This window comes from Budorcas taxicolor, unplaced genomic scaffold (assembly GCF_023091745.1).
Source record: "Budorcas taxicolor isolate Tak-1 unplaced genomic scaffold, Takin1.1 scaffold398, whole genome shotgun sequence".
Classification (NCBI taxonomy): Eukaryota; Metazoa; Chordata; class Mammalia; order Artiodactyla; family Bovidae; genus Budorcas; species Budorcas taxicolor.
In genome coordinates this window covers 35,440-103,779 of record NW_026292296.1, presented here as the reverse complement: position 1 = coordinate 103,779, position 68,340 = coordinate 35,440, and the positions used below count along the sequence as shown (strand labels likewise).

Below are 68,340 nucleotides of genomic sequence, written 5' to 3'. Positions count from 1 at the left end.
TTTCTTGCTCAGCCTTCTTGATAGTCCAACTCTCACATCCATACATAGCTACCGGAAAGAAGGCTGAGTGCCAAAGAATGGATGCTTTTGAACTGTGGTGCTGGAGAAGACTCTTGAGAGTCCCTTGGACTGCCAGAAGATCAAACCAGTCCATCCTAAAGGAAATCAACCCTAAATACTCATTGGAAGGACTGATGCTGAAGCTCCAATACTTTGGCCAACGGATGCAAAGGGCTGACTCATTTGAAAAGGCCCTGATGCTGGGAAAGACTGAAGGCAGGCGGAGAAGGAGACGACAGAAGACAAGACGGTCGGGTGGCATCACCGACTCAATGGACATGAGTCTGAGCAGACTCTGGGAGATGGTGAAGGACAGGGGAGCCTGGCGTGCTGCAGTCACAAAGCGTTGGACATGACTGAGTGACAGGACTGACACAGCATTGTCCCCCAGAGTTCACAGTTTACATTAAAGCTCACTCTTGGTGTCGTACGTTCTGCGGGTTCGGACAAACATATAATGACATGTATCCACCACTTTAGTATCACACAGAATAGTTTCACTGCCCTGAAAGTTCTCTGTTCTCCACCTATTCATTCTTTACTCTCCTTCCCCAGTCCCTAGCAGCCACTGATTTTTTAAATCATCTCCACAGGTTTGCGTTTTCCAGAATGCTGTGCAGTTGAAATTCATCTGCCTTTGTGGAGTGTTGGAGAGGGAATAAAATTTGCTCTTGTTTCAGACTTAGTGTGGAAACTGGTGGCTTAAGGGGACCCAGTGGAACTCTTAGGGTGTAATCTTGGGGATCATGTCTTTTAGTTCTCTGTAATCTGACTCCTTGGTGGTTTCTCATAGTTTATAACTGGGGTCTTGTGTTACATCTAGTAATACCTCAGCTACCCTGGAAACTAGAAGAGCCAGATAAGCTATGTTGGAATCATCCTACCCTCATGCCCTGGTGGCTTAATTGGTAAAGAATTCTCCTGCAATGTGGGAGACCTGGGTTCAATCCCTGGGTTGGGAAGATCCCCTGGAGAAGGGAACGGCTACCCTCTCCAGTACTGTGGCCTGGAGAATTCTGTGGACTGTATAGTCCATGGGGTCACAAAGAGTTGGACACGACTGAGTGACTCTCACTTCCGTTCATTTCACTTCACCCTCATGCCCACGTAGTGCCTGCTACAGAATCCCTGGCTCAATATTTCTCAATGAAGGAATCTCCCACCTCATCATTCTGCTTCCCATTTTCTTTTAATAAAAAGATGAGCCCCAGAGAGCAAGATGCTCTTTATTTGAGCAAAGTTAACACGCTGACAGTCAACTTGGAGTGGACAAAGTTCTCATACAAGTTTACAGCAGGAAATATACCCATGGTTTTGGCAAGCCACAGTTAAATGTAGCCCAAGCAGAATCTTGCCAAGGGTGCACTTAGATAGTTTGAGATACAAACACTGACATCAGAAAAAAGATATCTTGGGAAAAAAGAAACCCAAACAAGTGGGGAGGTAGCCTTCAAGTTATCCTAGGCAACTTGCCAATCAGGCTTCAAGAAAACATTACATTCAGAACTAATCATCTTCCTATGTTTTATAGCAACGTGATACCCTCCAGCCTGCTACAGCAGTAAATGCCACTGAACTTTGGCCCATGGTACATGCCCCTTTGATCATGTTTAATTTACAGCAGCTAGGACTAAAATCCAAGAGGGCAAAAAGCAACCGAGCTGGGAGAGATCTAATGTGGCTGTTTGTCTCTAAATGTGACTACAGGTGAAGCATTTCAAATATTACGTGACTTTACTTCTTAAGTTTGTGCTGAGGAAATGAGGACAGATATTTAACAACAAAAAAATCCATCATAGTATTATTCAGTCAGTTCAGTCACTCAGTCATGTCTAACTCTTTGCAACCCCATGGACTGCAACACACCAGGCTTCCCTGTCCAGCACCAACTCCTGGCGCTTACTCAAACTCAGACATCAAGTTGGTGATGCCATCCAACCATCTTGTGGATGAGGTGTATTGTAGTGATTGTAAAAAGATAGAAACACTATAAATGTCTAACAGTAGCAGATTGCTAAAATAATAAACTATCCATATAGTAGAATATGGAGCCATTTAAAATAGTGCTGTAGAAATATATCTTTTATCTTGAAATATGTTTACCATATATATTTAATGAAAAAGGTGGATTATAATGTTTTGATTCTACTTTTGTTTAAAAAACAAAAAGAATAGAAAGCAACCTAGAACACTAAAGTTTGGGAATTCCCTGGCAGCCCAATGGTTAGGACCTGGGGCTTTCACTGGCAGGGCCTAGGTTCTATCCCTGGTCAGGAAACTAAGATTCCACAAGCTTTGTGGCAAAAAAAAAAAAAAAAAAAGTAGATGAAATTACAGTTTGAAAGTGTCTTTTTGGGAGGGGGCCTTGTCTATATTATTTGATCCTTCCAAAATCAGTATGTATTACTTTGTTACAATGAAAGCAATACATTTGGAAAATGAAGGTACAGGGCCTGAACTTCCCCGGCAGTCCAGGAGTTAAGACTCCGAGTTGCCAGAGCAAGAGGCACAGACTTGATCCCTGGATGGGGAGCTATTATTAAGATCCCACATGCTTGTAGTGTGGCCAAAAGATGTTTTTAAAAAAGTACAAGGCAGAACTCTAGGAAGTATTATGGAAGTAAATAGATGAACCATAAGTTATATAATGTCCAGTTTTCCCCACATAGCAATTTATGCCCTGCTGACATGTAATGAATATGTTTCAACGGCATATTTCACATCCCATTGTGATTTGTCTGTTTGCCTATCTGCCTCTGCTTCAGCCCAAGCTTCTTGAGAGCTGGGATTATTATTATTTATCATTGTATGCCTAGCACATAGGTCAGGAATCTATTATGTGGTGAGTAAATGTTGAATAATTGAGTAAACAGCACACTGAGGAGTGTTGAAAGATTTCAGTTTTAGTTCCAAGACATGGTGTTGATGATCACACCATCTGTCTTGCTTTAACCTAGGAATGTAGTCAATGTATTTATTTATATTAAAACATCGAAAAAAGCAGTGGTTCTCACACTTAGATGATGATCAGAAATATCTGGGAGCTCTATTCCCAAACAAACAAATCAGAGCTTGACATAAAGAACTATAAATATCACCAAGGCAAAAATCTAGCCCACCACAGAAGTCCTTGAGGCAAAGTTAACATAAAGGGTCAGGGGCCATGGGCTAAAGGTAAATAATTCATAGAAATCACACATATGTGTTGTGGGTACTACATCAAAGAATATCAGGTTTGGGGATCTTAGAAAGTATTGCTGAAAAATGGCAAACCAAACAATAATAATACTCAGTGCTTTCAAGGGTAAGGAAAGCAGGGGCTTCCCTGGTGGTGCAGTGGTTAAGACTCGGAGCTTCCTTTGCAGGGGGTGCAGGTTCCATCCCTGGTTAGGGAAGTAAGATCCTGCATGCTTCACTATGCGCTGACACCTCCCCACAAAGGGTCAGGAAATGAAAATACACTTGGATGCATTTTTTTCTGGAGATAACCAAAGCATACCCATCAAAAGCCTTACAAATAAGCATAACTTTTGACCTGGCTATTTCACTTCTGAGGATTTATCCTACAGAAATTATTGTGGATGTGCACAAGAAAGTAGCTCTAAGGATGTTCAACAGAGTGCCATCTACAACAGGGAAAATCAACAAAACAAACTATATCAGTGCCCAATAGCAGAGAACTGGTAAGGATAATAATCATGGAACACCCATTAACATTCTGTTAAGAATACCTGTGGCGGATACATGTTGATGTATGGCAAAACCAATACAATATTGTAGAGTAATTAACCTTCAGTTAAAATTAATAAATTTATATTAAAAAAAGAATAACTTGTGACAACTAAAAAGATACTAGATACTGTACAAATGTATTTCTAGGTATGGAAAAATGTCTCTAATATGTTATTACATTTTAAAAATAAGTCATATTACAGGGCAGTATGCAAAGCAGACCTAATTTTTATAAGTGAAAATATACACATGGATCAAATATAATTGGTAATGGTTTTCTCTGAAGAAGGGAGATTACTGACTCAAATTTTTCTCTTTTTTTCTCTTTTCTAAGTTTTTTGGAGTAAACCTCTGTTGCTCTTATAAGAAAAAAAGAAAAAGACTTTAGAAAAAAAATACATATATTAAAGCATCATACAAATAGGATCAAAGGAGAAAGGGTTTACTTTTATTTTTTGAAGCCAGCTCTTATATAGCACTTACTATACACCATGCATGATTTCAAGTAAGTTACCTGTATTAACTGTTTAATCCTCCTGAACACCCTATGATTAAGTCGTGGAGCTAACAGAGCTAGGGTCTGGTCCCTGCGAGTCTAACTCTGGAGTCTGTCCTCCTAATGAACACCCTGCCACCAGGGAACAAATCTAGGTCTGTGTCTCTCTTCTGACATACCTTAATGATGTCCGTTTTCCATGTCTCATTGGCTCTTGGCAGCTTGGAAGGAGCAGTGGTTCACCTTTAATGGCACATACTGGAGAGGATCTGCCTTGCTTTTTAGGAATTGACTTTGAGAATGACTCTAGGCAAAGAACAATGGGTAAACTTTCTCTCTCACTGCCTCTTGCCCTGTTTGCCACACTGGTTAGATGTGGTACTACTCCTGATCATTGATACTAAAGATCCGCTCTCAGTGTCCAGAGTTTTCCTGGTAGATTTCTCCTATGATAAAGCCTACCTTCCCTAGGCTTTTAGCACTTGCTGGCATACTCAGCAACTCCTAGCAAATCTTCAGAGACAAATGATTGCTGATAGGATAAGGGGCATAACGTGTTGGTGATATGCCACCATTCCAGGCAACATGTACATATACAGGCCCTTTAGAAATTATTCCTACAACCAAAGAATTCTCATTTTCATGGTAGGTATTTTGGACATCGCAGGAGACATAATTCAGGCATTATGAGTTCAACAGGCTGAGCTAACAGGGTTCCCTCATCCCCTGTCAGCTTCCCTACAAAGTTTGCAAAAGAGAAAAACTCCTGTTCCCAACCTCTTTCCATCCAGGAGTGGCCAGGTAGCACAGTGCTAGCCACTAAGTTGTAGGCGGTAGTCTGTTGGGTGTTTGGAAAGATTTTTCTTTTCTTTCTTTCAAGTTTTCTTTGAGTGCAGATCTTTATTGGGTCTTGTGGGATCTTTGGTTGTCCAGCCAGGGATCGAACCCACATCCCCTGCATTGCAAGGCAGATTCTTAACCACTGGGCCACCAGGGAAGCCCCAGATTTTGCATTTATGATAAAAGCAAAAGGTTAATGTTTGTGTGTTCCAAAGCCTCCTCTCGCCCCTCAACAAGTACCTTCAACTTGATACCTGGAGCTTTTTTTTACTCATTTGTGATGGGAAGGAAAAGGTCAGAAGATGCCAGCCCAGGAATGACTGAGTCATTGAACCGTCACCAGCAGCTGCTCAAGTCCAGACGTTTGTCTAAACGTGTGAAATACAATCTCTATGTGTTAAACCACGGTTAACCAATTGTCTTTCTCTGTCAGCCAAAGCATTCCTAACCGATCCACACGTCTTTAAAAACAAACCGCAGTTCCATTTCACAGCTCTGGTTTTACCCAGAACCTTGAAGAGCAGTCCCACTATTATAGAAAGACAAACAAAATAAAAATTCCACTCAATTGTGGGGTTTGTCCGCAACATTTCTGGGCATGTTACATGTCTATTTAATTTGCGGTTACTTTAAACAGAAAGATATTAATGTTTAAAGATAGAAGCTACTGTCTAAGGATCATCATGGGTTCAGAAATACTATACACAGCTGTAAAAATTCTGCTGTTTTACTGACTTGAGAAAAATATTTGATAAAGTGGATTTACTCAGATATTTGATTACTATTTTCCAGTTTAGTTAAATCCAGTGCATAACACAGGTGCTAGCTGGTCAGGCCTGGTTCTTTTCTTTCTTACTCATCTTTCATCTTTCCTCATTTCTTCCCCTCCCCACCTCCTTCTCTTCCTCTTTGTATTTTTTTGGTAAACTATAGTCCCATACCAGAAAGAAAAAAAGTATAGCATATAAAAATACAGGAAATTCCCTGTTAATTCAGTGGTTAGAACTCTGAGCTTTCACTGCCAAGGGCCTGGGTTCAACCTCTGGTCAAGGAGCAAAGATCCCACAAGCATAGCCTAAATAAATAAATTAAATAAAGGTACAGTGTAATAAATAATAATGAAGCAAACAGGTCAAGATTGAGGTGCTGAGCAGACTTAGAGAATGAACTTATGGTTGCTGAGGGGGAAGGATGGGGGGACGAGATAGATTGGGATGGATAGGTACTCACTGCTATATTTAAAATGGATAACCAACAAAGACCTATTGTATAGCACATAGAACTCTGCTCAGTGTTATCTGGAAGCTTGGATGGGAGGGGAGTTTGGGGGAGAATGGATAGATGTATATGGATGGTTGAGTCCCCTTTCTGTCCACCTGAAACTATCACAACATTGTTAATCAGCTATACTCCAGTATAAGATAAAAAGGTTTTTTTTTTTTTAAAAAGAGCCACCTGCTGGAGATCTGTTTATCCCCACAGATCTACTTTCTATCTGCTATTTGCCTGGAGGCTGACGTGTGTTACCAGTGAGCAGTTTGGCCTTCTTGGCTGTCTCTTGGGTCTGCCCGAGGGGAAGCCGCGGCAGGAGACCCTTCGGAGAGACACTGGGAGTTGGGCCTCTATTCCTTTGGCTCCTAAATAGGAGGTCATCTCAGGCTGGCTGTGTCTTTCCACTCCTTTTAACTTGGTAGACTCTACTTAATTTTCTGTCCCTTCAGCCCCAGGGATTATGCCCTTCCCTTGTCCCTTCAGGCTCAGGGCGGTAACAGCGTGGCTGCCACTAACTCCAGTTGCGAAAGCATCTCCTGTGCTTCCCTACACCTGCCCCTTTGTAATTACCGTCTTTTAAATGAGCCCTCCTCAAATTATGCTGTTTTGAGTAAGCCCTCTGTTTTCCAACGAAAACTTGATCCAATACAGTAACTACTGACAGCCTATAACTATTTAAAGTTTATTTTTAGGGGCTTGCCATTTTTAAACTTTTTATTTTGTACTGGGGTATAGCCAATCAGGGCTTTCCTGTTGACTCAGATGGTAAAGAATCTGCCTGGAATGCAGGAGACCCAGGTTCAATCCCTGGGTAGGAAAGATCCCTTGGAGAATGGAATGGCTACCCACTCCAACTGTAGAAGGAAATAGCAACCCACTCCAGTATTCTTGCCTGGAAAATCCCACGGACAGAGGATCCTGGATGGTTGCAGTCCATGGGGTCGCAAAGAGTTGGATCAACTGAGCTGCTAACACACACCTGCGCCAATATACTTGCCTGGAGAATCCTATGGACAGAGGAGCCTGGCGGGCTGCAGTCCATGGGATTGCAGAGTCAGACACGACTGAGCAGCTGACACACACAAGCATACACACGAAGCCAATTTTAACAATGTTGTGGTTGTTTCAGGTGAACAGCGAAGGGACTCAGCCGTACATATACATGTACCCATCCTCCCCCAAGTAGCTATTTAAATTTTAAATGAAATAGTTTTAGATTCTAAAATGAAATAAAATTAAAATTCAGCTCTTCGGTTACACTAGCCACATTTCAAATGCTGGACAGCAACACATGATTAAAGGCTATGGTATTGGCCAGCTCAGATGTAGAGAATTTCTGTCATCCCAGGAAGTCCTGCTGAACGGCACCAACAGAATATTGACAGTTCCCAGAATCCCCAAAGGCTCTTTCTCCGTCATACTTCTTTTATAGTAATTCCACCCTTGCTTTTCCTTATTATTTTACAACCTTTGTAAACTTTCTAAACAATACATTTTGTGTTTTGCCTAGTTTCAACTTTAAAATGTAATTTTACAGCATGTATTTTTGTTGTCTGGCTTCTTGACTATTTTGAACACCCTCTTGTGTGGTAGATAGCTAATGCTTGTTTATTCTCATTGCTATATAGGGAGATAGTGAAGGATGGGGAAGCCTGGCGTGCTGCAGTCCATGGGGTTGCAAAGAGTTGGACACAACTGAGTGACTGAACAATGACAACCTTCCATTACACAAATATATCACACTTAAAAAAACCCCCATCTCTTCTACTGTTGCTGGATGCCTGAGAACATGGACACAGTCCTGGAGTGGAATTGAATGTTTGGGTCATAGGGTGTGCAATTTGTTTGCCTTTAATGGATCATTCCAATCTGTTTTCCAATGTAATTGAACCAATTCATGCTCCCGTAAACAGTGTAGGAAAATATCTGACTTCACTCCCTCTCTAGCACTTGATACTTCAGATGTTTACATTTCAGCCATTCTGATGAGTATGGAGTAGTACCTCCTTGTGAATTTTAAACTGCATTTTCCTCTTTACCAATGAGGTCAGTATTTTTCAATTTAATTTTTTCCCCCATATATAGTTAAGTGTCTCAGCATCATTATTAAAAAATACAGTCCTTTTTCCATGCCCTGTATTGCCACTTCTGTCTAATCAAGTTCCACATGTATGTGGGTGCTATTTTTTTTTAGGATATCCTTTTCTCATCTATTGGTTTCTTTGTCTATGACTGTATCAATTCCACACTGTTTTAATTATCATAGCTTTGATATCTTGGTATCCGTTGAAATAAATCCTTGGTCACTTTTCTTATTTAAGAATATCTTAGAGATTTTTGGCCCTTTGCATCATCACATATGTTTTAAAATTAGCTTGTCAAGTTCTAAAAACAAAACAAAACAAAACAAACTGCCCAAATTCCATTGAAAGTTTTGGTTAATGAATATGGTATAACTCCTCATGTAATCAGACTTTCTTCAGTGTATCTCAATATTATCATTTTTCCTATAGAAATCTGTCTTATGCCTTTTAAAAACTATTTCTGGGTACTTAATATTATTAATGCTGTTGTCTGTAGTATCACTTTTCAAATTTCATTTTCTAATTTTTTTGGGAGTATTAAAATGCTGTTGATTTTTTTGTATGGACTTTGTATCCTAGGAACCTTGCTAAGATCTCCTACTGCCCTAAAAATGTATGAATAGATTCTTTTGGATTTTTTCCATTATTGTATAATCTGAAAATGACATTTTTTTCCCTTCTTTTTTCAATTGCTGTATCTTGTGTTTCCTTTCTTCCTTTATTGCACAAGCTAGGGCCTCCAGCATACCCAACAAAGTTAAGCAGAGGCTATGATAGGAAATGTCTTTGTCTTTGCAACCTCCAGAGGAAAGATTTAACTGATTCACTCAGTTAATTATTTGCCTTCTTCCCTACGATACCTTTTATCTGAATAAGGAAGATTTCTTCTCTTCCTATCTTAAAGCATTCCTTATTATTATTTTTTAAAAATCATCAATGGATATTGAATTTTATCAAGTCCCTCCTTTTGTTGCATCCATGGAAGTGATCTTATGCCTCCCCCCCTCTAATTCATTTATATGGTGTGTGTATACTAAGTTGCTTCAGTTGTGTCTGACTCTTTGAGACACTGGACTGTAGCCCGCCAAGCTCCTCTGTCCATGGGATTTTCTAGGCACTGGAGTGAGTTGCTATGCTCTCCTCCAGGGAATCTTCCTGACCCAGGGACTGAACCTGTGTCTCTCATGTCTCCTGCATTGGCAGGCGGGTTCTTTACCACTAGTGCCATCTGGATGAGTTACCAGTCTATTTCCTAATACAAATATCTTAAAATATGTATCTCCGGGTGTATCAGTTTAGGCTCTTTTGATTGCAAAAGTAATGTAAGCCAACAAGGGAACTTATTTTGATTGCAAAAGTAATGTAAGCCTACAAGGGAACTTATTTGATTTAACGATAGTTTTAGCACAGGTGAGTTTAGGCGTCCACTTATGTCATTAGGCCTCTGTTTCTTGCTGCTGCCGTATCTGCTTTCCTCTGTACTGGCTCCCCTGCTTCCCAAGCCCCACCCCCTTATCTGGGCCAAGATGACTGCCAAAAGCTACAAGGCATCTTCAAGCTTAAGACCTAACAGAATAAGGTTAGGCTTCTTTCTTTCAGCTTTCCCAGCAAAACCGTCATTATACGTGACTGGGTCATGTTCCCATCCCTAAAGCCATTACTCAGCTGGTGGAATACAGTGACCTGATTGCTTAGGTTTTAGTCATGAGTCCAGCCCTGCAGCTGGGATGGCATCAAGTTATCCTGAAGCATGTGGATGGGGGCAAGGGCAGGATATAGGGGATTCCTCAGAGGAAAACCAGATGGCTACCAGAACTAGCACGAAAGGACGTCTCCTTCAATAACCTAGATCTTTACTGCTGCCGGTACCCTGCTACATCTTAATTTGATGATTTTATTTGGCTTATGTAATTTAATTTATGAAGTGCTAGGCGTCGTGCAAGTGCTACAGATAAATTGAAATTCTCACAACAACCCTAGGAAGCGAGTACAAATATTACATTTATGAAATGTAGCCCAAGTGACACAGTTGAAGGGACAGAGCTGAGATTGGAACTCAAATATATTTACCTCCAGGTTTGGATTTTTTTATATTCCTTAACACTTTCTCTGATCATCTAACTCTAAATTATAATGATATTGAAGTGGCGAATCTAGTTTTCTAGATGTAAGACCCTTTACTTCATTTCTACAGAACTTTGAAACATTATCCATGAACGCTGCTGCTGCTGCTAAGTCGCTTCAGTCGTGTCCGACTCTGTGCGACCCCATAGACGGCAGCCCACCAGGCTCCCCTGTCCCTGGGATTCTCCAGGCAAGAACACTGGAGTGGGTTGCCATTTCCTTCTCCAATGCATGAAAGTGAAAAGTGAAAGTGAAGTTGCTCAGTCGTGTCCGACCCTCAGTGACCCCATGGACTGCAGCCTTCCAGGCTCCTCCGTCCATGGGATTTTCCAGGCAGGAGTACTGGAGTGGGGTGCCATTGCCTTCTCCGTATCCATGAATAATGTCTTGTAATTTAACATACCCCAGGGGAATATACAAGAGGAATGTTACACAATCCATCACATAGGATGTACATCAACAAGAAAGCCGTATGACACATGGATTAGTACTAGCTTGACTTGCTGCATAGCATGGGGCCATTAGGTTGCCTGTGCATTAGCTGCCTAATCCCAGAGTTTCACATTAAGGAAGTTGTCTGGCTGGTAATCATGCATAATGAGGATACAAGGTCCCTGAGGTCACATAAAATGTTCTTGTTGTGCTTTCCATGCTGCTGTGTGAAGCGCTGAACTTTGGAGCATCTAGTGCCCTGTGGACACCCGTGGGTGGGACCCCTGTGTGTCCCAGTGTGACCTACCTTCTCCAGTCTCTGGTTGTCACCTTCTGCAGAGATGCTTTGATAGCCATTATAATTGGAGAATGAAATTCTATTGTTGTCCAGTTATCAGGACACTGCTTCTTTCATCAAAATAGTCTTACATTTAAAACAGCTGGGCTCCAATTAAAATAGACTACACGTCGTCCTGCTATATTTCCTATCTCCAACTCATTGCTTCTGTTATTCTCTATACCTAGGATGACGGGAAACTGGGTTAGTTTATGTTTGCTAGAACAAACTTCGCAAGTGCATAGTTTTTCGTTTTGAGGTGTTGGTCTTCTTACTCTTTTTTTGACCACTGAGCTGTGGGAATCAAACCAGCCCTGAAACAGACCCTGCTTGTTTATGGGCCTTCCTGTTATTATGTGACTGATTGTTTCCTTTTATTATTTAGACCAGTTAACATGTATTGTCTGTTACACATGTGCAGCTGAATATATCCTAACAGATATATTAAGACGTTCTAAGATGAGAATATAAGAATTTTATCTCTCTGTGCTTTAGTTTTATCATCAGTAAAATTAATGGATTGGAATATGTCAGAGGTAATTTAATCTATTTTTAGCAGTGAAATCCATTTTTCAAGCAAAGTCTTGCATGGAACATATAAATATACAAAATACATTTTAAGAAATCAAGAAATGAGCTCCTCATTCAGTAATTATCATTATTGGTGGCAAATATTTCATTGTTTGTGCAACCTTTTATTTCCTTGGAGCACAATTTAAAACCCACTAGTGTAGATAATAGAATATATGTAATCTATTATGTCTAGTAAAGTATGAAATATGTAAATATATATTAAATAGCTGACATCTCTTGCTCTGACTCCATGTCAGGGATTGTGCTGAGGGTTTTGTTTTGTTTTTTTCTCCTGAGGGCTTTTTTAATGCATGGTTTTCTTTCAAAGTCATAACTTCATGAAGTAGGTATTTGTATTTACTAAACAGAATAATAATACCTACCTCAAGGGATTCTTGGGAAATTAAAAGAAGATCCTAGAAAGCTGAGGGGGTGTTTGAGACATCTTGCAATTTCCTATCATTGAATTTGAACCTGGGAAGAGGTGCCCCTGAAAATGTTGCCTAGCCCTGGACTTTCTGATTCCACGTCAGGAGATCCCCCCTTTCTGTTTAAGTGACCTTAACTGATATACATTCTTTTTGAAATTTAGTTTCCGTCTTCTCACCAGTAAAAATGAGATCTGATGTATAGTCTCCTCTTTCATTCTTTGTGATATGTTGGTTCTTCCAGCGGCAGAAAAGAATATCAAGAGCCGTACTGTAAGAGGAAAAATAAAGAATGCGTTCAGAGATGCCCTAGAATGTGTGCTGAAGCCTACAGAGTCAAATTAAAGCTGAGTCACAGAGAGGCTTAATGGCTTCCCCGGGTTCTACAAGCTGTGAAGAGTCTAGAGTTGAGACTAAAATCCAGAGATCTCCAATTCCTAGGTCAATGCTGTTTATGCTTCATGCTGCCCCTAACCAACCTGCTGATCTTGGTCTCCAATAACACTCCAATGAATTTAGCCAATAGGAAAGAAAATCTGATGGGTATTAAAAGCACGTGTGTTCTATATATGAACTTTGCTGCACACCTGAAAATAAAAGAACACTGTGAATCAACTATTTTCCAACACAAAATAATTTAAGTCAGAAAAAGCAAGTATGTTCTGAATTTGACTGGTCAGGACTTCCTATGGCCTTGTGAAGAAAAGAATGTCAGCACAGTGATTTTCTGTGTTCATAGAAGTGTGACTGTAATTTTGTACTCTGTAACACTTCACGTTGAAAGTTCATGTACAGAAACACTGAAATATATTTGGAAATTCTCTCCAGCTTTTGCCATTTCTCTGTTAGCTGGAAAACTAAAAATGATGCAATACTCTCAATGTTTTAGATATTATTTAATTCGGTGAGTGGTCACTGACTTCTCTCATACTTCAACAGATGAAATAAGCTGGCGAAGGTCTTACTTGCCTTTTGCACACATTCTCTAAGGTTCTTGTAAGTTTCCTGGGAATGAGGTCCCCACCTCTTTATTGAGGACAGCCTTATCATATTGTGATAACTTCCAAACATTTAAATGTAACCCAGATGTTACCTCAAGCCTCCCAAGGCCCCTCCTTGCCAAGATGGGCACTTTTCTGATGAAATTTCCATCGGGCTGGATCCAGCTCCCACACCACTCTTGTTTTGGTTTGAGGTCTGTGCCTTTGCAGGAACCTGCCCCTAACACTGGCAAAGCCCAGGGCAGGGCAGAAATAATAAGAAAAGCTCACATGGCAGTTGTCTAAATATTTAATGAACTATTAAATACTAAACTATTAAGTAAAATACTGTCCTTCTACTTTGACAAATACGTCTTCATAACAACACAGAAGGCCAGGTTGCAATTCATTCATTTATTTTGGCTGTGCTGGGTCTTTGTGGCTGCACGCAGGCTTTCTCTAGTTGCAGCGAGCAGGGGCTGCTCTTCGTTGCAGTGAAGGGGCGTCTCATTGTGGTGGCGTCTCTTGTTGAGAGCACGGGCTCTAGGCACACAAGCTTCAGTAGCGGTAGCACTCTGGCTCAGTAGTTGTGGCTGGGGGACCTCCAGAGTGTGGGCTCAGGAGCTGTGGGACACAGGCTTAACTGCTCTGTGGCATGTGGAATCTTCCTAGACCAGTATCGAACTCATGTCCTTTGCATTGGCAGGCAGATTCTTCTTCACTTATTCTTCCCCATCAGGGAAGTCTCAGGTTGCCATTTGGAATTGCAATTTAGAATTCTTGGACTTCTGATTCACCCCTGGAATTTGGCAGTGTGGGGAGAGCTGAACCCTGCCAACTGAATCCCTCTGCTCCCTGTCCATCCTCCAATTATTTTTCTCCTGTGCCCCCTTCTCCACTATCTCACACCATGGAAAGGTTTCATGTGTAGCCATTCTGTGTGCTGGCCCTCAGATAGCAACTCTGTGGGCAAACCTTAGCCCTATTGGCATGCACAGCAGCAAGATGGGCTACCATTAGGAGGAGGGACCCAGCGATAAAGCTTGTGCAGGTCCTAAGAGTGGGCTGGATTCCTTTGGGCAGGGTACCTGAGCACGGTCTGGGAAGGCAGAGGGTGTGGTCCTCAGACCAGCTGCATCAATATTACCTAGAAGCTTGTTGGGACTGTAGAATCTCAGCCTTGCTTGAAAACCTAACAAACCCCATTTGGGGTTGCATTCACATCGTAGTGGGATTAGCTCTGCTTTAGAATGGCTTGGGGTCTGAAGCTGGATCCCTCTGGCCCAAGTTTAAGGAGAGTAACACCTTTTGCTGTTACTTCTCTCTCGCTTATGACCCCGGCATGTGACTCAGTCATGTTTTTCTTGATTCCTATTATCCCCCGTGAGAAAAAAGATGTTATTTGTGGAATCAAATGTATGATGAGGATTTGGAGAAAGGGGCAAGGAGGATTATGCAGCAGTGCTATCCAAGCCTATAACAAAACGGAATCAGATTCTCTTATTCTTCAAAATTTCCTTGGTGATTTCCAGGTCTCTTCCCTTCCGACCTCTGTATCACTGGATCTCAACAGCTTAAAATCCCTTTAGCTTCACCATGCAGCTCACTCTTCTGCCCCCAAACTCAGCTTCAGGATCCCTTTACTTAGTTAAGGACTCAATGATATTTTTGCTAAACCCTGGACTTAATTTCCCTGTCACTGTCTGCAGCGGGGTGGGTATGGTATGAAGATAGAATCATTTGTATTTTATAATTCATGGATATAAGTTATGCCTCCCTCAAACAATCTTACAGATGAAAGAGAGGACAGTTAAGTTCTTAAAGACTAATTGTTTTCCCCTCTACCAGGTAAGGCTAAGTAATTGTTGTCGTCGAGTCACTAAGTTGTGTCTGACTCTTTGAGACCCCATGGGCTCATGTAGCCTACCAGGCTCCTCTGTCTGTGGGATTTCCCAGGCAAGAACACTGGAGTGGGTTGCCATTTCCTTCTCCAGTGGATCTTCCCAACCCAGGGCTCAAACCCATTACTCCTGCATTGGCAAGTGGATTCTTTTCCAGTGAGACACCTGGGGAGCCCAAGGCTGAGTAGACTTCTTCAAATTGACCGTGTCTTCATAGCTTGCAATTTTTTTTCATGCAATCATTCATCACTAAAGGTTCACCTAATTGCTAAAATATCCTCTTTGTGTTGGTGAAATATTCACCTTTTGAATCTCAATATGTATATGGTTTGCCACTATTGCCCTTAATTTTAATTGCGTTTCTAGATATACTATTTTTAAATGCCATTGGTATAAATGGTTTCTTCTCTCACTTCAGGACCAAATGACTCTTTGTTTTCAAGACAAGTTAAAGAGGAACAAAAAGAAACTGTGAAGGGAATGTTGATCTCTGTTTTCTCATGGAATGAATAGCGTTGGTCAGTATTGTTTCTTGGTTCCATGGGTGAGACTTCTTCTAAAGACAAAGAACTTTGGGGCACATGTTTTATTCTTTATAAAATTATCCTTTGCTATCCAGATGAACTCAGCCCCTGGGTTCAGAGAGCCTGGTGAATGAATTTGGACAACAAGGGGAACCTTGTATGTTATAGCTCTGAAATCAAAAGGTCTACATAGCGAACTGTGATTTTAGCTATTAAAATCTATACTATTTCTAAGTCATTCGGCAGTCCAGACTCAATGCTGATTTAACTCCTGAGAGCAAAGCTCTGATCAGCGCCATATACATTGCATCTGGTTAAGAATTTCCAGAGTTTCTTACATTTAAATTAAGCAATCAGAAAAGACACAAAGTTACTAGAGCAAAGGAATTACATCAGGCTACGGGGAAATGAACTTTATTTTAATGCAGGAGTGAAAGATATTACATAGTAATTGAAAAATGACCATTGTATGAAAATGTTAAAAGAGTTTTCTGGAGAGAGCTATGCTCTGTAGAGGACTCAATTTCATTTTTAGAAAACCATTCCCTTGTCAATAAAGCTTCAGGACAACCCTTGTTGCTCCTAATGCCAATCCACTAGAGTCATTAAAGGGCTTCCCAGGCGGTGTTAGTGGTACAGACCCCTCCTGCCAACGCAGGAGATGTAGGAGATGCACTTTCGATCTCTGGGTTGGGGAGATCCCTTGGAGGAAGGCATGAAAAGCCCTCCATTATTCTTGCCTGGAGAATTCCATGGACAGAGGAGCCTAGCAGGCTATTGTCCACGGGGTTGCAAAGGCTCAGACATGACTGAGGCAACTTAGCACTCAGCAGAGCCATTAAGTCTCTCCTACATAGAAACTCCAGAGCTGCAACTGTCTTGATATATCAAATAATGTTCTCATAGTTTTCCAGTTGGAATTATCATCGCAGAATAGAAGTATGGTCTTATAATTGGTAATAAACTCTCGGTACAAGTGAAGGAGAGTTGTCATTTGACATGAGGACACACCAATCCAGGGGCAAATCCTCGTTTGCCAAGACTTTGAAGGTTATGATGATTATAAATGTGAACACAAACGCCTGCACTGGAATGTCACTGCATGACTTGATGATGGGTCTTCTGGCAGGCTACCCCAAATTGTCACTTTGGCATGTGGATGATTTCCAGTCGAAAATCATCTTGAGTCAATAGACTCAAGAAGAGCTTTTTATCCCTTCCTCTGCTGCATTAGAGAATTTAGATTAGGGGGCTTGTACCAGAGAGAGAGAGACATTAGCAACACTAACTTTTTTCATTGGGAGGCTTATCTGCATGATTCAACAAACATTTGTCTACCAAACATTTGCTGCTCTTCCCATCTTTCTGTGAATTGCCATCCTTCCCTTTCAGGTGCCAGACCCCTACACTCCTCTCCTTAGCTCAAGGATGGCCTATAAGCCTCTATTCCTGGGCTGCAGGGGAAGAGTCTCATATTTGGGGGGTTCTTGTATGTATGAAATTAAATCTGTTCTTCTCCTGTTCATCTCTTTTAAGCCAATAGATCAGCCAAAGAACCTAAAAAGGATCTAAAATCTATCTAAACCTAGAAGCTATCTAAAATATGCTTCTATTACATCTTAAATATTATTTTGAAAAAAAAAATTAAAGTTCCTGAAGAAGATGTTCAGGCCTCTAAAAATAGGTTCACAGCCTCTCAGGGTCTGTTCGAGAAACACTGAAATACTAGGGCAGAGGTGTGCACTCCCATGTTTACTCAGCGCTCTCTCTTTTACTGTGGGGCCTTGGGCAAAATGGCCTAACCTGTCGGAGGCAGTTCCTTAATTTTGAAATTGAGAACAGCATGCTTCTCATGGGGCTGTTGGAATTAAATATAGCTCTGCCATGCCTGGAACGATGATAGACCAGTAATGCCAGGGTGATTTGTTTTTTTTTTTTTTTTTGGCCATGCCATGTGGCATGTAGAATCTTCCCCAACCAGGGACAGAACCCACACCTCCTGCAGTGGAAGCGAGCAGCCATAGCCACTGGACCACCCGGGAAGGCCAACACATGGGATTTATAATAAAGAGAATAAAATCAGATCAGGCTTTGTACTTCTGGTTTGTGTGACCTTGGGCAAGTGACAAATAGACTTTGTTCTCCTTATCCCTGGTTGAGGAGTGTTATCAGTCTCCTCCGTAACTGGCTTGACAGCCTGTAGAAGCAACGCCGGTGCTGTGCTGCTGCTGGATCCCTCCACTCTTCACTTCTTCCCTGTCTCCCCACTGCTCTCTCTTTGCTCCCTCCAACCCCTTTACGCCTGCAAAATACACTTTCTGAGTGTTGCCTGGATTCCACACGAGCATTCAGTACTTTGTATTGATGGTGTTTTCCCTTCTTTTTTACAGGTATTTTTTTGAGTGATAACTAGAACATGAACTGCTTGACAGTTTTCTCATAAACAGTTGTCAACTACTCTAGCTGGTACACTAAGCTGAAGGACATTGAACCCACTGGATGCCTGAAAGGAGAAAAAAGAAACAGGAAACTTTATTCTGCCTTTCCACTCCTAAATATATTGACATTTCACAACTTTTCCTTAGTCTATCATATTAAAAAAAATGACTATTACATACTTTCTTGTAAGTCACTTTGTAAACTAGTTATCTCTGTAAGTTTTGAATGTTTTAACACAATAAAGTACTCATGGATTACTTGTTTAATTAAAAATACATCTTAAAAAAAAATCACTATTACAAAAGTTATGCCATATCTTTTTGGAAATCTGAAATGCCAACTTGAATAGTACCTGTTTATGAAAGGTACATGTTGACGGGACTGCTCTGAAACACATAAAATAATAAAAATTAATGCCATTATTTAATATTTATCATTTAAAATCTATCATCTATCAAGGTTATAGGTGAAATTCTTCTCATGTGATCAGCTTTCTGTTGAACTTCGGTTTTAAAAACAGACTGTTTCACGATAGACAAATTTATGCGACAACTGTACTCTAGCATTTGGCAAACACAAAGGACAAACAACATACTGCTTTTGCAATAAGGCCAGGAATCAATGGACTTTGATTGCCTGTGTGTGATTCTAAAATGTGGAACTAGGATTTTTTTGTGTGTGGGGAAGTGGGAAGGAAAATAAACATCACCAAAAAGGAAAAATCTGGAGTGCACAGAGCTGGGTTCCAGTCGTTTCTAGCTAGTTTTAAACGCCGGATACACAGATATAATAATCCATGAGGACCTCAGTTATTTATCTTTTCCAGCCTGTTGAGGTATGGTTGGGAAATAACGATTGCATACATGTAGGGTGTACACAGTGCTGACTTAATATGATTTAATGTATGTGTATGTTGTGAAACGAGCACCACACTCAAGCTAATCACATCACCTCACATAGTTGCCATTTCTTATGCGTGATGAGAATACTGAAGATCTACTCTTTCAGCAAATTTCAAGTGTATTAACAGTATTATTAACTGTCATCACAATGCACATTAGATCTCCAGAATTTAATCATCTTATAACGAAGTTTGTACCCTTTGACCAACATTTCCTCATCTCTTCCACCCCCCAGCCCCTGGCAATCCCATGCTATGTTCCGGTTCTACAAGTCTGACTTTTTCAGATGCCACATGTCAGTGAGATCGTACAGTTTTTCCATGTCAGTGAGGTCGTACAGTCTTTGTCTTTCTGTGTCTGACTTGTTTCATTTAGCGTAGTGTTCATCCTTGTTGTTGGAAACAGCAGTATTTCCCTTTGCGTGTGTATATGTGTGTGTTTATAAAGAGCTGATAATATTCTATTGTGTGTGTGTGTGTGTGTGCGTGCATCACATTTTCTTTATCTACTTATCTGTCAACAGATATTTAGGTAATTTCCATATCTCGACTGTGGTAAATAATGCTACAATAAATGTGAGACTGCAGATATCTCTTGGCAATACTAATTTCAGTTCCTTTGGATGTATACCTAGAAGTGGGATAGCTGAATAATATGAGAGTTCTAGTTTTAATATTTTGAGGAACCTCCATATTGTTTTCCATAATGGCTATACTAATTTACATTCCCATTAATAGTGTACAAGTGGTCCCTTTTCTCTACATCCTCTCCAACATGTACTTTCTCCTCTCTTTCGGATAGCCATCTTTAAAGGTATTAAGTGATACCTCTTTCTGGTTTGATGTTCACTTCCCTGATGATTAGGGATGTGGAGTACCTCTTTATATTGTTGCTGTTTAGTCACTAAGTCGTGTCTGACTCTTGCAACCACATGGACTTCTGCAAGGCTCCTCTGTCCATGGGATTTCCCAGGCAAGAATACTGGAGTGGGTTGTTGTTTCCTTCTCCAGGGGATCTTCCTGACCCAGGGATTGATCCCCAGTCTCCTGCATTGGCAGGTGGATTCTTCACCACTGAGCCACCAGGGAAGCCATCTCTTTGTATACCTGTTTGCTATTTGTAGGTCTTCTTTGGGGGAAAAAAAATGTCTGTTCAGGTCCTTTACCCATTTTTATTTATTTATTTTTTCCTTTACCCATTTTTAAATTGGCTTATTTGGTTTTTGTTTGTTTTTTGCTATCGAGTGGTAGGATTACTTATGCATTTTGGATTTTAATCACTTATTTTAAAATTGCTAATGTGTAGAGGTTGGATAATTCCTTCCAACTCAGCCAGTTGTCTTTTCAGAACAGTGGATCAACTAATTCCTGAAACTGTGATCTTGCTAACTTGAGAAAGATTAGAAGATAGGGTCGGTCCATAGGGCAGGAACCATGATAATTTATAGACTACTGAACCTCAGAGCCTGTGTAGGTTTTATTGATACCCAATAAAAACCTGTTGAGTGTTAAACAGCTGAGGGCTTACCAGCAGGCAGGTTTCGATTTTCAATTCAGAGCTAGCTCTACTGACAGTTCTGAAGCTGTAAATCTAAATGTTAATAATTGGTGCACATTTGGGGGAACTACAAAGGGGACTAAATTCTGCAGTGACATCTTTCATTGATGTAAGGGATGAGGATTTTAATATTCCAACCTACCATCTACAAGTTAGATCATTTTATGACTTATACCACAAGCTCCATACATTAAACAAAGGTCTTTTCTCAATGGAACAGATGTCTGTTGTATTAAAGTTGCCCCTCCCAACAATAACTGACTTCTCCAGTGCATTCTGACACTCTTTCTTGCTCCTTCTCCCTGGCTCCGACTACCATCACCACCTGCATGCCAGTGGCAGTTTCAGGGTTGAGGGGGTGGGGGTCCAGATATAAGACCAAGGCCCAGGAAGAATTAAGGAAAGGCAGGGATGTGTCCTTGGTGCACACTACTCTCAGGCTGACAAAGTGCAGCTTCAGCTCCACCCCCCAGAGAGCCAGTTTAACTGGATGTTCTATAATAAAGCTTCCCAATGGGCTGGTCACGCTCCAGAAAGGGTGGGGAGAGTTACAAAGCCAACCCTGCCCTTAGTTCAGCCCAGCCAGTAAGCAGTGGAGGAATTGTTTTTCCTAAACTCAGTTCTCAAAAATATGAGAACTTCTGCCATCAGTATTTAATAACACTGTTTTGTCCACAAGTTTCTGTTTTAGAGCTTAAAACATGCGTGTCAAGTATCTTTGAGGCTGGTCACATATTTGCAGTTCTTTCAGTTCCTAGCCAATGGAAGTTGGAAGCCATTGCTGTAATTTTCCCAGGAAGCTTACCTCATAATAACACCCTATCTTAAATGTTTGGCAGCATTGATATTGACAGTTCCAATATGCATATTGGTTTATCAAAAAGTAAGTCATAATTAGACATATTAAATTTTTTTCCTTCTTTATTTTTCTGATATGTGCCTTCAGAAGTGAGGTTCAACACCATGGAACTTGGCTTCCATGAGTATTAACATGGACCTTACTGACATCTCATTAGCTGTCTTCTGAAGTGACTTGAAGACAGCTATTATTTCTTTCCATAAACAAGTCACAAATTGAAGAATCTTGATATTTGTAATAGTCTTAGTTTTTCTGTTTGGATGTTTCACTTAGTAGACATGGAAACCATATTCTAAAAAAGTTAAATACTGATTTACTGCAGACCACATTGCTAGGAGATGTCAGAAATAAAACCTAAGGATTTTGATTTCCAAATCAGAGTCCATTTCTCTTTACAAGTGATTCTCAATATGATGATCCTTGAGGGCCCTGTCAGGGGGTCAATGAGGTTGAAATGATCTTAATAATACTAAGATGTCATTTGCCTTTTTCACTGTCATTCTCTCATGGGTGTACAGGGGAACACTCCAAAAGTTACATGATCTGATAATGCATCAGATGGAATGTGAAAGCAGATATGAGAATCCAGTTGTCTTCTATGCCAGACATTAAAGGATTTGCAAAAATGTAAAATATATTCTAATTTTTTGAAAATATGGTTATTTTTTACAATAATATGTCATTTAAGTTAACATATATTTGGCTTATTGTTTTTATTTTAAAATAATATTTAAATATTTAAAATTTATCAGTTATAATTTCTAATCATATACACCTATATATTTCCAACATTGACAAAAGAAAGCTCTTTGGAGTCCTCAATAATTTTTAAACATGTAAATGGGTGCTAAGGTCAAAAGCTGGACACCATGCTGGCTGGATAAGTATTGAGCAATACAGGACTATAATATCTCCAGAAAGTATCCTTTTTTTTTTTTTTCAGAAAGTATCCTTTAAATTGAATCACATTGAAATAAGCCAGACAAAGACAAATATCATATGATATTGTTTATATCTGGAATCTAAAACAAAATTATTCCAATGAATTTATTTACAAAACAGAAGTAGACTCACATAGAAAAACAACTGATGGCTACCAAAGGGGAAAGGGGAAAGGGATGGGGAGGGATAAATTAGAAGGTTGGGATTAATATTCATATACTACTATATATAAAACAGACAACCAATAAAGACCTACTGTATAGCACAGGGAACTATACTCAATATTTTGTAATAACCTATAGGGGAAAAGAACCTGAAAAAGAATATATATTATATACATACTCTCTCTCTCTCTCTCTCTTTATATATATATATATATATATATATATGTGTGTGTATATATATATATATATATATACACACATACACTCAATACTTTGTAATAACCTATAGGGGAAAATAACCTGAAAAAGAATATATATATTATATATAATATATACATATGTATGTATATATGTGTATGTATATACAAAATATATATTATAATATATTATTATATATAATAATATATATAAAGGAAAGTCCTTTATATATAATATATAATATATAAAGTACTTTCCTGGTGGCTCAGATGGTAAGGAGTCTGCCTGCAACTCAGAAGATCAGGGTTCGATCCCTGGGTGGAGAAGATCCCTTGGTAAAGGAAATGACAACCCACTCCTGTATTCTTGCCTGGAAAATGCCATGGATGGAGGAACCTGGCAGGCTACAGTCCATGGGGTCACAAAGAGTTGGACATGACTGAGTGACATATCACTCATATATATATAAACTATTTACATTACTTTTCTGTACACTTGAAAGTAACACAGCATTGTCAATCACTTGTACTTGAATAAAAAATAAATTTAAAAATAAAATAAGATAAAATGCATCACACTGTTTTGCTTTTTATCAGTTGTATCAGTCAGAATCTCTGAAAAAACCCAGTATACTCTGAAGGGACAATTATGGAAATTTTCATGAAAGGAGTATATAAAAAGGGGGAAACATCTGTGACTGCAAGTAGGCTGTGTGCCATTCTTGCCTCTGAAGAGGCAAAGAAAAAGAGTGGTTTTTGGAACCAATTATAAGCAGTGGCACCCCACTCCAGTACCCTTGCCTGGAGAATCCCATGGCCGGAGGAGCCTGGTGGGCTGCAGTCCATGGGGTCGCAAAGAGTCGGACACGACTGAGCAACTTTGCTTTCACTTTTTACTTTTATGCACGGGAGAAGGAAATGGCAACCCACTCCAGTGTTCTTGCCTGGAGAATCCCAGGGACAGGGGAGCCTGGTGGGCTGCTGTCTGTGGGGTCACACAGAGTCGGACACGACTGAAGCGACTTAGCAGCAGCAGCAGCAACATACCTACAGCTGTAGGACATGGCTGTTTCCAAGAAATCAAGGAATTATGGCAGGGTAGGCAGGCAGTGAGCTTGCTAAGAGTGGATCCCAATTTTGCGGGATTTGAAGCTTATATGTATACTTTCCACTGTCTCTGTAAGGAAAAGAAAACACATTTAAGTATAAAAATCAATCTTTGTTTACAATGGTAAAAAAATCACAACTTACAAACTTGAATAATCAAAAAAGTACCATAAAAACATTACAAACCACCCCCCCCAAAAGCATAATACTTTATTAACAGCCTGACATATCTCTAAAATACTTTTTTTTTTTTCATTTTGAGTGCATACTTTTTGATCACCAAAAGAAGTAAAAATTTTCAATAGAGAGAATAGAAAGGTAATTCAATCTTCCTTCTAGCATAGTTTATCAAAATTTGTGTTTGTTATTTATAGTTTAGAAAACTTTCATTTTGACTTTATACTTTACTATTGATAATGCCATTTTAAATCGATGAGTTATAGGATATTCTCTGGTGATCCAGTAGTTAGGATTCCACATTTTCCCTGCCGCAGCCTGGGTTCAATCCCTGGTCGGGGGACTAAGATCCTGAAAGCCATGCAGCATGGCCAAAAAAAAAAAAAAAAGAATCTTAGCTTAGTGGAGTGAGGAGGACAGGAAAGGCAGTCATGGGAGATAAAACCGAGTGACAAGACAACAAAGTGCTGGAGTTTGATAGGGGAGGTGAGAAAAGAGGGTCAGATGTTGGCAAGAGGCTGAGCATGGGTTTCTGTGCATTAGAAAGAAATCAAAGGCTCAGTGATGCTTGCCAGACAGAGGAAAGGCTACAGAGATACTTGGTATCGGAGTCAGACATAAGTCTGCCATGCTCTAGCTTGCGAAGCTTTACGAACAATAACTCAGTACACACGGAAGAGACTGCAAGTCAACTGTATTCCACTAAACTCATGCAAATAATCCCCAACTCAATGTCTCCTTAGCAGGATGCCAAACATAACCACAGTCATTCCAATGACACTTGATAAGAAAGGTAATGTGGTGAAGGGGAATTCGGATTCGAAAAGATGATGGTTATATCGACTGTGGTTAAATACCTCACTCATTTTATGCAGACTCATAAAAGTGCACATAAGCACTTTGTGAGGACTCCTCCCAAAAGTCTGGAAGGAACATGTGTAGGTGAGGAACTCTAAAATTAAGCTTCATTAACTCTGTGGAAAATCCAACTTTGGCGCTAATATAACGAATAATTTAGTCCCTCTTTCCACCTAAGCTCTGATCTCACGCCAGCCCACCATTGGCTGAACTCAAGAAGAAGGCAGGATATCATGGGACCAAGCGGATGATAAAAATCAAGATTTCTGGAGTATAGACTAGAATCAAGAAGGATGGAGAGTAAATCTGGAGTAGCAAACAAACAAACAAACAAACTGCTTATTTTTCAAGAGAAGCAGATAAGCAAAGTGATGACCTGGAGAGAGATTGCATTTGATCCAATTCCCAGTGAAAACGAGAAAGAATCAAAAATCCTACCACTTTAAGACACTGTGCAGGTTTGATCCCTGGTTGGGGAGCTAAGGCCATGTGGTGCAGCCAAAAGAAAAAAAGAAAGAAAAGTCCTACCACTGAGCAGCTGAGGCCCAGGAAACAAAGGGCCTTTAACATAAGGAGACATATAAATCAGCAGGTACGGGAGATGAGATTTACATAGAACCACTGGAGGAATCATGTACATCATTCCATAAATCATGTACATAAACACTTGAAAGTTCTCTATGGGTACGGTGTTTTCCTTTCTTCCTTAGGGCCTTTTAATAGATCCAATGATCATAACGTGACTTGGCAAAAAATTTTTGGTAGCCCTCCCTAGCTCCTTCTACTTAATTTAAGCTTGAAAGACTTTCTCTCATGCAAATAATGTTATAGACAGTGGTTAGATTACCAGTTCTAACCACAAAAATCCTTTTTTTATACAAATGTGACTGAACTAGACTCCCAAGAGTATGTGAACATTTCCAAGACCAAGCTCAAGTATAAAAAGTGATATGAACCTGAAGTAAAAGAAAAGAATGGCAGCCTATCCTGACCACAAGAGGATGGAAACGACTAGAGGAAGGGAAGTGTGATGCCCTGTGAGTGGGAGGTTCACACAGTGGAAGAAAATATCTATAATGTGGCCTCAGGATGAGACGTTGTAGGAGTACAGATCTCTGTTGAGGTCTGGGAGGACCATTTTCCCCCAGCTTTATTATGCCAAGTCTCAGACTTTGCACACAATCTCTCTAGCTGGGTATAACCAAGTCTCTTTTCACACTTTACCTAATTTAAACGTCTTGACAAGAGTAAGACACCAATTGAAGATACTTTCATAGAATAAGTCATTTTCGCACTGTTGAACTCTTGAGCAATTTTCTTCTGGAATATCACAAAATATATTATTTCACTTATTAAAATGCATTGCTCAAACACCTCAAAAATTAGTCACATTGACTTAGGGAAGACATTTCCTAAACTCTAAGGCAGCATTTCTGTTAATAAATAGTGGGTTTGGACATCTTATTTAACTTAGTTAATTATTCTACATCAGGAGCAAGCCAACCTCTTCATGCTTGTCATGGTGGGGAGACTTCACTGACCTTTATATTCTTTTTGTTGTGAAGATTAAGTGGTAGAGTTTGGCAACCATCAGCAGTGTCCAGCACATAGCAGACACTCAAAAAGGGGAACTTCTAAACCAAAAAGGGAATCTAAAGGACTGAGTTTTTGTCCTATGTATTTTAGACTATTAAGATTTAGAACTTGCAAATATTTCGCTTTTCTGTGTTTTTTACTTTTATTTTTAAAAGCTTTTTATTTTATACAGGAGTATAGCCAACCAACAATGTTGTGATAGTTTAAGGTGGACAGCAAAGAGATTCAGCCGTACATACACACCTATCCATTCTCCCCCAGATTACAGGCCCATCTAGGCTGCCACAGAACACTGAGCAGAGTTCCCTGGGCTATACAGCAGATCCTTGTTGGTTAACCATTTTTAAATGTATACATGTCATTGTATAGCAGTGTATACATGTCGTCTCTAATCTTTGACAAAGAAAAAATTTTGCGACATTTGAGAGTGTGATCACTGGTCATACTTAAATATAGAACCAGTATTTGCATTTATTCCAAATTCCACCAATCCTTTCAGTTGTAAACAAAATTATTAACATTGGAGCATGACAAATCTTCATTTTGCACAGAGGAACTCAACGGTGGATTTCTTTTCCTCTGTTTTATAAGGGCTGAGAGCATGTTACCAGAGTTCAAAGCCCCACCCAGCAGGGCCTAAGCATTCCCTCAAAAAAACTGGCAGACCACCAACCACTACCTCCCAGGGCACCCTGAAGGATACTGATAAGCCGAGGAGACAGTCACATCTGGGTACGCGGGGGCCAACCCCAAATTAGTTAATCTGGAGTTTGGGGGTCGGAGGTGAGGACGTGCCGTTCCTTTTCCTATCTCTCCCCAGCCTCTCCTCTCCCCGAGTCCCTGCTCCTCAGCCCCGCCCCTATTTGGCTTCCAATCCCATTCCGCCTGGAGCTCAAGTGGCCAATCAGGTGGCGGCCCTGCCGAGGGGGCAGGACGGGGGGGGCGGAGCTGAGTGGCGGAGTCTGAAGTCGCCTATTTCAGCTGCGGCGCTGGAGACGCGTGAGCCGAGCCCACCTGCAAAGTTCTGCAGCGCCGCTCAGACACCATGGCGGACAACCGGGATCCAGCCAGCGACCAGATGAAACACTGGAAGGAGCAGAGGGCCGCGCAGGTACACCCTACGCTCTCCGAGCCGGCCCTACGGTCCGCGTAGGAAGCTGGGTGTCCTCAAGTAACGGCCCCTGCTGCCCCAGCGCGGAGGTTCTGGGGAGGGAGGGCTGTACCATCGATCGCGGGGGCCCTAGGGGTGTGCGTGTGCTTCCTTTCCGTCTGGTTGGGCTGTTACATTCGCGGGCGGCGGAGGGGAGAGGGTTCTGGGCCCCGGGGGCAGCGGTCCTGCAGGATTTGTGGTAGGCTGCAGGTCGTGGGTGGTTGGTTTACAGTTTTGCGCCTTTGCCAGCTGGGACAGAGGTTGCAGTTTGAGGCAGCAGTGAAGGCTTATGGGGAAAGAGGCAGAGAGCTGCAGCTGCAAGAAAGGAAGTGACGGGGGAAGCAGGAGCAGGCTCTAGCTTTGCCCTCGCTCAAACAATAACTACCAGCTTTCGTATTTGGGGTGGGGGTGTCTTGGGGGCAGGAAACGTCTTTTATCATCTCCATGTCCCCAGCACTGAACATAAAGCATTGTTTGTGTGTTAGTTGCTCAGTCGTGTCCGACTCTCTGTAACCCCATGAACTGTAGCCCACAGACAGACTGCTCTGTCCATGGAATTATCCAGGCAAGAATGCTGGAGTGGGTTGCCATTCCCTTCTCCAGGGGATCTTCCCGACCCAGGGATGGAACGATCTTCCCGACCCAGGGATGGAACCCAGGTCTCCCGTGTTGCAGGCAGATTCTTTACCATCTGGGCCACCAGGGAAGTGCACATACAGCATTAAACAGCTAAATAAAAAGATTTGTATACCTATGATTTCTTTTGCACTTAAAAACATCGTCTAGCATTTTAGAGCTAAAAGTGACCTTAGTGATTAATTAATGCATTTATTTACACCTGTGCTTTGAGTGCCAGCATGTGCTAGGCACAGCGCTGGGGCAAGTGGAGAAAATTCCAGTGAGGCCGAAAGCTCAAAGTAAAGTTTGGGAGACAAGACAGGTGAATAGATGGTTACCTTCCAACGTGGCCAGGGCGCTGATACAGGTTATCTGCTGAGTGTAAAGGGAGTGACTGACCTGGTTGGCAGGCAGGTGACATCTGAACAAGAGCTTTACAGCTGAGTAGGAATTCAGCCCTGTAGTGGTTGGCCAGTCATTCCTGGCCTGTACCCCTAGGATGCAGAGCGTTAAAGGGCATCTGAGCAGGTTGAGTGGGATGGGAGCACTTCTGTTTTGAGTCTTCTTTTGTCAATATGTCCCTTCCCTCCTGAACCTCCCTCCCACCTCATGCCACCCGTCTAGGTAGTGACAGGGTACCCGTTTAGTGCTCTTCCTTAAGACCGGGTTAGTGTTCATGAACTAGGATTAATGCTGAGTGCTCATGGGTTACCTTGTAGTTCCCTGTTTGTGAGAAGGCTACCATTCTCTTTAGAGGGCCTGGAAACTCTCTTTTCTCATTTTGTTCCTTATTATGTGCTACTAGGGTATTTGGCTTTTGATGAGTTCTTAGGCAAAGTGAACCAGAGAGACTTAGCATCTTATCAGTCAAGGACAAGTGGCTAGTCAGTGGCAGAGTGAAGATTAGACTCCGCTTCTTAGAGCCAGGACTCTCTGTATGCCCAGTGGTTGCTGCATCTTGGTTCACATGGAGGCTTTCATGAATCCTCGGTGAACTGGAAAAAATATGGGCAAATGAGTTTCGCATAAAACAAAATTCATTCTTTTGAAAGGGCTCCGTTGAGACTAGCTTGCCTTGTCACTGTTTGGGAGAATCATTAACTGTTGTTAAACCATTAAGATCTTGCTGGTGACTTGCCCTACGTGGTCACCCATGTGAGAAACAGCTGGCCTGCAACGTGCGTCTATAATCTGGGGACCCCTAGTTGAAATACTTCCGTCTCCTCTGCCCATGCATCTCAGTGTGCTGTTTACATTGTCCTGATTGGCAGGCACATTGGTGTCTTGTTTCTCCTGACTTGAGCTGCTCTGAGTGAAAGCTGCGTATTTTTATAGGAGACTGCCCACTTCCCAAAGGAATTTTGCATCTGTCCATACCCTTTGTAATTTCCTAATGCTTTCTTTGGAAAAATTTTAAACATTCAGAAAAGTGAGAAAAATTGTGTAGTATATGCCTATATACCCACCACATTTTTAAAAATTTCTTTTAACATGTTATTCCATATCTGTCTGTCCCTTCATTCATCCCTTAACCTATGTTTTGGAGGGGCACTTCAGAGTATGTTGTAGACATCAGTAGACTTGATGCAAATTACCAGAATTCATTGTTTAATTCATGTTTTTAAGGCAAAATTTATATACAAAAATATACAAATATGAAGTGTACCAATCTGTGCTTTTTGATAAATATAAACACCTGTGAATCCGGTTCTTTTATCAAGATGTAGAAGATTCTCATCACCCTGGAATGTTCCCTCGTGCCATTTCCCATCTTTCCCTGCTTCTCCTGCAGTTCTGCTCCAGGCAACCACTGATGATTTTGCTTTTTAACCATTGATTTAGGAACTTTTTGTGTAACGCTGCTTTCATTCAGCAAATATGTTTTAAGATTTTTTAAAAATGTTTTAGGATTCTTTCCTGTCATTGCATGTATTGCTGAGTACTAGTACTACTGCTGATTAGAGCACCATTGTCTGATTAGAGCACCGTGTGCTTATCCTGTTGTTGGGCACCTGGACTATTCCCAGTGTGTGGCTGTTATGAATTAACTTTCTATAAACAGTCTTATATAAGTCTTTTTGTGCACATATACTTTTATTTCTCTTAAAAAATACCTGTGAATAGAATTGCCGAGTAAGTGATAAGGCAAGTGAATGTCTTATGAGAAATTCCTAAGCCTTCTTCTGATGTGGTTTACCATTTTACACTTCTATCAACAATGTTTGAGAGTTACATTGGTCCACATCCTGCCATCCTTTGGGATTGTCATTCTTTTTAAGTTTAGCCTTTCTGGTGAATAAGAAGTGATATTTGCCTTGCTCTGGTGACCAGTGATGCATCTTTTCATGTGCCTATTTGACCTCTGGTATACAATATTTCTTCCCTGGTGGCTCAGATGCTAAAGAATCTGCCCGCAATGCAGGAGACCTGGGTTCGATCCCTGGGTCAGGAAGATCCCCTGGAGGCGGAAAGGGCAACCCACTCCAGTATTGTTGCCTGGAGAATTGATGGACAGAGGAGTCTAGTGGGCTGCAGTCCATGGGATCAGAAAGAGTCAGACATGACTGACTAATACACACATACGTATTTCTTTACTGGATTTGTTCAGATTTTTTGTCCTTTAAAACACTGGATTGTTTGTTTTACTATCCTTGATTCATAGCCCATGTTTTAAGTACAGTCACGCATGGGCTACATGCTGTAATAATACATCCCAAAGTGTATAATGGCATAAACCTGTAAGAAGTTTATTTCTCTCTCATGTGATTAGCCAAAATGGTTCGAGGTTGCAGAAGGAGGTAGTGAGTCCTCGGCAGCCCACAGTTCCCCAAGGCTGCAGGCTGAAGGAGGCTGCTCCTGTGGCAACACGTGGTTCCTTAATGCTGCCCTCCACAGCACTGTCTGGTCACAGACGATTAAGAGCGTGGAGGAGAGTATGGGGGAGGGTTAGATGCCAGGCTGGAAGCGGTGTATGTCACTTCTGCCTGCATTCCTTTGTCTAAAACCCTGTCACATGGCTGCACCGGCTGTGAGCGAGGCTGGGTGACAGTCGCCAACCCTTCTACATTGTGTCCAAACATACTTTCCATGTGTGACAATCTCTCTAGCCATTTTCTTCTGATGTGGTGATGGGCAAACAGGCATAATCTCTTTCAAAAGGGTATGTTGGACTTTTAAACTATTCTTTCTGTTAGAAATGTATGACAGTAAAGTGTAGTATTTTTTTTTTTCAAATCTTCATTTGCTTGGCAAGTGCTTTTTTAAAAAATAAGTGGGCAGTTCTGCATCAGTATCTTGCCTTCCACCACCCACTTTGTTTATATTAAGTTGTGGAACTGCTGCTGGATGGCACCCTGCCATCTCCTCCCTCAAAAACCGGATGCTGAACGTCGTGCTGGGTGTCTCCTCCTTTGCAACCGAGATCAGCCAGCATGAAAACAATTTATGGGGCGTCTCTCCTTGTGGGCATATTTCATTGCTGACAAGTGAATTGGGACCTTTGTGAAATTTAATAGGCGAGTGACAAATCAAATACGTTCATAGGTATGACTTGGATCTTCTTAAAAGTCTTTATTTTTCTTTCTCTCAGAGTAGGTTTAGGGAAGGGAGGTGGTTCTCCAGGTTATTTCCAGTCCTTCTGAATGGAACTTGATGGAAACTTTGTTTATTGCTTAGAATGCCATTGGCTCTTCCTGTGGGAAACTTAAGGTAATTAGTAGCCTCTGATCCCTTAAAAACTGGAGAATTTGAGCATTTCGAGCTTTTCCTTTTTAAACAGTTCATTATTACTTGGAAGAGAAGTTGGATTTTAGACCATGCATTCCTATCAATGAGTCACAAGACAGAACCTTTGAGGGTTTATGTATTTTTTAGGGTAAACTTGGTAATAGCTGCACTGATGTAACATTGCCGACATTCAGGGGGCTGGAGAAGAGGTGACTGAATAACTTCTTGTGCACGTATGTTTGCATTTCTTGTGGAAACAACCTTTTTTGTTCGTTTTCTTTCTAGTACTGTGACTGCTGTAGTTTCTACTGCTAAGAGTAAAGGAATCTTTTACTTAGGGGATCAATCATCCTTCATTTTTTGGGCCTTTCTCTCCTCTTAGCCCCTACTTTTTTTTTTTTTTTTGAAAAATTAAAGGACTAGTGCAATTCTCAGTGCTGTCAGACTTATTTAGTAAAGTCATTTTCAAAGCAGAGAAAACCTCTTTTTCAGTAGCCATTCCATGTATTTTCAAGGCTTTATTCTCGGTAGGATTATTCTGTTTGCTGAAAACCAGTAGCAGTGTATTTTGACCATATCTGGAAATATAGAGAACTCAACAAGAAGAAAAGAAAAAAATGTGAGCAGCTACTGGGACATGTTTCCTCTTGTACAAAATAATACAAGAGGAATACAAAATAATACAATAATACAATAATACATTTCCCACTAGGGTGAGGGAGGAGCTGTGTTCAGTCAGTCTGTGCTTAACGGTCCAACCATGTGACCTTGAAGTCTGACATTTATCTTCCTTGTAAAAGGCAACTTTTTTTTTTTTTCCTAGAATAAAAACTGTCCACTAGAATCTAAAATTAAATGATAAAAATGAACATATTTATAAAACAGAAATAGACTCACAGACATAGAAAGCAAATTTATGGTTAACAAAGGGGAAAGTGGTGGGGCAGGGATAAATTGGGAATTTGGAATTACATATACACACTACTATAAATAAAACAGATAACCATCAAGAACCTACCGTACAGCATAAAGGAACTATACACAATATCTTGTAATATTGATTAATGGAAAGGAACCTAAAATATCTATCTGGATCACTTTGCTATATACCTGAATCTAACAAACACAACACTGTAAATCAGCTGTGTTTCAATAAATTTTGTTTCAAAAAAAAAACAGCTGATAGAGCTCATCCAGACCTACTTTAAAAAAAAAAGTGATTACTGATAAAGTTGGATTAATATCTGCAAAAAAGAACAAAAAAACTACCCACTAGTTGTCTTCCCTGGGATCCTTGGAATCATTTTTAGTTTTCTTCAGGCATTTGCTCCCGCTGCCCGCACAGGGTTCACTTTGACGTCAACGGCCTTGTTTGTGAAAGTTGCTCAGTCTTGTCTGAGTCTCTGGGACTCCATGGTCTGTCTATGGAATTCTCCAGGCAAGAATACTGGAGTGGGCTGCCATTCCCTTCTCCAGGGGATCTTCCTAAGCCAAGGATCGAACCCAGGTCTCCTGCATTGCAGGCAGAGTCTACCATCTGAGCTACCAGGGAAGGGGAGTGCTTTGCTTGCCTGTGAGATCTTATCGTTCCTTGCCCCGTGCACTGTTGTCAGCCTGAGGCCATATTCCATAGCAGTTAGCGCAGTGTTGAGAGGCCTGTTGTCACTCTCGCTGCCACTTTAGTATATTTTGTTCAGCACCAACAGGGCCCATTTAGTTCTTAATGAAGAACACATTTTGATTTTTTCTTCCATTTATTGGATTTCATTTTTTCCCATTATATATTATTCAATTTTTTATTGAATGGCACTTCTAGAGGTGGATGGCATAGAATAACTTAGACAATGAGTAAAGTAGGACAAGAATTCATTCTTGCCTCTTGCCCTTAGAATGACCGACAGCTCTTGACTTATACTGAGGCACCTGGTGGCTTAATCATGAAGTCAGCTTACAAGATGAAGTATATCCTGGTGATAAAGTTGCCACTTGGAGCCCAGAAAGCATAGTGTTTTAGTCTTTAAGGCAGTCAGAAATGTTTCCCAGTGTTGTCAGTTCACTGACTTTTGTGCTAGAGAACCCCCTCAGTGTGATGTGGTATTGAGGTGAGTCACTCTAATGCTTCCGATGTTTTAAGACAAAAAAAGCACATCCTGTTGAATTCAGAATTTAGGAGTAAATCACCTGCATGGAAGTTAGGATTCTCCATGTTTTCTAGTGACAATAAGCCCTCTCTGGGCAGGAGCCTGTGGCTCAGTAAAAAATCTGCCTGCAATGCAGGAGACATGGGTTTGACCCGTGGGTTGGGAGGATCCCCTGGAGAAGGGAACGGCAGCCCACTCCAGTGTTCTTGGAAAATCCCATGAACAGCCTGATGGGCTGCAGTCTGCAGGGTTGCAAGAGTCGGAGACGACTTAGTGACTAAATCACCACCAGGAAGAAGCGTTAATCACCTGGTCTGTTGTATATTTTGAGTACAGTGCTGAACTTGCCTGTCCTTTGTCTTGACCGAATGTTGATGTAGGAAGAGTATTGAACACAGAGCCTGCCCAGGCTAACCACTCATGCATGGTGCAGCCCTCTATTTCTGTCCCTTGTTTCAACTTCTCCCTGACTTCTTTTCTTCGACATTGCTCTTTGATTCTTCATGGAAAAACAAAAGAACAAAAACAACCCACACTTTATATTGTAGAAAATTTCAAACCAGAGCTGAACAGAAAAGATGGTATAATGAAGCCCCAAGCTTTTGTCTGTCAGCTTCAGTAATGAATTTTTGTCCCACCGACTCTCCCCCCTAACAAGCTCCCCTGCAGAACAGCAGTTCATGTGAGTTGCCACGACTTGCTGGGGGAATTAGGCATGTCTTGTGTGGCTCCACTGGGACAGGACTCTTGGAAGCTTCTGCTGGTTTCCTCTGACTTAAGGAGCCTCTTCTTGCTTATTTTGCTTTGTATCTAAATGCCATAATAAATGATGGCCGGAGGATGGCTAGATGCTGAGTTCTGTGAGTTCTAGAGAATCACCCGGGGGAGGTCTTGAGAATCCCTGACATTGTCTGTCTGTCTGTCTCTTTTTTTTAAACACTTTGTTCAAATCTAGATGCAAATAAGGTTCACACATGGCATTGATTGATATGTCTCTTAAGTCCATCTGTCTCTTCCTTAGGGTGGTTTTAAATGAAGTTTACAGTGATTTAGTAACCAGTGAGGGGTCAGGCTTTACAGTCAAACAGGGTTCAACTTGAGGCTTGACTGCTGGGCAGATTACCTCACCTCCTTCCCCTTTCATTTCCCATATTGAAAATGGGATAACAGTTCTCCTTACTTTGCAGTATTGCTGTGAGAATTAATTTATATAAAACGTGTGTAAACCAACACATGTCAGTTGCCCAGCCTGTAGAATATGTGCCGGAGATGTAAGCTGCGCTGTTCTGAGAGGCGCTATAGTGTATGCTTTTGGGTCCTTGAGCCAGTCTGCTTGTGTTCAGACTCTGCTTCTGGCCCATTTTAGGTGGGTAGCCTTGAGTCGGTTGTATAACTTCTCCATGCCTCAGTTTCCTCTTCTGTATAGTGGAGATTATCACAGTCTTTACCTTGGAGAGGTGGACTAAATGTGATAACCTGAGTAGAGGGTAGGACAGTGCCCGCAGAGCAAGCTGATATTTGTTGTTCTGAAGCTTGAGTGTGTCTAGTAAGGCCTTTCACACCTAAACAGAGAGAGGCAAAGAAAGAATCAGTGGGATGACAGGAGATGCAGGCATCATCTTTATTATAAGCTGAGGCTTAACTGGAGAATGTGGCTTAGGAGTTTTGGCAAAGAGGGCCTGCTGAGACTGTTCCCCTGATTTGAATTTATTTATGCCTTGTGTTTGGGCAACTCTGGAGACTGCCAGAGGAGTAGATGCTGCTGTGGCCACTGGCTTCCAAAGGGAAGAGCGTGGGGCCCTTGTAGGCCTGGGTCCCTTTCCCAAACTGCCCCACAAGGGGATATTTCCCCGCTTCCTTGCATCAGGGCAGGAGGCCTGGAACCCCACCCCACTGTCATTCCAACTCCCCCGACTCGAGGACCAAGGAAACCTGAGGACCGAGGCTGTCTTTGGTTTTCTGAACGGGGTGTGTTGTAGGCACTGATTTGCTAGAAAATGATAGGTATATTCTATACTGATCTCTGAGAATATAAAGCTGACATTATGACTCTATTGGGATTGAAAGCTGGGGACAGTTTGTATGACCTCTCTTTTTCAGTTTAAAAAAAGAAGCCTACCATAGCGAGTTCTTGGAAATTCTGTGAGCAGAGGGCACTTACCAGTGGCAACTATGTTGACAAAATATTTCACCAGAGAAAGCCATCTTGACCGCTCCCAGGAAAATTTCTTCATCCCTGTCTTAGTTTGAGCCAAAAAATACAAACAGCAAAGCCAAAGTGGAATTTTACTTTAATCTCAAACCTCTCTTTCTAATCATGGAGCGAACCTTTAAACCAGGCCAAAGTACTTGTTGCCAATTGCTGGAGCAGTTTTTATGACAAGGTTGTTTAATGGGTTTTCATCAGAATTTGAAATTACAGGACTTCCCTGGCGGTCCAGTGGTTAGGAATCCACCTGCCAAGACAGGGGACGTGGCTTCCATCCCTCATCCGGGAAGATTCTACTAGAGGCAAATAAGCCTGTGTGCCGCAACTCCTGAAGTCTGAACGCCGAGACCTTTCTCTGCACCCAGAGACGCCAAAGCAATGAGAAGCCTGCGTACCACAACTAGAGAGTAGTCCCCACTCGCCACAACTAGAGAAAGGCCCTGCACAGCATTGAAAACCCAGCATCATCTAAAATAAAAATAAATAAAAAGTTAAAAAAGAATTTGAAGCTATAAGTTGAGATATTTCCCTTTTGTTTTTTGGAGGGAAGGTGCAGGGAGGGACATGGGCTATTGTTATCTCTTCCTCCTTTTTAGAAATAATCTTTCTTGGCGATTTCATATCAGTCCATAGTTTAATTCATTCCCTTGTTGAATCCTCAGCCTTGGTTGTGCACTTGTGGCAGGGCTCTAGATGTGGAAAGAGTACACTGTCTCGAGAGAAAAAACCATAGAGCATTAAGGCAATGAGATTATCTGTTCTGTGGGGCACAGGAAGATGCCCTTGGCCCAGCTTGTGGGGCGGCATGGGTGGGGCAGGAAGAGTGGTCCAGGAGAAGCATGTATGATTGTCATGAGGAATTGGCAGCCAGAAAGATGTTAAACACATTAACAGGTAGCTGATGCTGCTTTCCCAGAGCGGGAGCTCTTAGAATTATCTATCAACAGAAGAGCTCTTCTGTCCGTAAAAAAATTCTAGTTCTAAAGTGACCTTGCACTGAGTTAAAACAGGCCCTTCCCTGGCAGTCCAATGGTTAATGCTTCCAATGCAGGGGCCACAGGTTCAGTCCCTGTTGGGGAACTGAGATGCCACATCTCACGTGGAGTGGCCAAAAAATTAAAAAAACAAAAACCCTATAACCAGCAAGTTGGCAGACATATCTTTGCCCTTCCATACTTTCCTGTGTGCTGCCACACAGAAATCTGTGTGAAGTTATTAAATACTCTGAGCATGTGGCATCGACCACTAAACAAGCAATGATATTCCTCTCACTGGTTGTTGAGAGGCTTGAATGAAGATAGCTAGGAAAAAAAGCCTTGCATATGGCAAGTGCTCGAGAAGTGGTAGTTACAAAGGGAAATGAGACACTAGGTACAGTCCCATTGGCTGTACTGATTCTGTGTGTTCGTCCGTTCTGATTAGCTTTGGACCCGTGGTTACCACCCTCCATCATATCCCTAGAGAAAGCCCAGAGCTTGCGTCACGGGATCTTGTTTCTTTTGTTTGATGCTGGTGAATAACAGGGGCATGGGCTCCGGGGTGTGGTTATATTTTTCTGGTTTTACTGGCACTCACTGTCCTCAGGAGGCCTCTGTCTACCCTCCTCCGAGTGGGCAGACCTCTACCCTTGTGTGTGCAGGTCACAGGGATACATCCTGCCAGGCTCTGTGGTCTGTGGGGACCAGGAGGACAGGGACCACAGCTGGTGAATGACTGACTTGAAATGAGTCACCTGAGGGGCCCTAATGCTAAATCCACTCCCCCACCGCCCCGCCCCTGCCATCCAGCCTGCAGAGGGTCCGCCTTGCGGCTGTTGAACGAATGAGACCCAGGTGCACTGTGGCTGCTTCTTATGTCCTTGACCAACAGACAAGCCCCCACTTATTTTTCTCTCCTGCCCTGTCTTTCCCGGCCTCTGGCTGAAGTCCGCTGACCTGTTGCTCTCATCACCACTGCCAGACGGTTGCTGCCTCTGCCATTGGTAGGCTTTTCATTTTTTCTCTCTTCTTCCTTTACCACTCCCCTCCCCTGTCATCACCTCGGGCTTTCTCAGCACGTGCAGGGAGTGGCTTCACCTGACTACTCGTCTAAACAGGTACTATCTTCCAGGTCTTGCTGTTCTGGGACATATTTGTCATTGCTTGTAGCCCAGGAGGGCTGGTTTTCACTGCTTTCTACTTCAAGTTCAGTTCAGTTCAGTTCAGTCACTCAGTCATGTCCAACTCTTTGTGGCCCCACAGACTGCAGCACACCAGGCTTCCCTGTCCATCACCAACTCCCAGAGCTTGCTCATACTCAGGTCCATCTGGTTGATGATGCCATCCAACCATCTCATCCTGTCTTCCCCTTCTCCTCCTGCCTTCAGTCTTTCCCAGCATCAGGTTCAAAATTATTTGAAATGTTTGAGAATGCTGGAAGTTTGATTTAAACAAAAATCAAAACAAATTGTATCTATTCTGGGGTTAATTGCAATGCTCACTGCATGGAACTGGCTTTTTTTCAGAAATGACTTTAAAATGTTTGCTTTTGATGGTCCATTTCCCAGCTCCACCTTCACTTACTTTATTTAGTAAAGCTTCATTGCGTTAACTCTGTTAATTCTCACCATCTCAGTGAATATACTGTGTCCTTCTTTTCATCTAGTAAATACTCTCTGTCTTTGTTTAAATTCAGTATCTCTTATTTGATGTTACCCTAAGCACCGCCTGAAGTCAGGGGTCTTTTCCTCCCTGGTCTTTGACCATGACCTCCATTCTGTTTTGCTGACTGTTGAACCTTTTCCTGCCACACTTGTTTTAAAGACAAATTGCATATCCATTGGCTTGGAAAGGTGTTAAAAGAGAGGACAGTTGATCTATTAGACCAGGGAACGAGAAGAGATGCTGAATGTTACTGACCTACAAACCCACGTTTCATTTCTCGGGGGGATGGATGTCACGGAGGAGACTCCTACATTGGGTGGGCAGGAGGCCCGGTGATGGCACCATTTCAGCATTGCCGCACTAAGATTCCATGATTCATTGTCACGAGGCGAGACCATCTCGTTCTTTAGTCCTTCAGCTCGCTCATCCCCTCATCCAGCTGGCTCTGCATCTGCCTCCTCTGGGCGTAGTTTTCATTCTTGGCTTTGTCACCCTGACCTGGTCCTGAGGAGGAGCCTTGTGATGTGGTCTCGTGAATTTCTCAGCCTTCCTGTATTAGGGATGCAAAGATGGAAATGACCCTCTGACCTGTTTACCGTTCCTTTCACCGAGCTTGGTGTTTTCTCACATTCTCTTCTCCTTTATGGGAAGTCCCCTCCCCCCACCACTGGCCCCTCTCCCCTGCCATTTTTATTTTTTTTGCACATGAAAAGTTGATTAACTTGCTGGTAGCCAGGGGAGGGCTGGGGAAGGTCATGGGAGAGGCAGTTGGCTGCTGTCAAAAGCAGAATGTGACCACAGAGCAAGATGAAGCTGCCCGGGATCACATGAGACTTAAAAATGCTGCTCCCATCCTAGAGAAGAGACAGCTGAAGGGCTCCTGATATACTAGAAATGGGAAAAATGGGTGGATCTAATTTTTAATTACAGTAAAACAACCTATCTCATCTCATAGACATTTGGCATCTTTAGAAAATTAATACTGTAATCCATCTTACCAGTAACTTTATTTTCGGCGATGACTAAAGCTGGTGACTTCTTTTGGAATTGAAAAGAGATGCTGCAGATGGCTGGTACCTACTGCTTGAGGGAAGCATACTGCACTGTATAGGGTGATTCGCCTTGACATGTCTGGTGGTCAGGAAGTATTTGGAAAATCTGTGTAAAGCATGTGGAGGCATAGCTTCCCTGGGGACCATCTCTCATTATGAGTTTGGACATTCAGTGTTAAACGCATATGATATATAATCCCTTTTAGGGGAACCTCTACCTGAGGTTTCCTGTGTGGAGCCTGGTGGCTGTACCTAGAACAGAAGAGGAGCAGGTTGGTGAGTTATCTAGATATCGTCCTGCTTAGCATTTCTTAGGATTTCTGCGACCCAATTATAAATTCAGGCAACTGCATGTTTTGTAACATTTCAGTACTTTTCACACAGGAAATTTAAAAAGAGTTTGAGTAGCAGATGTAAAAATGCAAAACGATGTGCCCTGTGACAGTGGAAATTGAGGGTGTGATGGTATTGACTCTCTTGCACTCCTTTCCTCTCCTGTTCACTTAGAAACCTGATGTCCTGACCACTGGTGCCGGTAATCCAGTAGGAGACAAACTCAATGTTCTGACGGTAGGGCCCCGAGGGCCCCTTCTCGTCCAGGATGTGGTTTTCACTGATGAAATGGCTCACTTTGACCGGGAGAGAATTCCTGAGAGAGTCGTGCATGCCAAAGGAGCAGGTGAGAGCTGTGTTCATTTGCTGGGAAAGGACTGTTTCATAACACCTGAGTTAAAAATTACTTCTCAAAGGATCAGAGTTCCTTTAAGAGAAGTGCCAAATTTCCATTCCTTGGAGAAAGGCAAAAATGTCCATCAATAGAGGAGTCAGTAATTAAATGATGGTTATTTCTCTGGATTGAACCTTCCATGTAAAATACTTTATTTTGCTAAAAATAAAAGTAATCTTCCTTTTATTCCATTATGCATCTTAGTAAAGAATGGAAAATATGAAAATACAGACATAGACATACTGTAATTATAACTGGATTAAGATGGTGCACTTAACTGGATAAATACTGGAATTAACTGTACAAAGTCAATGTGCTGTAGTGATTTTGCAGTGATTTTTTCCTTATTGTCCAAAACTTCTGTAAAACTTTTATCTTGCTTTTATTACAGAAACAAAAGATGTAGATGGTATTTAAAAGAAAGCTAAAAACTCAAAAGGAGGGACTTCCCTGCAGTCCAGTAATTAGGACTCAAAACTTCCAATGCAGGAGGTCTGGGTTCCGTCCCTAGTTGGGGAGCCAAGATCTCACAGGCTGCATGGCACAGCCAATAAATAAATAAATTACTTAAATATTGTGAATCTTAAAAAAAAATAGGAAAAAGAAAGCTTGATAGAAAGGAAGAAGTTTTGTTGGACTCCCAGTTCAGTTCAGTTCAGTTCAGTCGCTCAGTCGTATCCAACTCTTTGCGACCCCATGAATCACAGCATGCCAGGCCTCCCTGTCCATCACCAACTCCCGGAGTTCACCCAAACTCATGTGCATCGAGTCGGTGATGCCATCCAGCCATCTCATCCTCTGTCGTCCCCTTCTCCTCCTGCCCCCAGTCCCTCCCAGCATCAGGGTCTTTTCCAGTGAGTCAACTCTTCGCGTGAGGTGGCCAAAGTATTGGACTTCCCAGTTTCTTTATTTCCTGTTCTATCTTCTCCAGCTTTTTTTTGTGGGGCTTTTCCGTCGTGCCTTTGATATGCTGTTCAGGTCGTTGTTTGGCTCTGTGGCGAGCTTCCTAAGTGCTCAGCCTTTCCGTGTGTTTTCTCCTCCTCTCTCCCCTGTTCTTTCTCTCCTAGATCCTACTTGTACCTGAAGGGCCTCTCAGACCCTTTGTTCTCCTGGCAACCCTGACTAGTTCCTTCTGGCTCCACTTCTCTTTGGCTCCGGCTCTGTAGCTCTCAGCTTAGCCCTGAGTGACGCAGGGCTTTGCATTTTGCTCTCATCATTTTATGTTTGGTTATCTCCCCTTCTCCCATCATTGGAAGCTCCCAGAAGGCCAGTGCTAAATCACCGGTTTCTTTTGTCACCCAGATACCTGTTGCGGGCCTGGTGACCTGAGTGATAGTCTTGTGATGCCAATTTCTGTGTCTTTCTCTTTAGGGGCTTTTGGCTACTTTGAGGTCACACATGACATTACCAGATACTCCAAGGCGAAGGTGTTTGAGCATATTGGAAAGAGGACGCCCATTGCAGTTCGCTTCTCCACTGTTGGTAAGTTGGTCTGTTTGCATTACTGGTGTTGCTTGACTCAACCCTGTATTTTATCTAAGGCATTTATAGCTTAGTTTCCAGAAAAAACTTACCAGACAATAGGAAACAAGCACTTCTCCAAAGTATAGCAACATTTTACAGTAGAAAAATTATTTTAAGACATGCAGAAAGTTACTTTTAGTTCTGTTTGTTGAGAGGTCTTAGGAAATCATGCTTATGCAGAGCTCACGCCTGCAACTCTGTGACATTTGGAAAGAGTTTTTCCTATGAGTGGTTGCCTCAAACGGATCATGAAGTGGTAGTCTTGCTCCACAGCCATGAGAACAACTGCCCTTTATTGAGGGTTAATTCTGTGCCATCCGTGGTTAGTGTTGTACTGATCCTGCTTATAATCTGTAGATAGATTAATGCTTTGCATGGTGGGGTTATTTCTGTTTCTGAGAGGGTGATTTTTCTCATGTTACAGAGCTAGTCAGAGTTAGAGCTATCAAATTGCATCTCAGCATACCACAGTGCCTGATTAATTCTGCCTCTGCATGAGTCTGTGTTTGTGCATTTTTATAATTCTGTGAAATGCAAAAGGAAATGAAATTAAGGATAAAAATTTCTGTCTTGACTCATTTTCTTAATATTAACCTCATAATTTTGACAACTTGCTTATTCTCTTTGTTCACTGCCTTAATCTTCATAATTATTCTCTTCCCTTATTTTACTTTAATTTTTAATGACCTGTTTGAACAAAGCTATCATCCCTTATTTTAATTTAAATTTTAATTACCTGTTTGAACAAAGCTATCTTATTACACTAAATGGATAATATTTTCAGCTGTTATTATATATACTTTCTTATTTCTCTCAGCTAATTTCTTTGTTTACTTTTTCAGTCTAAATTAGCTGGTGGGTAGTAGAAATAATAACCCAGGCACTTAAATACCTAATATACTTCTAGATGTTGGGAAGAGTAGATCCCAGTGTTTTTATGACTTGAGGCTTCCTGGATGCAGAGTACTGTAGTGGAGGCTTCATTTTCCCCATTTGAATCTTCTAGCTGGAGAATCAGGCTCAGCTGACACAGTGCGTGACCCTCGTGGCTTTGCAGTGAAATTTTACACAGAAGATGGTAATTGGGATCTTGTTGGAAATAACACCCCCATTTTCTTCATCAGGGATGCTCTATTGGTAGGTGATGAATTATTTCGCACTCTGCAGATACTTGTTGATTTAAATTGATTTCAAATACTCTGTATAGATTGGCATTTGAGGAAAAGCCCTGGGAAAAGCAGAAAGAAGAGAACATTGACTGGGATTGGCTGGATTGCCTTTTACATTTTTTTCTGTATTTAGTATCTTTTTATAAGGTCAACAATTATCATTAGTCTTTGTTTGGCATTTTGGGGCTCACTGATTTGATGGGAATGATCCAGGTTTCCTTACAACACTTGGAAAATGAATAAAAAAAGGCAGTCTGCTCAAAAATGTGTAGAGGGTAAATTTCATTTTAGGGTTTTGCAGGTTAAAATTTTAAAATTGTATTGTTCAAAATGATAATCTGTAAACCTAGCAATAGGCAATGTATAAGACACCATAGGCCTGGTGTGCTGCTGTTCCTGGGGTTGCGAAGAGTCGGACACGACTGAGCGACTGAACTGAAGACACCATAAGTCCTTTAAACTTAATTTTTGGATTTTTTTCCTCTCTTTTTCTATTTAGTTTCCGTCCTTTATCCACAGCCAGAAGAGAAACCCTCAAACACACCTGAAGGATCCGGACATGGTCTGGGACTTCTGGAGCCTGCGTCCTGAGTCTCTGCATCAGGTGGGAATGCCTCTTTTTTTCACTATGTCACCTGATAAGGAACTGTTAATTATGCCTCATACAGTTTTCTCCAGTTTTGGATATTTTATTGGAGTTGATTTTTGACTTTCTTTTGGAGAGCCTTCCTCAGATTTCTTGGTCCTTGAAGAGTTTTATAATGACGACTTTATTCATCTTTCCCCATTCATGGACCTTGCATGATACTAGAACCATTATCAATTGATATTTAACAGTATTAAGGATTAAAGTTTCTTGTAGGAAGTCAAGCTCTTTGTATTAGGGAAATGAAGGGAAAGTAGTACCAAACAAATTTTCTGTTAAATTAGAATGTGAGCAAATTAGGCTAGTTTTCAGATTTGTTTTAGCTTTTCTGTATAGAATTTTGAGTCAGGACATTAGTGATTTATGTTTAACATTTCTGCTTTAAAATTCTTCTGTTTGATATTTTTTTCAAATGGCAACCCTTCCTGTGAGCACTTGGCTAGTATGTTCCATGTCATTGAGAGATTTTTCTGGAAACTTACGACTGTCTTAAAAATATGTTTTGATTTAAACCGAACAAATTGACCCTTGATTTTCCTGTTCCTTAGGTTTCCTTCCTGTTCAGTGATCGAGGGATTCCAGATGGACACAGGCACATGAACGGATATGGATCACATACTTTCAAGCTGGTTAATGCTAATGGAGAGGCAGTTTATTGCAAATTCCATTATAAGGTACAGGCCACCTTTGGCAAAGGTGGTGGAAGGCTCCTACCACCCACGTCTCCTTGGCTTCTCCTGAGGATTGGGCAAGGATCAAGGCCTGGCCTTCTCCACCTTTCCCGTACCTCCACCCCCAAGAATGACAAGTATCTATCTGGTTGATTAGGACCGTGATTATCTTACTGGCCACTGCCTGAGTAAATACTCAGGCTGCCCAATTAGAACAAAGTAGTCTCTCTTTGGTCTCTTCATGTGGCTAATAGCACATAGCTGCTATCAATAGTCTAGCTTTTTCTTCCTGGACCCTGGGAGCTCTGCCATAAATATTTGGGCAAGTGCTCATTTTGTGCTGGCTCTCAATATTTCTGGTGCTGGCAGGTGCATATTGATATATATCTTTTCCCCTGGAGAAGGAAGATCTAAGGTTTTAGATCAAAGATAAAGAGATAATAGAAGCCTCCCAGCTAGGTAAAAGGAAATTCCTACCTGCTTTAGCCTAGAGTTCTTTGTTGGAGTTTAGAGTTAGGTGTTAGCAAACAGTCACGTGTTACGTTTTTGCTTTGCCTTTCATAGCCCTGAGTACACTGTTCTGAGTACAGATACTTTTGGGGTCCAGGAGGGCTTTAAGACAGAATTGGGACATTCTTGTTTGTAATAGCAGTCTCATTCTCATTTTCAACATCTGATGCTATCTTTCCAAAAATATTTCTCCTCACTTTTAAATTCATCCATCTATTTTTTAAAGGATTTATTATGAACACCACACATTAAAAAATCAGTTATAAATTTCCGGAAACAAAAATTATTTCTTTCTTTCATAATTGAGATTTTTATTGGTTGTTTTGAGGATCAGTATACAGACATTTTAATTTGTACACAATTGTAACATATGTACCAAAAATCTAAAGAAGTCATGTAGTTGTGATTCTTTTCTAAACATTTTAGTGATTTTCTAGCTTAAAATTTGGAGGCAAATTTTCCTTGACGGGATACAAGCACCAATATTTTCAAATGTTAATATGCTGTTATATCATAAGTCCCACTAATTCACAATTTAATATCATATATACTACATACTTGAATTTTCAGTCATTCATAGCATGTTAACAAAGTTACTAGGAAAACTGGACTTCCGCAACCAGAGATGTTACAGGGTGCATAAGATTCTCATAAGGAGAACCAACATCAGGGAATTTATTTAGGGAACAGTTCTACCAAAAACAACATAGGAGAAGTGATTTAAAGTGTTCAAGACATTAAGTGTGCAACTAACTCCAAAGTGCTATGTAACATGCTTGGTATTATAGGATAGAAAAGCTGTCCCCATTTATGGAGTTGTTAAGCTGACACCTAAGACAATCAAAGCCTCCCATATTCAGTACCCCACTATTTTCTGGTCGTACCGAAAAATAACCAACCAGCAAATGATCTTTTCTTTTTTTTTTAAAAAAAAGCATTTAGACTTTAAAAATTGGATGAGGTGGGATACTTTCCTTCTTTTTTTTAAAAAAATATTTATTTACTTCTTTGGCCATGCTGGGTCTTTTTTGTGGCGCATGGGCCCATGAGTTGTGGCAGATGGACTTAGTTGCCCCACGGCATGTGGGATCTTAGTTTCCTGCAAGGGTTGAACCCATGTCCCCTGCATTGCAAGGTGAATTTTTAATTACTGGACTACCAACCAGGGAAGTCCCAAGATTCCCTCCTTCTTTAAAGTGTTTCTAAAGCTACTAAGAAACTTGGATTTACCAAATAGTTGATTAAAAAACATCCCTCTGGGTTGTACAAGCAGGGAGACAGGGACCACTGAAAGTACCGGGTGTGTGATGTTAATCAGACTTGGCTTCTCTCTCTCCTGCTTCATCAGAGGCTGGGCTCTCATGTTTTAGTATCTCTGTTTTCTGCAGGTAAATCATCTTTAGTCCCTTGGTTAGCCACCTTGTCCTGTTTTCCTTTTGCTCTTCCCCCTTAGCCTTTTGTTGGCACATTTTTTCCTGAAGATTTATCCTTTTCTGCTGCCTTTTGGGGCTTTATTTCCACTTTTGCAGGAGCAGGTTTAGCTGACAGCCTTGCAGATCTCTTCTTGGGCTCCTCATTCTTCCTACCCTTCCCCAACTTCTGAGCTGACCTTCCTCATGGCAGCAGTGGGAGCTGGGGGAGGTATGCTGGGCCGCCTGGCCACTGCCGCTTCTCCAGCCCAAAATTTGTTTTGTTTTGTTTTTCATTTCCTTTCATACAATCAGATCAGATCAGTTACTTTTGGGGAATATTTTGAGAATCTTTTAATTGAGATGTTTTCATGGGTTCTTTTAGTATGACTTTGGCATTGGTTAGAATAAGTAATATTGCCAGGGAACTCTAGAAGGTTATTTAAAAAACCTCTGGTCGCTTAAGAACTTGTTTCCAAATACATCTGCTAAAATAAGCAGAGACAGAAGTGGGCTCATGACATATACAGGCTCCCACTTAATGATATCCCAGGGACCTATTTTCTTCTGTCCTATTTTAATCATTATCTGAACAACTTAGGTGGGTATATCAAACAGGAAAACTGTTACCCCTGTATATATTTATGACTTGGATCTATGATCGTTGGCAAGGAACAGTTACAGGAAACAGTTGACCCACTGGCTTGTAATTGCCAAAAGAAGAAGTGTAGTGCCACTTAGAGCAAGACTAAGTGATTGTATCTGGGACAACTAGTGTGGTCGTGGCTTTGCAGTTAGAACGATCTGAACTCCCATCTTCCCTCTTCTAGATAATTATCTCTTGGCACGTTATTAAAGGTTCTCTGAACTCCAGTTTAGTCATGGTGAAGTTGGGTAATAGTGGCAGCTGCCAGTGGCCCTGGAAAGATTGGGATGCTTACGGGTCTGTTCAGCCAAGGGCTCTGAGGTAGCATGGGATCTAATAGAGTCATCAGTCTGGATTATTCTGACCTACGGTCATGCCTTTCTAAACCCAGGGGCTTCAGTTAAAATCAGAAAGGTATTGCAATAATATTGTACAATTTAGTGTATTCACTGGGTGATCTGCAGATGGTGACGTCCATATTCTAATTCTGAAGATCTAACAGGGTGAGAAAAATCTTGCCACTGGCTAGAGAGAGCTGGGATTTCTGTGCTAGACATCGGCCAGCCTTCTAGAGGTGGCTTGCGAAGGAAATATTTATGTGGTGTCTGACTTCTTGGGGCTCTTTCAAAATAAGATAGCGGTGGGAACTTTATTGAAGAGCAGGATGGGATGATAATAAGAGCTCAGGTGAAAGTGACTTAATGTCTTTGGGTTTTAATGGCTTGTTTGAAAGTCAGAATATTAATACTATTGGGTTGACCAAAAAGTTCAGTTGGGTTCATCTTATGGAAAACTTGAATGAACTTTATGGCCAACCCAGGACTTTTGGTTGCTCATAGTTGGCGAACTGCTTGAGTGGCTGTACTGAATTTCTTTTCAGCTCTATAAACTGATCCTATGATTTAAAAAAAAAAAAGTTAAAAAAGGAAGAGAGTTGGGGTGGAGGGATACTAGCTAAGCACAATCTCAGTAGTTGATTTGAGATATTGTAAGACAGGGAATTTAAAAAATTACTTCATGCTAAAAAAGGAGGAAAGTCCTTTAATTTTATTAACCACTTGCTTACTTTTAAAATATATTTTGATTTTTCTTTTCTGATTGGAAATAGCATGGGTATAAACATTCAAATAGTAGCCACTCTGGAAAACAGTTTTGAAATTCCTCAAGAAATTAAACATAGAATTACTATATGACCCAACAACTCCATTTTACAATATGTACTCAGAGAAATCCACTGACTTGAACACTTGAAAATGGTTAAAATGATAAATTATATGTTATATATACTTTATAGCAAAAATTGTTTTGGCTTTTCTGAAGACAGTAATGTAGCATTTTCTAGATGAGTGAAAAATTGAAAGTGAACTATATGTCAACAATTTAAAAAATTCAAATAATGTAGAATCCATAAAGGGAAAGAAAGACTAATTTTAAATATAAAATGTATAGACAGATTCCCTGGACATTGAAAAGAATCAGGATAAGCAAATAGAATTTCTTACTGATAAATTCATACTTGTGTCAGATTTGAAGAGGGGAGTTACTGTTACAAGGAAAATCCCGTCTTTGGATAGTGTCACTCGTAATCCCTCAATGAATTACTGATTGAAGTTTGATAACTTTGCCAATAAGTTTCAGTTTGAGCTTCTTTGTTTTTTCCTGTAGACTGATCAGGGCATCAAAAACCTTTCTGTTGAAGATGCAGCAAGACTTGCCCACGAAGATCCTGACTACGGCCTCCGCGATCTTTTCAATGCCATCGCCACAGGCAACTACCCCTCCTGGACTTTATACATCCAGGTCATGACATTTAGTGAGGCAGAAACTTTTCCATTTAATCCATTTGATCTTACTAAGGTGAGTCAGTTAACAACTAAATTGTTGTCTTTTTAAAGTGTCTTCACCCCTAATTTAAAAAAAATTGTAGTCAAGCATTTATAAGTTGTATACGAAACAGTTGGAGCCACCTAAGAGTTTCCTAGCCTGTGAATGAGGGCTCACCAGCCTCCCTTCCAGTTCCTATTTGATAACTTTACTGAGTTCATCTGGGTGGCCTGATATATTGTTATTAGCAGGGAACAAATTTTGATGAGATGATGTATTTTTTCCCAGGGAAAATGTCAGTATTTACTCCTGTTTACTGTTGCAAAAGATTAAACCAATGCACTCACCTTAATTCTTACCATTTATTAGATTCAAAAATGTTATTTTCACTTACTATCATTGGCTTCATTGTATTTGAAAGCTGATATTTGTATGCGTAATTTCCTTCTGTTGGTTCTCTGATAATTGTGAATATGCCATTATTTTTAGGTTTGGCCTCACAATGACTACCCTCTTATCCCAGTTGGTAAACTGGTCTTAAACCGGAACCCAGTTAATTACTTTGCTGAAGTTGAACAGTTGGCTTTTGACCCAAGCAACATGCCACCCGGCATCGAGCCCAGCCCTGACAAAATGCTTCAGGTAAACCTAGTTGATCGAGAGGTTGTGAGGCAGGAGTATGTGAATAAGCCTATGTGCCCTTGCACGTGTACGTGTGTACACACACACACAGAGTGTAATTTGGCTTGATCTTTATATGAAGAATTAACTAGGACACCACTTAAACCTTGGTCTGGGTCTTTAGTTCCTGTGGGACTGAATGAAACATCCTTTAATGAGCGTTACAGGATAAAACAAATTTCATAGTGAGTCCCTCAATATGGTAACTTGGATATTTAGGCTCTTAAGTTAAAAGAAGTTATAGTAGAAATACTTTAGGTATTTGTGGAATATTCTTTTTCAGTCTCTAATCAAGGATGGGGAATACCATTAATTGATTATAACATTTGATCAGCATAACTGTATTCAGCACATGTAAAAAGAGACCCAGAGATGATTTTTACAACCTCAGTTTATGTTTCCATTGATTAAAGGCAGTGGGTTTTACTGTTTGTTTTGGTAATGTTCCTGCTGCTGCTGGTGCTAAGTCGCTTCATTCGTGTCCTACTCTATGTGACCCCATAGACGGCAGCCCACCAGGCTCCCCAGTCCCTGGGATTCTCTAGGCAAGAACACTGGAGTGGGTTGCCATTTCCTTCTCCAATGCATGAAAAGAAAAGTGAAAGTGAAGTTGCTCTGTCATGTCCGACTCTTCGCGACCCCATGGACTACAGCCTACCAGGCTCCTCCGTCCATGGGATTTTCCAGGAGAGAGTACTCGAGTGGGTTGTTCTTGCCTTCCCCGGTAATGTTCCTAGGCATTCAGTATTTTTTCACCTCTCTCCAGTATGTTTTTTCAAGAGTACAAAGAGTGAAAAATTCTTATCTGGATCAGAAATTAATGGGGAAATAACTGGCTTAATAATTATAGAGTAAATCAATGTTTTGTGTTCTTAGACTATGATCATGCTACAAAGGGTAAAGTTTTCACCCTAGATCAGATCACAGTGACTGACGGCTATTTCTTATGTAAGCGTCCAATTCCAGTTCAGGTGTCACTGTCCACGGAGGTGAACTAAGTATCCTTTGTTTTTTTAAAATAATAATTTTTTTTTTTGCTTTGACATTGGGGACATTTGAACCTTTTATAGAAAATAAGTTTATATTCATTTTTAATTTAATTTGACTGCTGTGGGTTGAATACCTGTCTACTCATAGACTGCCATGGCTGCTATGACAGGAGGCCATACAGCAGGGACGAACCATTGTACTTGGTTAGCCTTTTGATGAGCATTGAGGAATTGTCCAAGGCTTTTTGAGTAGGTAAGTAATAGAATATGCATGGGGCCTCAGGAAGAGTCTTTTGGCAGGAATATTTAGGGTGACATTGTTGGAAGGATGGCTTGGAAAAGGAGAGCCAGTGAGGAGGGCTTGAAAATTACTCTGATAGGAACTAACGCGTGACCAGGTGGTAGTAGTTGTACAGTAATGGACAGTGTTTTCAACAATAATGTTGAAAGGCAACGCATTCTTAAATTTTAAAACCTTGGGATACCAAGTGTAAACCGGACCATGGTGAAAAGCCCTCAGTAGTGTAATGTGAGTCCCAGAGACTGTTCCCTGGGTGCCCGGTGATGCAGGGGCAGCCCTTTTCCCCTCCCACGCATCACAGTTTATCAGGAGTGGAGAAGTCGACTCCTGGAGTGGGAGAGCTTTGCTCTGTTTTTTCACCCCAGCCCAGCAAGGAGCTTGGGCACAGGGCCCTGGGTAAGGCCTTCATTCAAGTTGGGGTCAGGGTGTGGCCTTGCTGTATGCATTTCTCGGCTTAACTTGGAAGGTCTACCTGCAGTTGGGGATGCCTTATAAACACAAGGTGACCCCAAACCAGAACAATATGATGAGGCCACATCCAGGAGCTGCTGATGGCTCAGCTCTAGCTTCTGTCCTGTTGGTATAGTTAGAGCACAGCTTAGTCCATTTTGGGCAGAAGGAGGCAACCAGCATCCAAACCCTAGGTGCTTTTGTTCATGGTTGCATGGCTGGTCATCTGAATATTACTTTATTTTTAATATTTTTGAAGATTTCTTTTTTGATGTGGACCATTTTTAAAGTCTTTATTGAATTTGTTACAGTGTTGCTTCTGCGTTATGTTTTGGTTTTTTTGGTCGAGAGGCAGATCAGATCTTACTAGCTCCCTGACCAGGGTTCAAACCTGCATCCTCTGCATTGGAAGGTGAAGTCTTAACCACTAGATGGCTGGGGAAGTCCCTGAATATTACTTTAGACTCATGATTATGGGAGGTAGAGTCACTCAGCCAAGAGCAGATTATGGACAGAACAGCAAGACTGGACTAAGCATTTGGCCTGAGTGATTTGGTACAAAATAATCACATCAGTTTCCCTGTTCAACTTGGTTTGTGTTTTGGGTGGCCCATAGAGTTAGTGATATAAGAATATTCTTTCAGGCTTCCCTGGTGGCTCAGATGGTAAAGAATCTGCTTGTAATGTGGGAGGACCTAGGTTCGAGGCCTGGGTTAGGAAGATCCCCTGGAGAAAGGAATGGGTACCCACTCCAGTTTTCTTGCCTGGAGAATTCCATGGACAGAGGAGCCTGGCAGGCTACAGTCCATGGGGTCGCAAAGAGTCAGACATGACTGAAGTGACTTAGCACGCACGCACGCATGAATATTCTTTCAGATTCAAGGCCAATAATAAAGTCAATTAAAGAAAACTGCTTGTGAGTAGAGCTTTGAATAATGAGAATATTTAAATAATTGGATACTAAGATTTATATGGAGTTAATCATCAAGGTTTTTGTTTCAACACTAATTGAAAGAAATTGCACAATCTCCTGCCTTGGTAAATATGTGATTTAGTTTAATCTTGATTCAGGGCCTTGTGTCATCGTAGGGCCATCGTCCAATACCATGGCTTTCTTTGTGTAGTACTTTGTTAATATCTAGAAAGTCTCAGAGTTCAAAGTGTATCTGACATAAACCAGGCTGCGACACAAGTTGTTGTTTTTTTTAAAATAATTTCCTGTACAGTTGGTTTTGTAGAAATCTGCGTCTTTTTGTTAAGAGCAAATGGTCAACTCCTCCCCTGGAGTGAGAGAGTGGGGAGGAATGGAATTAGTTCATGACTCCAGTTAGTTGGGTTCTAGCAAGTTTGTTTTGCAATGTAATGTGTCCTTGGGAACAAGAAATCATTTTTATTTCTTATTTATTTTTTTATATTTTGGCTGCACCACTTACCATGTGGGATCCTAGTTCCCCAACCAGGGGTCACACCTGTCTCCCTTGCATTGGAGTCTTAACCCCTGGGTTGCCAGGGAAGTCCCAGGAATAAGAAATAATTCAAGCCTGGGCACTAACTTGTTATTTGAGGGAAAAAGGAGTTACGATCTAGAAGAGAAGTGAAGTTTTTTGGCTCTTTGGCTGCACGATGTGGAGGATTAAGGACCGTTCAGCTAGGGAGCACTCATTTGGTGAGAGAGAAGAAAGTGGTCTTTACTGGGCAGTCAGGGCTCTGTGGTGCTCCGTGTTCGAGGCTCGCCAGTGAAGTTCACGGGCTGTTTCTCTTCTGTCTCTTATTGCACGTTGTCAACGTCTGTTTCCTTTATGACTGCAGGGCCGCCTTTTCGCCTATCCTGACACTCACCGCCACCGCCTGGGACCCAACTATCTCCAGATACCTGTGAACTGCCCCTACCGTGCGCGAGTGGCCAACTACCAGCGCGACGGCCCCATGTGCATGATGGACAATCAGGGTGAGCCTCAGAAGGTGGCTCGCTCTGAGGGTGCTGGGGGGCACTGCTGGGCAGGGGTTGGGGTGCCCCATCAGCCCAGGGGTTTTCAGGCTGCCCTAGCGACCTCCAACTCTGTAGAAGCCCCATATGGCTGCTTGTGCCCACCATGTATTTCTTGCCCAGCAATGAAGGTCTCAGCTGCCTGAAGACGCTTCTTACTTTTATTTATTTTATATGTTTTATTGAGAGTTCCCACCTCAGATTTTACTTTCTGTCCATCTCACAGTGAAAGGCAGGGAGAAAGATCTTTCACCCTGGCTGCTGCAGAATATCATCCAACTTAGGGAGCAGGTTTTTGTTTTTTTTTTTTAATTAATCAATTTTATTACTGACATTGATTTTGCTGTATTTCTTGCCAGTCTCTTCTGTGAATATTTGTTACACATTTAAGATTAGCTTATACATATATAATTTTGTGCCTTGCATCTTGTTATGATTATTATCATTAAGCCTCTTCCAAGTATTGAACAAGTTAATATGCTCACTAACTGAGTGTGTTGGGTGGTTGCAGTGTTTCTGCTCTCTGAGGCTTGACGTGTTGGTGTAGAATTGCCCAAAGTAATCGGTACTCCTCTATCTGTCTTCTGTGTTTTTATCCTAAAGTTATTGTTTTTCATTAATATTCCTTGATTCTTTTGTTGTTGAGACTGGCTGTATTAAGTGAAAGTTGCACAGTCGTGTCCGATTCTTTGCATCCCCATGGACTATGCAGTCCGTGGAATTTTCCAGGCCAGAATACTGGAGTGGGTAGCTTTTCCCTTCTCCAGGGGAATCTTCCCAACCCAGGGATCAAACCCAGGTCTCCCGTATTGCAGGTGGATTCTTTACTAGCTGAATCACAAGGGAAGCCCTATGAATACTGGAATGGGTTGCCTATCCCTTTTCCAGTGGATCTTCCCGACCCAGGAGTTGAACTGGAGTCTCCTGCATTGCAGGCAGATTCTTTACCGACTGAGCTGTCAGGGAAGCCCGGCTGTATTAAAGTGATTCATATATATTTTGGGATGTCATTAATAAGTAATTGCTTTGTGTTTACCATTCTTGTTTACTATTATAGTGGCATACGTGTGAAAAAACTACTTTGACACCCCCTTTTGCCTAATTTTAAAAGTAGAAAGTTTGACCTGTTCCCTTGCAGTTCGATGAAAAAGCTTAATCTTTCCCAGTAGTCAGTGACTTGAGGACAACTCCGACTTTGAGTAAAGGTCAGAGCTTATTTGGAAATAAAATTTTAAAGTTACTCAAACTGGCACATTTCAAAGAGCTAATTCTTAGTACAGAAAATCACTGTGATGGCTTGTTATTGGAGAACTTTGCTTTCCACATGGACGTGGCTGACCTGGAATGAATTTCTTGGGCTGGTAACTGGACTCCATGGGAGCATGGTGCCCCTGTCTTCCTAGAGCTTTTGATTCCTTTGTCAGTGTGATGTAGCCACCCAGGATTGTCTATTCCAGCAGGGACCTGGGTAAAATTCTAAACCCAGACTGCTTCGTTCAAACCACTTGCTGTGTTTTTTCAAGCCATCCTTTCTGTTTAGGCAGTGTGTACTCAGGTAACACAAGCTTCTGTTTACATCAGCTGAAGCAGAGTATGGTTGGGAAAATAAACATGCCAAAAGGGAAAAAAAAAAGCCTCAAAATTTATTCCGGAAGTCTTAATACATGTTTTGATTGCATTTGTCATTATTTTTCCTAAGTCCAGAGAAATCAGTGGTGACATATTAGAAATATCAAAGTTAAAAAAATACTTTAAAAATGCATCTGTAGAAAGAAGCAAAAGTGCATCTGTTGGGTTGGTTGGCCAAAAAGTTCATAAGATGTTATGGAGAACCCAAACGAACTTTTTTGGCCAGCCCAATAGAATTAAATAAAGTCGTAGTCAATAAAGGAAAGAAACCCCAAGCATCTTAAACACCTTTAAGAGGTAGTGAAGTAGAGTCCCGTGATGGGAATCTTGTATGTGCTGGAATGGAAAAGTCAGAACTTCCAGATTCCGGATCCAGCACTGACCACTGCATCACCCTGCAGCAGTCAGCGAGTGTCTCGGGGCTCAGTCCGCCTGCCTGGTGACTGAAAGAGCAGAGCTGGAACTCTGAGCTCCCAGGAATCCCATGATTGCATGTCTGAACTGTACCCAGGCCCACTTGAAACCCTCCAATTTGAAATGTCTTTGGGTGTCATCTTCTACGGGGGCCAAACCAAACTTATATAAATATATTTGTCCTGGTAAGCATCAGAAGACTGTAGAGATGGGACCATCTGAGTGTTCAAAGGGAACTTGAGATCTCTTCTGTAAGATGTAGAGGGAGACGGACATGTGAGCACATGACAGTATTCTCTAAGAATCTGGGTGTGTTTATAGCTAAATGTGGGGAGTTCAAAATAATATGTGCATGGCATGTGCACACATGCGTGTGCGCACACACACACACACATATATAATTGTCACTTGAATTTATTTTTTATTTTGTAGACTTACTTCATTTTTCATCTCCCCAACTGAATGTATGTGGTTTTCCTTTAAAGGTGGGGCTCCAAATTACTACCCCAATAGCTTTAGTGCTCCCGAGCATCAGCCTTCTGCCCTGGAACATAGGACCCACTTTTCTGGGGATGTACAGCGCTTCAACAGTGCCAACGATGACAATGTCACTCAGGTAATGGCTCCTTTGTCTTCTGTGAGAGTCGCTTGGTCATTCTTCTCAATGTCTGCATATATTCCCCTTTTAAGTGTCTGCTACTACTACTGCTACTGCTAAGTCACTTCAGTCGTGTCTGACTCTGTGCGACCCCATAGACGGCAGCCCACCAGGCTCCCCCGTCCCTGGGATTCTCCAGGCAAGAACACTGGAGTGGGTTGCCATTTCCTTCTCCAGTGCATGAAAGTGAAAAGTGAAAGTGAAGTCGCTTAGTCGTATCCGACTCTTAGCGACCCCATGGACTGCAGCCCACCAGGCTCCTCTGTCTATGGGATTCTCCAGGCAAGAGTACTGGAGTAGGGTGCCATTGCCTTCTCCGTTTAAAGTTTAAAGTGTCTAATATGTCTCAAATTGAATTCAGGGACAACATCTTTATTCATAACTCAGTTCCCATATTAGATGAGTTGAAAATAGAGTCTCAGATTATCTTTTTTTTTCATATGCAAATATCCAGCATTCAGTACTAAATTATCAGGCATACCCAGCACTTAAGACCTTATATCTGAAAAATCAAGAGGGAGGAAAAAGCAAAACAAAATTGGCAATAGAAGCAAACCTGCTGGAGATCCAGACAGTGAAATTGTCAGATACAGGTTTTACTGCTGCTAAGTCGCTTCAGTCGTGTCCGACTCTGTGCGGACTGCAAATGATATTTTTAGGAAAATAGAAAAGAGATGACAACATGGAGCATTATTGAGAACTTTAATCTATAAAAAAAGAATTGAGAGAACATCCCTAGCAGTCTAGTAGTAAAGACTGCATTTCTGCTGCAGAGGGTGTCGGTTCGATCCCTGATTGGGGAACTAAGATCCCTCAAGCTGTGCAGTGCAGCCAATAAAATAAAATAAAATTTAAAAAATTGAATGGACATACTGAGCTGGAAAATGAACAACCAAAGTCAAGCATTTAGTAAATGAGTTTAAAAAGGTGATTAAACATAACTGAAGAGAGGATTACTGAACTGGCAGACAGAGCAGTAGATGTTATCGAGACTCACTCATGAAGAGAGAAAAAAAGAACTCCCCTTCATTATGAGAAACCATTTAGAGACTGAGAACGCAAGCCGGTTTGCTTTCCTCTAAATAACAAACAACACACGTACAGTGCATATAAAGAACTCCCACACAGCAATAAGAAAAAGACGAATGAATATGAAAAAAATGGGCAAAAGGCTTGAAGAGGCACTTCATAAAAGAAGGGTCCAAATGACTGGAAAACAGACAGAAAGGTCATTTATTTCACTAGTCATCAGGAAGACACAAAACTAAAAAGAGGCACTACTGCAAATGCACAAAAATGACGCGACTTAAAAGGAATGTGTACCAAGTATTTGTAAAATGAGAAACAGCTCTCATGTAAGTGTAAATTGGTTCAGGTGTTCTGGAGACCTAGTTGTCAGTATCCACTGAAGCTAAACATGTACGTGCCTTTTGACCTAGTAAGTGCACTCTTAAGCATAGATTTCAAATAGAAATGTGTACATATGAGCAACAGAAGACAGGTACGACAGTTTCCTCATATCATCCAAGTGTTCGTCAACGAAAGCTTAGATAAATAAACTGGTGTATTCCCACTGCTGCTGCTGCTGCTGCTGCTAAGTTGCTTCAGTCGTGTCCGACTCTGTGCGACCCCAGAGACGGAAGCCCACCAGGCTTCCCCGTCCCTGGGATTTTCCAGGCAAGAACACTGGAGTGGGTTGCCATTTCCTTCTCCGATGCATGAAAGTGAAAAGTGAAAGTGAAGTCGCTCAGTTGTGTCCAACTCTTTGCAACCCCATGGACTACAGACTACCAGGCTCCTCCGTCCATGGGATTTTCCAGGCAAAAGTACTGGAGTGGGGTGCCATTGCCTTCTCCGATATTCCCACAGTGTACAGCAATGAAAACTAATGAAGTATTCCAACAAGCAGGCACACAGGTGAATCTTACAAACATGAACAATAGAACGGGAATATAGACCACATGATTGCATTTGTGTACATTTCCAAGAGAAGTAAAGAAAGACATTTATAATAAGTAAAAACAATGGGGGGGTCAGTTGGAGAAAGGGGACTGGGAGGAGGGGTACGTAGGGGCATTTCTGAGATGTGAGTGACGTTTCTCTCTCGATCTGGGTGGTTGTGACACGTCAATGTCCCCTGAAGAATCACAGTGAACTTCACACTTGATGTTTGCTACCCTAACTGCAGACATAGTACACTTAAAAAGAAAAAACAGTTATTCTCTCGCTTTGTATACAGGCTATTAAAAATGTCACTTTTTCATTAACAGGAATTTGGCCCTGCTCTTAAAGGTCTGTGGTTAACGTGTTGGAGTGGGTAGATTAGCTCAGCATCCTTATCTGGTTATGAAATGGAACAGCTGTCTCGTGTGTGGAGCCCATGCCCTCCTGTAGTGAGCAGCCGAGCTGTGTATGATTGGTGGTCGTTAGCCAGGCATGTGCTGTGCTGTGCTTAGTTGCTCAGTTGCTTCCGACTCTGCGACCCCATGGGCTGCAGCCCGCCAGGCTCCTTTGTCCATGGGATTCTCGAGGCAGGAATACTGGAGTGGGTTGCCATTTGGTACTCCAGGGGATCTGCTTGGCCCAGGGATCAAACCCGGGTCTCCTATGTTGCAGGCAGATTCTTTACTGTCTGAGCCACTAGAGTTTATGATATGACCATTCAGACTGGAGTGGGGTGATACCTCATTGTAGTTTTGATTTGTATTTCTCTAATAATTAGCAGTGTTCAGCATTTTTCTCATATTTGTTGGCCATCTGTACATCTTCTTTAAAGAACTATTTAGATCTTCCCGCATGCAGTGCTTTGATTGGATTATGTTACCACCTAAAAGTCTAAAGATTTTTGAACTTTAACATCAGATTTAAAGTTTGCTCAAATTTTAAAAGTAGTATTATATTCTGATATTTGGTAACTTATAAAAACTATAAAGTTTTGATATTTTATTAATTTGCTACCTTGGGTAATTTGATGTTTTACAACTAAGCGACTTCACTTTCACTTTTCACTTTCACTCATTGGAGAAGGACACGGCATCCCACTCCAGTGTTCTTGCCTGGAGAATTCCAGGGACGGGGGTGCCTGGTGGGCTGCCGTCAACGGAGTCGCACAGAGTCAGACACGACCGATGCGACTTAGCAGCAGCAGCAGAACAGTACTTAGAGTAGTGTCTGGGTGCATTATAGGTATGTGAGTAATAAATATTTGCTCAATGAATGGATGAAATGTTGAGTAGAGTCAGAGCGATAACTGAGAAATGGCTGATTTCAGAAATAAGCAGAGGCTGTTAGAACTCATATATGTATTACTTTGCTTACTATGTACTTACTTTTAATTTTAACCTTTTGATATTCATTTTAGAAGTAAACTCAGTATACTGTAAGCGAAATACCACTATTAACATCTGTCTTCTCTAAGAAATTTTGGCTTCCGAGTAGCTAAGAACCTAATTAATGAGCTAGGGTGTGTCCTCTCTGGTTCTGGGTGAACTGAACAAAGGTTGTCTTGTGCTAAGCTTGCATTTGATAACAGCACATTCTGCACTTGTCAGTAATAAGGTGTGGTGGCATTTTTAATTGTAGGCCACACTGCCTTTTATTTACAAGAGATTTATAAGCAGTGACCACAAAACACATTATTAAAAAGAAGTCACGAGCTATTATCTTCCTTTTTTTTTTTTGCCTATGCCCCCGCGGTATGTGGGCTCTCAGTTCCCTGACCGGGGATTGAACCCATGCCTCCCACATTGGAAGCGTGGAGTCTGAATCACTGGATGGCCAGTGAAGTCCCCTGTTATCTTCCTGTTTGACTTAAAACAAAAAGTGAGGAACTCAGCATGTGACAGTTTCATCTATAGTTTTAAATTATTCTTAAATTGCAAATGTAGGGAACAAGGTATAAAGAAGGTTGAGAAGTGCTTGCACTGAATAACTGGTAAATACTTTTTAGTCATAGCAAAACATTTGGCTAGCATGCTGTTTCCACTGCCTATTTCAACAACCTCTCAGCTCCACTTAACCTTCACCTACAGCTAAGAATCCTGTTTGTTCCCGTGGGAAAAGAACATTTCGTTTGCAAGAATGTTCAGCCCTGGTTGAGAGTCTCGTTTGCAAGCACTTCTCAACCTTCTTTATACCTTGTTCCCTACATCTTTTTCTTTGGGGTCTCGCTATGTTGCCCAGGCTGGAGTACAGTGGCAATTCACAGGCGCGATCCCACTACTGATCAGCACGGGGGTTTTGACCTGCTCCGTTTCCGACCTGGGCCGGTTCACCCCTCCTTAGGCAACCTGGTGGTCCCCCGCTCCCGGGAGGTCACCATATTGATGCCGAACTGAGTGCGGACACCGGATCGGCATAGCGCACTGCAGTCCAGAACTCCTGAGCTCAAGCGATCCTCCAGCCTCAGCCTCCCGAGTAGCTGGGACTACAGGCGCGCGCCACCTAGCCCGGCTAGCTCAGTCGGTAGAGCATGGGACTCTTAATCCCAGGGTCGTGGGTTCGGGCCCCACGTTGGGCGCCAGATGCTGGCGACGGAATGAAACACCAACACTGCAGAGTGGTTTAAACCTTTATATTTTAACACTTGCTTCTTACAGCTACTTTATTTTATATCCCTTGCACAACAACCTACAGGGCAAGCCGCCAAGCACTATGATTCAGAGACTATACAGTGCGCAGGCGCAGGGCGAGATAACCTTTACCTTGACTTATTTACTGCAGCTAAGACTTTGTTTTGGGGAACTTCCTTATCAACTTAGAATCCGTTTTGTCCCAGGGTCCGTTCCTTTTGAGGAATCAGAGAAACATCCTTGTGTGCAAGAAATGTTCTTTTCCCACGGGAACAAACAGGATTCTTAGCTGAACATCTCGTTTGCAAGAATGTTCAGCCCTGGTTGAGAGTCTCATTTGCAAGCACTTCTCAACCTTCTTTATACCTTGTTCCCTACATGCAAAGCCTTTTTTCATTCTTACAGCAATGAGAAATCTTGCGTCTTCATTTCAAAAGTGGGGTTTGGATCAGTTTCGTTCGTGATAAAATAGTTATCTGATTCCCCACCCTCTGTTTTCAATGAGCAGGTGCGGGATTTCTATTTGAAAGTACTGAATGAGGAGCAGAGGAAACGCCTGTGTGAGAACATTGCGGGCCATCTGAAAGACGCACAGCTTTTTATCCAGAAGAAAGCGGTGAGTGATACTTTGTAAGCCGACCGGTGACACCTGCTGGCAGGATGGGAGAGTGCAGCTGTGGGAGAAAAACCTTCAGAAGTGTCATTTCTATTTCACTTGAGTTAAGCAAACTTAAAAAAAAATTAGTATGAATCCCCAATCAACCTCTGATTCCTTTCTTTCTATGGCTTACCTCCAGCAGATGCACTGTATCCATCAATCCTTTACTGTTTGTCCAGTGTGTAATAATTTAGGGCAAATCGTCTCCTGATGCTGTTAATCTGACTGTAGACAAGTTCCATGTTAAGAGAGTAATATCCAGTATCAAAATGTGGGTCCTGCCACAATTTTGCTTAGACTTTAGATGATAAGAAATATAGATTTCGTCTTTGTGGTGTGAAGTCTGCCTGACTGCTCGATGTTAATGATACCCAACGTGCCTTCAGAAGCAACAAGAAACATGCTGTTTTCTGGGGTAAAAACTGAGCTGCTTCCAAAGCTCAGGCTGACCTTTTGAGCAAAGGTGCCCCAGGGCATTTCTGATGGTCGCTCATTGTGCTGTTTGCTCACTGTTGGTTTCCTGGCTGCCCCAGGATCAGCCTCTCATAAATTTAGGAACCGCTGCCCTTCTCTTATCTCTTGGCTGCTGCCTCTCTGTTCATAAGGGCAGCTGTCTGGAGTATGTTCTAAGGTCTGGAGATAAGAACCTTGCAGGCTGGGCGCTTTCTCTGCAGGCCGAGCTGTATAAACCGTGTTTGATGAGTGTGTATATGAAAGATAACCCTTTGATTCCCTGGACGCTAGTACTTCTTGCTGTTTCACTCAGGCAGAGAGCCTGACTGTTGCTCTGTGAGAGAGGTGGGGCGGTTTTTTTCTCATCTTCCTTAGAAGAATGAGTAAGACTGTTTGTAAGCAGAGAATTGGGCTCAAACTCTTGGCCTTCTCCTCTTATGTACACTAAAGCTGCCTGGCCTCTGTGGGTTCTTGATATCCTACCTCTTGCTGTCTGCTGGGGATCAGCCCCTGGTCAGGAATTCCTTCTCAACGTGTGCAGAGTTGGCCAGCACAGGCCAGTGTTTGTACAGCTCACTTTATTTTTTAATTGGCATATAATTGCTCTACAACGTTGTGTTACTTTCTGCTGTACAGCAAAGCACGTCAAGGATATGTATACATATATCCCCTCCTTCTTGGGCCCCTGAACCCAACCCCCGCCCCATCCTACCCGTCTAGGTCACCATTGAGCTGAGCTCCCCGTGTTGGACAGTAGCTTCCCACCAGCTATCTATTTTACCCATGGTCTATACGGCTAACTGTAAATTCAGGCTGTGTCGGGGCCCGTTTCTTAATACAAATCACCGTAACTTGTTGCATTCCTCTGAGGTCAGCTCTTTACCTGCTCTAAGTGGAGCCCACCTCCTAATGCCTTTTCTCACAATACTCTGCAGGGTTGATTTAATCGACTCATTTGTTTTTATGGGAGTGGATATTGAATTCTACGAGGGAGATTTGATTGTCTCACCTGTTCCATGAGGAGTGTGTATTGAAGCTCAGGCGAATGACTTATCCGGGGTTACTCAGCCAGTATACATCAGGACCTGAGTCCTGCTCCCTGTTGTTAAATGCTGTGTGGCTCTGCCCCCTGTGGACGTGTCCCTCCTCCCCTCTGGAGTAAATCCCGTGGAGCAGACACAAGGGACTGGCGTGGGAGGGGGCTAGGGTGATGCTCACATGGTGTTCATTTGCTTTCAGGTTAAGAACTTCAGTGATGTCCATCCTGAATATGGCTCCCGCATCCAGGCTCTTTTGGACAAATACAATGAGGAGAAACCTAAGGTGAGCCCAGAGCAGCCCAGCTGTGGCAGAGGATGTGTGTCATGGATAGGCACAGTGGGTTTTCTCTTGCAGTGATTCTCCTCAGGGACAACTATTCAGTTTCTTAAGCAGCTGTTCACAATCTCAGTTGAGATATAAAGAACTCACCTAGAAAGCGCAACCTCTTCATTTAAGCCCTGGGCCATATAAGACTCTGTGTGGGTCGGTGGGTGTGGGTGTGGGGGTGTGTGTGTTTGTGTGTGTGTGTGTGTGCCTGCGCCATATAAGACTGGTGTGTGTGTGTGACATGCCGTGTGTGTGTATGTGATGTCGTGTGTGTGTATGTGTGTGTGACGTCATGTGTGTGTGTGTGAGACGTCGTGTGTGTATGTGACGTGTGTGTATGTGGGATGTCGTGTGTGTGTATGTGACGTGTGTGTGTGTGAGACGTGTGTGTGTATGTGACGTCGTGTGTGTGTGTGTGTGCCTGCGCCATAAAAGACTGTTGTGTGTGTGTGACATGCCGTGTGTGTATGTGATGTCGTGTGTGTGTGTGACGTCGTGTGTGTGAGACGTCGTGTGTGTGTATGTGATGTCGTGTGTGTGTGTGTGACGTCGTGTGTGTGTGAGACGTGTGTGTGTATGTGACGTTTGTGTGTGAGAGACGTCGTGTGTGTGTGTCGTAGTGTGTGTGTGTGATGTTGTGGGTGTATATGTGACGTCTGTGTGTGTGTGTGTGTGTGTGTGTGTGTGTGTGATGTCCGATTCTTTGCAACCCCACCAGGCTTCTCTGTCCATGGGATTCTCCAGGCAAGGATACTGGAGTGGGTTGTCACCTCCTCCTCCGCAGGGGCTATAGTCCATAGGGTCTCAAAGAGTTGGACACAACTGAAGCAACTTAGCGCATGTGCTTATAAGACAATCTAAGGTGGACAAACTCTGCATTGTTACTGTCATTTGAGCACAGATGAAAGCAGAGAAGTGCTGAGTCTCTGCCTGAGTGGGCTAACTAACCTGCTGGTCTTGCCCTTTTGAAACAGAACGCAGTTCACACCTACGTGCAGCATGGGTCTCACTTGTCTGCAAGGGAGAAAGCTAATCTCTGAGGGTCGGGGGCCCTGGTTCTGCACCACCTTGCCGTCCGCCTGTGAAGCAAAGCCTGTGTTCACACCTGTACCCACTGATCGCTGGATGGAAGATTCTCCTGCACTAGACGTGCAAATGCAAGCTTGTGTCTGCAAAATGATAATCCAGATTTCTATCACAAATGATGTAATAATGGCTTTTAATCCTACTTTCCTGTGGATGAATGAAGGTTAGGGCTTAACAATCATTTAAAAGAAACATGTATTTGCTTTTGACAGCTGATTATTCACTTAAAATGACTAGAATGAAAGTTTCTAGCAGAAATACAATTTTATTTGACAAGAAAAAATCTTAGTGACATTAATGTTTACATATCATCTCATGGCCTATTTTATAAAAATATCACTGTAATTATATAAGAAGAAAAGATAAAGATAATTTACTGAGAAATTTAAATTTTTCTAAGTTCCCATGAGGAAGAACACATTGCTATCTTTTGAAAATAACTTCAGCACCATCATGGCTTGATGTTTATTCCTGCTTTGAATTAATCAGATTTTTTAAAACTTGGAATTACATTTATCCTAATACAGCACTGATTTTGCAGTAGACTGATTTGTAATTGCTTTCCTTTTTCCAATAAAATAATCTGCAAATAAAAATAGAAGACTGGTGTTTGATTTCTTTAGTCTCCATATGTAACTTGAAATGTCTCATGATTCTTCATCTGAATATCATGTTATTAGATTGTCGTTGTTTAGTTGCTTAGTCATGTCCAACTCTTTTGCTACCCCATGGACTGTAGCCAGTCAGGCTCCTCTGTCCTTGGGATTCCCAGGCAAGAATACTGGAATGGGTTGCCATTTCCTTCTCCAGGGGATCTTCCTGACCCAGGAATTGAACCTGTGTCTCCTGCATTGGCAGGCAGATTCTTTACTGCTGAGCCACCAGGAAAGCCCCCTGTTATCAGATACTTTCCCTTAAAATTGAAAATACTGATTTCACAAGGATAGTATATTATTTGTTTAAACCAATAGCCATTATACATAGCTTCTGAGGTACAGGGGACCAGAACTTTATTCTATTGGGAAAACAGAAAATTTCCCCGTTTTGAAAGTTACTTAGATCGCTTGTTCATTAGCTTGCTTCTTTTTATCTGATTATGAATTTTAACTTCTTTGAATTTTATTTTTCCCTTTTTTTTCACAGTTTTATTGATATATAGTTGGCATACAGCACTGTATAAATTTTACGTGTACAGTATAATGATTCAACTCACATAAATCATCAAGTGGTTATCACAGTAAGTTTAATTGGGCAGTCCAGTGGTTAGGACTTGGTGCTCTAGTCATGGGCCCAGGTTTGATCCTTGGTTGGGAAACTAAGATTCCATACACTGTGTGGTGAGGTCAAAATAATAATATTACATTAGTGCAAACGTAACTGTGGTTTTTGCATTGTTGAAATTTGCCGTTTGATTTTGGGATACATTCTTAATGTGATTATGTTATACATCATTTTAATGTACATTTCTCATCTATGTTTTTTGGTAATGATTTATTCAGTTCGGTTCAGTCGCTCAGTCGTGTCCGACTCTTTGCGACCCCATGAATCGCAGCACGCCAGGCCTCCCTGTCTATCACCAACTCCCGGAGTTCACTCAGACTCATGTCTATCGAGTCAGTGATGCCATCCAGCCATCTCATCCTCTGTCGTCCCCTTCTCCTCCTGCCCCCAGTCCCTCCCAGCATCAGAGTCTTTTCCAGTGAGTCAGCCCTTCGCATGAGGTGGCCAAAGTACTGGAGTTTCAGCTTTAGCATCATTCTTTCCAAAGAAATCCCAGGGCTGATCTCCTTCAGAATGGACTGGTTGGATCTCCTTGCAGTCCAAGGGACTCTCAAGAGTCTTCTCCAACAGCATGGTTCAAAAGTATCAATTCTTCGGTGCTCAGCCTTCTGCACAGTCCAATTCTCACATCCGTACATGACCACAGGAAAAACCATAGCCTTGACTAGACGGACCTTAGTCGGCAAAGTAATGTCTCTGCTTTTCAATATGCTATCTAGGTTGGTCATAACTTTTCTTCCCAGGAGTAAGTGTCTTTTAATTTCATGGCTGCAATCACCATCTGCAGTGATTTTGGAGCCCCCAAAAATAAAGTCTGACACTGTTTCCACTGTTTCCCCGTCTATTTCCCATGAAGTGATGGGACCAGATGCCATGATCTTCGTTTTCTGAATGTTGAGCTTTAAGCCAACTTTTTCACTCTCCTCTTTCACTTGCATCAAGAGGGTTTTTAGTTCCTCTTCACTTTCTGCCATCAGGGTGGTGTCATCTGCATATCTGAGGTTATTGATATTTCTCCCAGCAATCTTGATTCCAGCTTGTGTTTCTTCCAGTCCAGCGTTTCTCATGATGTACTCTGCATATAAGTGAAATAAGCAGGGTGACAATATACAACCTTGACGTACTCCTTTTCCTATTTGGAACCAGTCTGTTGTTCCATGTCCAGTTCTAACTGTTGCTTCCTGACCTGCATACAGATTTCTCAAGCTGTTTATTTTATATTTACATTAGACTATGAAAATAATGTTAGGCAAAAAGCAAATTTGAGCCATATTCTTATTTGAGTTCAAAATGGGCTGTAAAGCAGCAGAGACAGCTTGTGAGTAAGATGAGTAATGTGCTTGACCCAGGATCTGCTAACAAACGTATGGTGCAGTAGTGGTTTTGCAAAGTTTTGGAAAGGAGATGAGAGCCTTGAAGATGATCGTAGCAGCCAGCCATCAGAAGTTGACAGTGACCAACTGGGAGGATCATCGAAGCTGATCCTCTTACAACTACTGGAGAAGTTGCTGAAGAACTCAACGTCAGCCACACTATGGTCGTTCAGCATTGAAGCAAATTAGAAAGGTAAAAAAGCCTAATTAATAAGAGGGTGCCTCATAAGCTGACTGAAAAAAAAAATCATCATTTTGAAGTGTCTTCTTCTCTTATTCTTCGCAACAACAACAGATCATTTCTGGATCGGACTGTGATGTGTGACGAAAAGTGGATTTTATATGACAGCTGGTGACAAACAACCAGCTCAGTGGTTGGACCAAGAAGCAGCTCTAAAGCACTTCCCAAAGCCAAGTGAAAAGTGAAAGTTAGGTCACTCAGTCGTGTCCGACTCTCTACAACCCTGTGCACTGTAGCCCCTCAGGGTCCTCCATCCATCAGATTCTCCAGGCAAGAATACTGGAGTGGGTTGCCATTTCCTTCTCCAGGGGATCTTCCCCACCCAGGGATTGAACCCAGGTCTCCCACATTGCAGGCAGACGCTTTAACCTCTGAGCCACCAGGGAAGCCACATCCCAAAGCCAAACTTGTACCAAAAAAAGGGTCACTGTTTGGTGGTCTGCTGCTGGACTGATCCACTCCAGCTTTCTGAATCCCAGCAAAACCATTACATCTGAGTATGCTCAGCAAATCGATGAGACGCACTGAAATCTGCATTTTTCAGGGACAACTTTTTGCAGGGAAAATGCTTCCATAGCCAGCAGGATGCAGAAAATGCTTTCCAAGAGTTTGGTGAATCCTGTAGCACGGACTTCTACACTACAGGAAGAAGCAAACATTTCTTACTGGCAAAAATGTATTGATTGTAGTGGTTCCTATGTTGATTAATAAGGATGTGTTTGAGCCTGATTATAATGATTTAAAAACCCGAAACCGCAGTTACGTTTGCACCAACCTAATTTTAGTTAACATTCGTCATCTCATATAGATACAACACTAAAGAAATAGAAACACAATTTTTTTTCTCATGAGGAGAGCTCTTAGGATTTACTCTCAACAGTTTTCATATATAACATACAGCAGTGTTAATGATATTTATTGTTATTATTCCCTTTATTCTGCTCCCTTTTATTGA

The 68,340-nt window shown here is 41.7% G+C and overlaps 1 protein-coding gene and 1 non-coding gene across 2 annotated transcripts; both read left to right on the top strand.

The window, feature by feature from the left end:
- The first annotated feature begins 27,541 nt into the window (after nt 1-27,541).
- On the top strand, nt 27,542-65,071 carry LOC128071367 (catalase). Its single transcript, XM_052664256.1, has 13 exons — nt 27,542-27,692; nt 40,627-40,798; nt 42,218-42,328; nt 43,377-43,507; nt 44,039-44,143; nt 44,734-44,859; nt 49,087-49,278; nt 49,735-49,887; nt 53,476-53,614; nt 56,182-56,312; nt 61,434-61,541; nt 63,276-63,359; nt 64,379-65,071. Exons 1-13 carry the CDS (start codon nt 27,627-27,629, stop codon nt 64,442-64,444), a joined length of 1,584 nt encoding a protein of 527 aa, XP_052520216.1. The 5' UTR covers nt 27,542-27,626; the 3' UTR covers nt 64,445-65,071.
- Nucleotides 60,801-60,873, top strand: TRNAK-CUU (transfer RNA lysine (anticodon CUU)). The gene has a single exon. It is a non-coding gene; the product is annotated as a tRNA-Lys (tRNA).
- Nucleotides 65,072-68,340: the final 3,269 nt, after the last annotated feature.

Excerpts from the sequence above, each read along its gene's own strand:
- LOC128071367 (XM_052664256.1), top strand. The coding sequence starts at position 27,627 with ATGGCGGACAACCGGGATCCAGCCAGCGACCAGATGAAACACTGGAAG. Across the intron at positions 56,313-61,433 it reads ACGATGACAATGTCACTCAG|GTGCGGGATTTCTATTTGAA; the intron begins GTAATGGCTCCT and ends TTCAATGAGCAG. Across the intron at positions 61,542-63,275 it reads TTTTTATCCAGAAGAAAGCG|GTTAAGAACTTCAGTGATGT; the intron begins GTGAGTGATACT and ends ATTTGCTTTCAG.